The sequence below is a fragment of the Aspergillus japonicus genome, assembly GCF_003184785.1.
Source record: "Aspergillus japonicus CBS 114.51 unplaced genomic scaffold BO86scaffold_48, whole genome shotgun sequence".
In the NCBI taxonomy this organism is placed as follows: Eukaryota; Fungi; Ascomycota; class Eurotiomycetes; order Eurotiales; family Aspergillaceae; genus Aspergillus; species Aspergillus japonicus.
Window position 1 is genome coordinate 1 of NW_020291685.1, and position 61,702 is coordinate 61,702.

Genomic DNA, 61,702 nt, shown 5'->3' on the forward strand with positions numbered 1-61,702 from the left:
GAGGTTGAAGGTGAGGGATGGGTTAGGGGGGCTCCTGCGGTTGGGGTTGGGGTCGGGGTTGGGGTTGGGGTTCGGTAAGGTTGGCCTGGGAGGGTGCGGGGGAGCCTGTACCGGGGTCGGGGCGGGGCGGAGGGGGTTGGTGGGGTTGATGGGAGGCGTTGGGAGGGGGGCGTTGTTGGCCTAGTGGGCCGGAGGTTGATGGGGGTGGAAGGCGTGGGGATGAGAGCGGGGGTAGCGGGAGCTGTAGCTGGCGCTGCAGCGGGTGCCTGCTGCTCGCTGGGCGACGAGGTGCGCTTTGGTGCGCTTGACTTGGAGGCCATGTTGCCGCGGTGCTACGAGCTTGTTTTCATAAGCTGGATCTGTGCTGATTTAGTCAAGCTGACTGTTTTATACCCCCCTTGCTATATGGACGGATAAAGAAGCGATTAAACTGCGTTCAAAGACCGGCCGGGTTCCATTAGAACACCGCTAGATAGATGCTATCTCCATCTCCTCTTTGACACGAAGTCAAGTCTCGCATTGTTCGAGTACATCGCATAACGATATCCATCATCCATAGAATCCTCTGCAGGGTGTGTATCTATCTACCAATCCTGGATGCATCATGCATTAGTCTCCTGCTGGAGAACGCCTCGAACGCCGCCCTGTGAAATACCTCAACGTTTTCTACCGGGGAACACCCCAACCCCCTACTGAAGAACCCCTCCAACCCCTCCTAACTGTATGATCTTCACCTCGTCGCCCTCCTCAACCTTGCAATCCGCCACAAACACCCCATGTTCCTTCTCCATATGCAATCCCCAGGAGAACCGGCCCTGGAACCGCTGTCCGCAGAACGGGCACGGGTCCATCAGTTTATCGTGCAACCGGCGGTGGTGCGCGCGCAGCCGGCCCTCGTTGTCGAACTGGCGATTGCAGCGCTTGCCGTCGGTGGTGACGGTGCAGCGCACGCGGTCGTGGAGCTGGCAGTAGCTCAGCGGGACGCGGTGGGGTTCCTGGGCGGGCGGGCTGAGCGGCTGCGCGGCGGGGCCGAGAAGCAGTGGGTCCAGCGCCGCGGACGGGATCGGCTGCACCTGCACCTGCTGCGGCTGCTCATGCGGCAGGGGACTCAGCTGCTGGTGGTCGGGCAGCTGGTGGAAGTAGTCGTGCTGCATGTAGGGTGGAGTTTCGAGCTTGATGTTGATTTCCGGGGTAGTTGGCTCCGTCATGGTGGATGCTCGAGTAGGGTTTTTCTTTTGATGGTGGTTGCTAGGGGAAGTTTGATTTGTTGATGAGGAAGCTTGGTATCTTGGAAGATGCTTTCTGAAGGTGTGGTTGAGAACAAGGTAAGAAGTGACGCTTAAATATGTGGGGAAGCTAGAGGCTAAAGATGAGCTCCGGTGCCTATTCACTGCGTAAGGATCGTGAGGTCGGCTAGGTTACAACTGAGACTCAAGGACTCGATCAACTGTGTGAATAGTTCGGTGTTGTTTGGGTGTGTGGCTTCACCGAGGCAGCGAGCAGGCACCGACGGTTGCCGGTCATCTCCTGTTGCGATTCACTGTCGCGCCTTCCGCTTCGGGATTTCCCGACTCAGTTGTGGACACTGGGGGGGGCAACTCTTTCATCTTCACACTGCGCGGCCAGGTGAAAGGAGTAAATGCGATTTGAGAGAAGATCTCCTCTCCCTAGGTCTGCAAGGACACGTCTTCATCTCCATCCACCTTCTATCGAAAGACCGCCAGAGGATCATCTACTCCAGCCAGCCCATGGACAGTCCAATCTCATCTAGACGCCTCAAGTCAGCACCCATACCCATACCCAGACCACCCAAGATCAACGACAACATACCTCTCATCCCCCCCACAGCCTCAAACGCAATCGCATAATTCCCCAGAACCTTCCACACCCCGCGCAGACTCTGCCGCAGCTCCTCCACGAACCCGTCCAGCGACCGGCCACTCCCGCTGCTCCCACCACCAGTCCCACCGCTGCTGCTCGAACTGACACTCCCCCGCGCCTTCATCCCCAGCATCATCATCGCATAGCTCGCCTGCATCGCGCAGCAGGCAAACGAGGGCATCGTGCGGGGGATTTCCACCCGTGAATGCCGGGCGAGGTACGGCGGCCGCGTGAGCGGGATCTCATTAGTCGGGTTCGGGTACGGGAGGTTGTCGAGGAGGTTGGTGATGTTGAGGGCGGCGTGGAGGCAGATCTTCGAGGAGGCGTGGCTGGAGAAGGGGAAGGAGATGCGCGAGTTCCGAGACTGACTTGGGGGTGGGTTCTGGGGCTGGGGGCCAGGCATGCTGCAGCAGCTTGGGGCTGACGTTGTGGATGACGGGGTCGTCGCGTGGAGGTCGCAGTGGCGCCGGCGGAAGATGGCGGCGTCTTGGAAGGCGCAGAACCGGTGCGTTTTGATCCGGGCGCTACTTTGTGTTAGGATGGGGTGAGGGGGGAATGAGGACGGAGTCATGTCTCACCTGTGGAGCTTAATCTCGGCGATGTATTTCATGCTCTGCAGTGCTATGATTTCGGGTGAGTCGGTGGGTGTGGGTGGGAACCGCGGGATCGAGGGCGATGTCGCCCGACACGGATGTAAAAGGTAAGTGATCTGGCTGTCGAGATCCATCATACGCTTCGAGATCCAGGGTGCATTGTACTGCGATTTGATGGTGAGGTTGAGGTCGTGGACGAAGGTCGTGGCTTCGAGGATAGTCTGTTGGGCTTCGATGAGGAGTTTCCAGCCCTGAGATGTTAGTTCAAGGTTCGACACTCTGGGTAAACTACTCTGAGAGGAAACTTACCTTGGGATATGGGGTGACGAAGCGAGGATCATAAAGATTGATTACAGGAGGCTAAAAGGGTCAGTGGCAGCATTTAACCAAAAGGTGAGTGGCACGTACCATCCCGCTCACAATCGAACCCTGACATACCGTCATATACTGTACTCGTTAGCACAGATCTCCAGTCCTCAAGCAAGAAACATACGGTCATCCACCACGCCCTCCGTCGCGCCTCCGCAAATCCATCCTCTTCAACCGTCTCGTGTAAAGACACACTCATCGCTGCCGTCAAAGCTTGTCCCGCCCGATTACACATCTTCTGGATATTCCCCCGCTGCGCATACTCATAGCTACTGAGCAACACCAATGCCATCACCGCCTCCAGCCCAACCGGCACTTTCACGTGAAACGGCTCGCGAGTGCACTGCGCCACTCCCTCCGACAGCGCGCGCGAAGGGTCCGACGCCGAATCCAGCAGTTCCAGATCCGCCTCCACAGCCTCCAAGGCTGACTGTGCATACGAATGCGCCATTTCCCGTCGGAGCTTGATGCATTCCGGCTTCGAGGGTTGTCGCACCTCCGGATGGGGTATTAAGGAGAGGATGGCGCACACTGCAAGTGCCAACGGGCTGGACGGTCGGTATGTTGGGGGGCCGTACACGGGTTTGTTGCGCGCGGGGAGTCGCTCGGGCGGAGGGAGAAGGGGGCAGTATAGATGGATGAAGACGTAGTATGCGTCCAGTCTAGTCTTTTTGTCAGCTCGCCTCCGCCACATCTTGAAACTGCACATACATATCCTCATCCGACGCATACGTCTGCAGGAGATCCGGCTCCACAGCAGGCTCATCCTCTGCCTCAGATGGTATCCGCACACTGTCCTCCGCGAAAATCTCATCGAAGATTTGTTCGATTTCTGACACTGAGCTCTCGATACTTCGAAGTCCTGCTCCTGGAGCGCCCAGAGTGAAGAGCTGGTCCAGCCAGACTACTCCTGTTAGCCTACGTACCTACACCACACCACCATACACCCAAATACGTACCCTCATCCTCCTCCTGCGATAGCGAGATCTGCGATGAGGGTCCTGACCCCGAACTTGACCCTGGTAATCCGAGCCCCAACCCATCCACCTCCACCTCGTCGTTGGAGATCGAATTCAGCGACGTATCCATCGACCCGGACACCGGTGTCAACGGCCGCTTCCGCTTGCGGATCCGTGGCCCCCCGCGCTTACTGGGCACATAGGAGCATGGTGTCTCTCTGGCGACGCAGTTGCCGCATCGTTCGAGTCCGTCGCAGCGGATGCGGAGGGTGCGACTTTGCGACAGCATCAGTGATTTGCCTCTCTCGGTTCAAGAGGTGTGTTCATGAGTAAGGGAAGCATACCAAGCAAGACAAGCGAGCTTGACTGGCGGCTTACTAAATTTCCGATGTCCCGGACGAGTGGCGTCTGGTATTGTTTTGGGATCCTCCATTCTGACTGATGGCTGGGTTATTCGTTCATGCGCAAATCAAATCGTGTTGAGTGTTGCGACAAGCAGCGGCAGAGTTGAAACGGAGATCGCCATGGCTAAGGGCAAGGATTGGGATATAACCAAACCCCAAGCATAAAGAGAGATCCCGCAGGGACGGTGCATCAAATCCCGGACGACGAAGGTGAGACGGGGCGGTGGCTCTAGGTCGGGGTTTGACTTGCGTGCCACCCGGGCCCGCAACAACTGGAACCTGCAAGACTTCTGAGATTCTCGGGATCCTTACCGAGATCGCGGGTGGTATGATCGGAGAATTTTGAGGGGTGATTGGATGCGAGTGGTCGAGGTGGGGCAAGAGCAAACCCCGAGGAGATGGAACGGAGACCCGTTGCTTGCATGAATCATTGGGTGGGTTGCGTGGGTTGGCTGCCACTGACGCGGCATTGTTTCTTATCTCTTCGAGAAAGCAGGATGATATTGCAGGTGATTACACTCCCTGTGTCGGAATGGGCAAGGGAACTTGTAAGCAGTTTTGTGGAAGGCAGGCGTTCGACCCGTGACCGAGTATGATCCAGACCATGCCAATCAAGCTTTGTCCTATTCGGGATTTATTTCCAAGATACTAGTAATCTCCGGAATGGAAGACGCAAAACTTTAACGATTCGTGACATCCCGGTTCCGGATGCGCCCGAGAGTATTTTGTGCCTGAGGCAGCAGTTTGGGGAGAAAGGTGGATATGGATGCTCCAAATTTACAGTACGTCAACGTCGATGAAAGCGCGATGGCACATTCTTCTCATGCGACTATGCTTCAGTCCATCCAGTCGTGGCTTTTGAATATGGCTAGTAGCCATTAGTATGCAACTATCATTCATTTAGTCAGCTTCAACCTCTTGATTATAAGTCTAGGTCAAACATAGGGAGAACAGCGGTACTAAGTTATATTTCTTTACTTAAAGGCAACGAGCCTTCTTTCATGAGCCTTTGACTGGGTAGTGAGATTCTTGGACCTTTGAAGTGAGGCATGAAAGCAGAGCCTTTTATTTCATTTCCCCATGAACTAAGCACAATTTATATACAGAGATTTGCGACCTCATATTGCTTTATTGTGCCTACCAATCTGAGATTCAATACTGCCTTGCTAGAACGGCCTTCTTGCGAGTAACATTAGTCCAAGCGATGTTTACTGCCACTACGGAAGATTGAGCCTACCTGTCCCCAAATCCCAAGAGACCCCGGCCCATCACTCCCGTTACTTCCGTCGAGCCCCAAATCCTCAAACCCAAACTACTATTTCATCAACAAGCTCTATCATACTAACAAGCTTTCTGACCGTCCCTTAATGCTGCTAGACTAACAGCTGCCTCAACCACTCAAACAGCACCCCATTCCAAGATGTCTTCCTCCACCCCCCTCGTCGCCCCACCCCACATCCTCCAGCTCCTCTCCACCCTCCACAAAAAGTCCCTCGACCAAGAAGCAGCCATCTCCCGAAAGGAGCGAAAGGAGAAAGGCAAGGGTCGTCTCCTCCGACATTTTAGACAGCCTCGCCGACAGCCAAACTCCTGTCCTCAAGCAGGATGAATTTGACCGCCTCATGCTGGACAAGTTCATCGCCCTGGACGCGGACAAATGCCAGTTCGTCTACCAGCTCCTCACCGCCATGGGCGCCACCACCGTCATCGAGGCGGACACCAGCTTCGGCGTGAGCGCCATCTACCTCGCCCTCGCCGTGGGCAAGACCGCCGCCCGCACGGGCACGTCCGGCACGGTGATCGCCACCGAGAAGGAGCCGAGCAAGGCCGCGATCGCGCGCGGGTTCTGGGCCGAGTGCGGGCCGGGGGTGGAGCGGGTGATTGTTCTGCGGGAGGGGGATTTGCTGGTTACCCTGCAGGAGGGGGTATCGGAAGTGGATGTGTTGCTTCTTGATAGTGATTTCGCTGTCTGGCTTTTGTGGCAAGGGATTGTGGCTGACCCTAGGTGTGCAGCATGGTGTGCGCTGGAGCTGCCCACGCTCAAGACGGTTCTGCCGCGGCTGCGTGTCGACGGATAAATACGATCCCCGCGGCGGAGGGGTATAAGGAGCTTTTGGCGTTCTTGCGGGATCCGGGGAATGGGTTTCGGAATGTCACGTTGCCGTTTACGGGGGGGAGGGGGTTCGAGATGAATACTTATTCGCCTTGATTTGGGGGTGTTGGTCATTGTGATGTCGGGGCATTATTCCGCAAATGATTCTGGTGTTTTCTTACGGGGTGAACAATAGGCTGTATCTACTCCCTCGCCCACTCCACAACCCGTTTCAACACCGTCAACCCATCCGTCGGCCGCTCCAGGCGAGCCAGATGGCCCTCCAGCTCCTGCTGCGAAAGACCCCCGTTGTACACATCATCCTCCTCCAACAACAGCTTCTTCGCCATCTCGGCCTCGATCTCCGGATGCGATTGGAAGGAGAGCACCGTGTTCTGCTGGTTCACGAACATCTCATGGTTCTCCGCGAGGTGGATGAACCCGTCGCCGGGCTGGGCCACCTCCCGCACGTGGAACTCGGGTAAACGCTGCCCGGCTCGTCAGTTTACTTCAAGTGGAAGGAACGGTGCACAGGCAACATACGTAGCTGGTAGTGTTCTCGTCACACGCGAAGAACTTCCGGCCCGCTTCCGTCAAGCGCACGTCTTCAAGACCAGCCTAGCATACCCGCAACATTAGCCCTCACTTCTCAGCCCCAGACAAAGAGTCAAGAGGGACAAGTATACATACAATCGGCCCCGAAGGCACAGCGCGCACGACACCCCCAAACGCCCGCGCGAGAGCCTGATGACCCCAGCAGATCCCCAGGATCTTTGTCTGGGGTGCCTCCTTCGCTGCGGCGCGCACAAACTCCAACACCCCCAGCACCCACGGCTCGGAGGAAGACGCATCCGCTTTGCCCCCCGTCAGGACGACCAGATCATAGTCTGCCGGGCGCGGGAAGCGGCGCTCGAAGACCGGATCGTACATGTCGATCTGAGCCGTCGGCGCGACGGCAAGGAAGGATTCCTGGTAGCATTTGCGCACGTCGTGCCAGAAGGCGGTGTCGGGGGGTGTGTTGACCAGGATGGCGATGCGGAGGGGGGTCGGGGTACTCGTGCTCATTTTAATTGGTGGTTTGACTTGGCTGGAACTTTGAGTTGAAGCTTGCTGAGATTCTTTACCAGGTTACAAGACACGAATTTGAGAGGGTTATATACCTGTTTGCTGGTGCTATATGGTCCTCCTGAGGTACTGATTTTCCCCTTGTTGGGGCACCATCGCACCTGCGCACCGATTGCGGTTAGAGCGGTTCGTGCGTGATGGGCTTTGTGCGTCAGCTACCGGGAGAGAATCTCCGGTGCATCACCGGTGACTCAGTTCCTCCAGGAGATTATGGTCGACTCCAGAGCGATGGATTTTCGATTACATGCTGCATCTATGGCAAATTGAAGGGATCTGGAAACGCTAAACCTAATCGGGTGAGCGAGAGCGATGCTAGCGCAAGGTAGACCCACAAACTACCCGATCGGGTGTACCAGAACGATCCCGGGCCCCAATTCCTTCCATTGGCATTGTCATCATTGGAGAAAGTTGAGTATGGATAAGGATACCCCTATAAGAAGGTCACATCCTCCTCAAGCATTAATGCCAAACCCTTCGCTCACTGCCCACCAAAACGAACCATCCCCTAAAAGCCAACATGTTCATCCCCAGCGTCCACGCCGAAACCGACACAGAGGCCCTCCTCCAATTCATCCACGACAACCCCCTGGGCCTCCTCATCACCGGCATCCCCTCCTCGGTCCATGACTTCCTGCAATGCACCCACGTCCCCTTCGTCCTCGACCCGCCCACCCAAACCGAGCCCGCCCGGCTACGCGCGCATATCGCCAAACAAAACCCGCAAGTCAAGGCCCTCCTCGAGACAGCCCCACAGAACGACAACAACCCAACGCCGGAGATCCTCACGCATGCACAAGAAGTCCTCGTTGTGTTCACAGGAAGCCACCACCACTACGTCACCCCGAAATTCTACACCCAGACCAAACCGGACACCGGCAAGGTCGTGCCCACCTGGAACTACGCCGCCGTCCAGGTCTACGGCAAGCTCTCGGTGTACTACGATTCCCGCTGCGCGAAGTCAGGCCAGTTTCTCGCGAAGCAGATGCGCGATCTGTCGGCGCGGTGCGAGCGCGGGATTATGGGGTTTACCGGTGAACAGGGGCGGCAGGGCCCGTGGACGGTTGAGGATGCGCCCGAGCGGTATATTGAGCTCATGCAGCGGAATATTGTCGGGGTGGAGATTGAAGTCTGTAAGGTGGAGGGGAAGGTCAAGATGAGTCAGGAGATGCGGAAGGGGGATCGCGAGGGGGTCGTCCGGGGTTTTGCGGGGTTGGGGGGCGAGACGGGGACGGCGATTGCGGAGTTGGTGCGTGAGAGGGGGGAGATGGCGGAGAGGAAGAAGGGGCTGTAGTGTAGGATTTGTTGATGGTCGAGAAAATATTTGTGTGATTTTATTGAGGAGTCAGGTTCACGCGATATACTGTGTATATGCTTGATGTGTAATGTCCTTGCGGCAAGCTTCTTTGGATCAGTTTTTGCGGCCTCATAGCAGGCACAATTGTTCGAAGGCTATACACGACAGTTGTGTCTGTTCTCATAAGCAATACATATTGATTAATGATTTTGAAGAGCAGTCTCGAGCCGCTTATGTGCCCAGTGCTGGACCATGGACATCCGTCATGAGCCCGTGTACTAGAACTATAGCTTCCATTTTAGGCTTAGCTTCAACCGACTGCGATCTGGCTCGGTTGAGCACATTGGAAAGGCACGTGATTGGTCCTTGCCACTTCTGCCAAACGCACTCTTGACTCACCCGTCACAGCATCTCCGACTATCACAGAATCATCGCATCATCAAGAATACGCCGTGCAGATGACCCATGTACAAGCCTGCACCGCCTAGGCCGAAGAAGACCGATATCATCCGCTCGCGCGATGGCTGTACCAGCTGTCGCAAGCGCAGAACAAAGGTTGATTTGCCCTACCACCGCAGTCTAGAACGACAGCACTAATCGAGAATCCAGTGTGATGAGCAGAAGCCAGCATGTGGGACTTGCGTCAGATTGGGGAAGGAATGCGAATATGTGAAACCTGGCCTCAGGTTTCAGGTTGTAACCGGGCAGAGGTCGAGATCCCCGTCGTCAAGTGAAACATCGTCCAATGCGACGGCACAGGAGCTGGCTGGTGACCAAGGCTCCAGCACTCAAACTGGGCAGAGACTCCGGATCGAAACCGGCAGTCTGGTCAAATCTCTGCAGACGACGGAGCGGGACATCTTCTACACCACCTATTGGGAGGACCGCTGTCTACCCGCCTTACACCCCGTCTTCCACTCTACCACACTCCTGGTCCCCGACATATCGATCATTAGAGACGCGGTGCTTGCCCTGTCTTCTTGCAATATTAGCCGTCTCCGTGGGGAGCGCAAAGTATCGACGACCGCAGTGATGGGCCCGTGGAGTCCGAGTCTAGCCCACCAGACCGCGAGCCATTTGTATTACTCCTCCGCCATTCGGAGACTCGCTACCTTGACCTCGGTCGACCTTCACCACAATAACACGGTCATCCTCACGACGCTGGTGTTGTTCGCCCACCTGGAATCCGCCATGGGCAACTTTGCAGGCTTCTGCTGTCACGTGCAGGGGATTATGAATCTCCTGGAGTGGCGGCAGGGTGTCGCAGACCCCACGATCAAATCGCTCCTCACCTCGTGGATGCAGATCCGTTATGTGGTCTGGTGGGCTCGCGCCTACTTCAGCTCAGTAGAGATTCATCAGCAGTTGCCGTCCGTCCCGTTGCCCGTCTCGCTGGTCGGGGATTTACCACACACCCCGCACGGGCGCCGGGTCCTGGTCTTGAGCATCATGTGCGAGTCCCATCGCCTGAATTTCAGGACTGTGCTTCAGTATTGCCGGGGTCAGATGAGCCCCCTGGGAACCGGAGATGATCCAGCGACGTGTATCTCCCGACTCCGCCAACAGGCTGCAAAACTAGACGAGTGGCTCGCGCACCTCCCGCCCGCCGAGCAGCCCATCTACGGCCCTATCGACCCGGCCGGCAGCCCGACCATCCACTTCTCCTCGCACAGTGCAGCACTGAACTACGCATACTACGTCGTAGCGCGCATCATGCAATGCAGTGGTTTTCTTACCCTCCTGCATACCCCACACTCAACCTCGCTTGATCACCATCCCCACGAGGAAGACGTATGGGTCCAAGCCCTCGTCCGCATCGCCCAAGGCACCGACATGCAGACCTCCCTCACGCGCAACAGCTACACCATCGGATTCACGGGCCTGCTGCTGGCGGGGATCCTGCGATGTCGAACCCTGTCGGTCGGGCTGGCGATCGAGCAATGGCTGCAGACGCTACTGGATCTGCAGCCGACCGAGGAAGGCGCGTTCCCTGTGTACCAGACCCTCAGCGTGGTGCAAGCGATCAACCGGCAGAGGGCGGTCGGGCGGGATGTGTTTGCCGTGACGCAGCCGGTGGACGATGGCGGAGGGTCGCCCAAGGTCACGGCGTATAACAGTCAGTCAATCAGTTGTCTTGTGTTTCATGGGTACTGTCGACAGAAAGGGGGTGTTTTTGAGGAGTGTGTCGTGTTAGAGGGGTAGGTTTTATTATTCTCATGTCTTGATGCCTCAGCTGTCTGTAGTCCAGCGGTAGGTACTGTACCCCCCTTGCAGTCAAGAGGGTCAATCACAAAAAGCCATAATCAAAATCGACAGATCAATGGAACAACAACAAAAATCAATTTCTAATCAGTATACTACAGAGTGGAGATGCGTCTAAGCCGGCTTAGCTCTCCTCTAGTTCTCCTCAGCAGGAGCCGGGGCATCCAGCGGGGTGGACAGTCCCACGCGATCGACGGTGCGGGTGTACTCGACCCCACCGTTGACACGGTCCTCGCGCACGACCAGGTCCTTGCGGTTGGTGTCCACCAGCAGGCGGATCAGGTCAGGGCGCATGTAATGGCCGCCCTAGCAAATCGATTAGCCCGCGCACCGGGGTCTCTTAATCAGGGGCAATCGAAACTTACAAAGTCAGCCAGGGACTTGGACAGGTGGCACTCGTCGAGGTCGATCTGCATCTGCAGTCAGTCTGGAACTCTGTTTGTAACCGGGGTAGGCGATACGCACATCGACGAACAGCAGACCCTCGAAGTCGGTGCTCGGGTGCGGCACCAGGTTCTGGCCGTCGGGGCCGAAGATGCGGCCGTGGCCGTTGTAGATCTTGGGGTCGTCGAGCTCCTTGCCCGGGGGCGTGTTGAGCTTGACGCCCTCGGCGGTGATGGTCTGCCAGGGGGCGAGCGTGTAGGTGCCGGTCTCGATGGCGTAGGCCGGGGTGACGATCTGGGCCATCTGATCAGCATGAATATCCCACCACTTGTACCGGACCTTGAGACTGTCCTGGGACAAAGTTGACAAGGGACGTACATCACAGTTGGACTCGGCGATGTTGGTGGCCGGGTCGGGGTACTTGAGGGTCTCGCGGCCGGGGTAGAGCGGCCAGGCGGCGACGTGGACCTGCTCGCCGAGGGAGGCGGCGTAGGCCTTCATGAAGGGGTTCATGTTCTCCCAGCAGTTGAGGTGGCCGAGGCGGCCGATCTCGGTCTGCATGACCGACTCGGTGGTGTCGCCGGTGCCGTCGCCGAAGACCAGGCGCTCGACGTGGGTGGCGCGGATCTTGCGGCGGTGGTTGATGATCTCGCCCGCGGGCGAGATCATCACCTGCGTCGTGTACAGGCTGGCCAGGTCCAGCTCCGAGTAGCCCAGCGAGACGAAGATCTTGTTGGCCCGCGCCGCCTCGCGGATCCGCCGCATCTCCTCCGAGTCCGACGCCAGGCTGTTCTCCCGGTACTTCTTCAGCAGCGGCAGGCTCTCCTGGTAGGTCACCTTCCACATCCAGTAGGGGTAGCCGGGGATCCCTGATTTTTGCAGCAGTGGTTAGTGAGATGTGGTGATGCTGGGGAGGGAGGACGGACAGAGCTCGGGGAAGGCGATGAACTTGCAGCCGGCCTTGCCGGCCTCGTTGATCCAGTGGATGGTCCGGCGCGTGGACTCCTCCAGGTTGAACCAGCCGGGCTCGGCGTTGACGGCGGCAGCCTTGTACTTCTTGAGAACGGGGGCCATGGCGATGGTAAAGGGGTTGATGCGAGAGCTGATGCTTTGCTTGGATTGTTGAGATGCTTGATGCTGGTGATGATGGGGATACAGAGTGGCACAACGGCCTTCTTATACCCTCGCAGGGCACCTGCATCTCAGTCCGACCGACTCAACGCGACAACGTCCGCCATCCTCACTCCATCCGGCTCACGCGGAATCGGGTTCTGCTGATGGCAGAATGCGTAAGGAGTATACAACGCGGTGTCAGTGTCAATCGCGATATCGTGCCATGACCCGGGGTTTGGTAGTGCGGAGAAGCAGTGGGGGCGTGAGTGGATGAAACGAGCCCGTCGGGCGCGGCGCATCGACGGGTTTTCGAAGGGGACTGATTAGTCGTCTTCAACCAAGACATGATGTGACGATCTGCAGAGTGAGGATGGCCCCGCAGTTGACTCCATTGCGGCGGTTTCCTGGGTTCTTCAACTGATTAGACTCAAATCCCGGCCTGCAGTGAGGCAACGGGGGCCGTTGTGCCCGGCCGGGAATTCACGGAAGTATTATTCCTGGACTTAGGGCTGGGCTGGGCTGGGCTGGGCTGTAAGCTGCGGAGTAGGTAAACTGACTATCGTACTGGCAGTAGCAGCATACATAATCACTAATCACCGCCGTGTCTGTCAGACCTCCCCTCGTGTCATCATCAAATCCCGTGGGTGTCATCCGAATCATGCCACCGGCGCAGAATCCCGACTCAACTGTCACACTGCAACACTTGCCAACATTTACCCCTTCCCTTCACTGGGGGATCGATTACTCGACTCAACGCAAATGACCCTCCTCGCGATACACAAGCCTACTCCGTCCAATCCAGCACCGCCTTGATCACCTTCCCCTCACGGACATCTGCAAACGCCTCCTCATGATCCCGGACCTTGTACACCCTGACCAGCTTATCGACGGGGAATTCGCCGCGGGAATACCGCTCCACCAGCCATGGCACAAACTACACCGTCAGCCTGATCCCTTTTTGCACCGCAACAGAGCACCTACCTCCGGCGGATAGACATCCCCCTCCACACAACCGACATACTCCTTCCCGCCCATCAGATGCGCAAACAGATTGAAGCGCACCTCCTCCGCGATGCCCGCCGCGCCCACGGAGACCGCGCGGCCGCGCGCCCGCAGCGCCGCCAGCATCAGCGGCACCACCGCCGGCACGCCCGAGCACTCGACCGCGAACTGCACGCCCAGCCCGCCGGTCACCGCCTGAATCGCCGCGACCACCCCCTCCCCCAGCGCAGCATCAACGGTATGCGTTGCCCCCAGCTCCCTGGCCAACCGCAACCGCTCCTCCCTCACATCCACCGCAACAATCACCTCGGCGCCCACAATCCTCGCCGCCATAACCGCCGCGAGCCCCACAGCCCCCGTCCCAAACACCGCCACGCTCTGCCCCCGCTGCAAGCCGAGCACATTCACCACCGCCCCCGCCCCAGTCTGCATCCCGCACCCCAGCGGCGCCAACACCCTCAGATCCACGTCGTGGGACACCGGAATCGCGCAGCGGCCCCCCACCACCGCCACGCGGCTGAAGCACGACTGCCCGAAGAACTTGGAGTAGACCGCCCCGCCGCCGGCGGTCTGCAGGGGCGAGGAGCCGTCGGCGCGGTGGCCGGCTGTGTTGAGCAGCGGGAACGCGGCGCAGTAGGCCGGGTGCCGGGCGGTGCAGTTTGCGCAGTGCGCGCAGAAGTCGAAGGAGAGGAGCACGCGGTCGCCGGCGCGGACGTGCGTGATGGCGGCGCCGGTTTGGCGGACGTTTCCTGCTCCTGCGGTTTTCCAAACGGGTGGAGGGGTTAGTGGTGGGTTTGGGGGAGGGGGAAGGGGGAAGGATAGGTTCATTCATTCGAACCGGGGGGTGGGGCGATACCTTCGTGTCCGAAGACGCCCGGCTGGCGAGTGGGCAGCTCGCCGCTCATGAGCATCAGATCCGTGTGGCAGATGCCCGTCGCGTGGATGTCGACGGCGATCTCGTCGGGCGCGAGGGTGGGGATCTGCAGCGTTTCCCAGACGAGCGGGCCGTGGAGCTCGTGGAGGACGAGGGCGGCGGTCGTGATCGGTTCCGGGAGGGTCATTTTCACAGTGGATGTCTTTCGTGCTGTTGTCTCTGTGGGTGGAGTATGCTGGGGGAAAGGGTATGCTCGTAGGCTGTAGTCGCTTGTATTCATCTGCGAAAAAAAGGAATCGAGGGCGAAAAGCGGGGTATCACTCCCTCGCCGGCAGTTGACGGCGACGCGGGATTCTGCACGGAGGTTGCACGGAGATAACCTTGCATGCCCTACTGGCTTGGCTCTTTGATTGGCTGGTGTGGGTTGGTGATGCCTCGGCGCGTACAGTTTTGCTTTTGCATAGGAAAATCAGACAAATACATTGCTCTAAGCTTACCTTGCATTCAATGTTTCATGATTGAATCAGTTGACCGTTCCGGGGTAGCCTTTATCCATATTTGAATGGTACCTGAAATTGATCTTCAATTCAAACTGGTGTTCAGACAATCGCTCGAGCCTGGACTGACGGCTATCTCATGTGCGCAATGCACTGTGCGGTATTGAGATTAAGATAAGTCGTGGCTTGCGCCCTCGATATATATTTGTGGTTGGTGGTGTTCCACCAAGAGTGGGGTACCACGCAATCTCCGAGGTCATCACAAGTACATGCAGTCTTCGTGCTACAGGTCAAACGCACCAATCACAGAGATAATAACGCACTGTAATGACGCGGCAAGTCGACAGTGGAGCTTCTGACGATGTGTTCTATATCAGAGGCATAGCATCTCTATCCCACACTTCGAGGCTGAAATGCTGAAATCCTCTGCCAAGCGGGATAGTGTATGTATGTACTGTACCCACGCCTCGTTATCGATAAGCGCCCGCCGCAGTCTCATGTCAGCTGTGCTGCATAGTTAACAAATTTGATATAGCTCGCCGACCCATCCACCTGATCGCCCATCCAATGCTATTCTAGAAGTACACGATTTATTTCGTAGAGTTGACATAATGCAGATGCGAGACAGCAGAGAAGCATGAGATCCTAGAAGGTGAATGGCATGTCCTTAAGACTAAGCGTCCTGGCTCTATGCGGGATCCGGCAGCACCCCACCAATCATATGGAGTCTGAATGCAACAGCCCTGACTGACCGCCGTGGCAGCAAAATCGGCCTGGAGATAAACCTGTTGCTGGGCGTAGAGCTTGTGCTTGCCAAAGCTGACCAAAGACTCACCCTTCTCTCAAATAGCGAAAATTAAACCACGAAAAGAAAATCACGACTTCCCAAGCTTCGCTTCCTACTCCACCCGCCGCCTCCCACAGAGATAAAGCGGCAGCGCGCCCGCGACCGTGATGGAGAAGCTGGTGGCAGTCGCGCACCACACCAGTGCACCCGCTTGGAGCGCCATTGACACAAGCAGAGCAGCGCGTTTGCCGAATTTTGCCGCGAGAGGCACCCAGAAGAGGTTGCCGATGCTCAAGAATAGGAAGCTATACTGGCGAGGGCGTCAGTCAGACCGTCAGCAACAAGCCCGTGAACACGCCCGAAGAGATACGTACAGTAAGCAGCTGCACGACACTCGACTCGGGTCGGCGGTACTCTATCATTAGGTTGGGAACTGCGACTGAGAGGCCCGATCCGGCCATGTTGGTCACCAAATTGGTGAGTGAGGCCGTGAGCACGGCGCAGCGCTTCAGCCAAACGGGCCAGCGTTAGGGATCGTGCGGATCCTGGGTCGGCACAGGGAGAAGAGGATGCACGTTGATGGGGATGAACAGGAACCTGATACAATGGGTCTGGAACCAGACATAACATGAAGGGTGGTAGAGTAGAGTAGATGCAGGTGAGTATGAAATGTCAGTGGGAGGCGACAACAGATACGAAAGAGGAGTCAGGAGTCACCTTTGCCCCGCAACAAAGCTGGCCCCAAAGCCGGGGAAAGCTCGATTCCCGACGCTTCCCCAGACACATTCTACCTTATGGTGAGAGTGGGGTATGCCACATCTCTGAAGAAGGACAGCCAATCGCCTAGTGAGGTAGTGTGATGACGGGGCAATCCCTACGCATCCCCGAGCCGCGGATATAGAAAGAAAGGCACCCCGTTTTCTCGCTTAGAGACACCGTCCTTGTTAACTTCCCCTATATCTTCATCAGGTCCGTGCACGTCCTCCATCCTAGAAACAACTCTTGTTCCCAATACCCACCATGCCCAACCCTCCCGCTTTGGAATACGCCTTCACACTCCATGTCGACCTCGCTCCGGCACTCGATTACGGATCCTCCGCCGTAGGCCACCGCCGCTTCATCCCCATCACAGGAGGCACGGTCACAGGCCCCAAACTGCAGGGTACCATCGTCCCCCACAGCGGTGGGGATTGGAACGCCGTGCGGGCAGACGAGGTCGTCCACGTCTACGCGCGCTACTCGATCCGACTCGCGGACGGGACGCTCGTCGGCATCACCAACGAGGGCTACGGCCGGGCTAGCGCGGCCACCATGAAGTCAGTCTTCGAGGACGAGGACCCCACCGCCGCGTCTATGACCAACGGCGGCCGGGAGTGGTACACGCGCACGCTGCCCAAGTTTGAGGTTGGGGAAGACCGCGCGGAGTACCGGTGGCTGACTGCGACGGTGTTTCTGGGGGTGCTGAAGCCGCCGACCCGACAGGGATATGTTGAGATTGATGTTTTCGAGGTGTTGTGAGATGAACTTGGGGGAGAGTATGTATTGTTCGTGTATGTATTAGAAGAGGAGATTTCGACGCCAGACACGGAGCTGGTTGCATTGCCGTTTATAGTCGGTCTCTGCGGGAGTTGCAACTATAGTAACGCAGTGTATCCGTCCACCATACCATATCATGGTACTCTATCGAAATTTACAAGATTTACAATGCGCAGTTTCTGTCAACCCTATTCGAAAACAACGGTATTCCGCAAAGTCCCAATCTGCGAAATCTGCACCTCCATCTGCGTCCCCGGCACCAGCCACTTCGGCGGATTGAGCCCGGCGCCCACACCTAGAGATCTCGTGGTCAGCGATCGCATCTACGCCAAACCCAACAGCCAAGAGCAAAAAAAAAAAGCGAAGACTCACCACCCGGCGTCCCCGTCATAATCACGCTGCCCTTCTGCAGCGTCGTGCCCTGCGACAGATACGAGACCAAGTACGCGCAGTCAAAGAGTAAATCGCCGACAGTCTCCTCCTGGCGCACCTCCCCATCGACAATCGTCTTCAGATGCAGCCGCGCCGGGTCGGGGATCTCCGACGCCGCGACCAGCACCGGGCCCAGCGGCGCAAACGTGTCGAACCCCTTCGAGAATCCCCACTGCGGCACGACGCCAGCGTACGCCGGATCGCGCTGCAGCTTCCGCGACGAGATGTCGTTCCCTGCGGTGTATGCGGCGACATACTCAAGAGCGCGCTCGCGAGGCACGTTCTTTGCGTCTTTGCCGATGATTAGACACTGCGGTGCGGTGGTTAGACTCGGCCGCGGTCTGAGAAAGACGAAAAAAAAAAGGTCGTGCCCGGGATCGAACCGGGATTACAGGAATCAGAATCCTGGGTGCTAACCATTACACTACACAACCTGAGGATGCAAACAACGCTTGGGACTGATCAATACAAACCAGCTCGCCCTCGTAGTCTGCTTGGTCATTCTGCGCGATAGGCGGGATCACGACCGGCTCGCCGTGGTCGTGTACACACGTGTTCGGCTTGAAGAAGATGAAGGGGAAGGGTGGGGGCTTGCGTCCTGCTTCTTTGACTGTCGACCAGAAATGGCTCCATGTTATCTTCTGACAGCGTAAAGGGGCAACCGGACGATGATGGGAAGTGAGCAACGTACTGTGCTTGGCGTAGTTGAGGCCCACGCACCGGAGAATCGGGACGTCGCTGGGGGCCAGCGGCGAGAGGATCTTTTGGACCGTGACGATCTCGTCCGTCACCTTGGTCGCCCCCGTGGTATCGTAGATGTCCTGGCCCTCGAGGACCCGGGCTTGCAGCTGATCGGCTTCGGTGATTTGTCCCAGGTCGATTTGGCGCTCGGCGGGAAGGATGGGCTCGCCGCGCAGAATGCGGCCGTCGCCAGCGCGGAAGCGGATCAGGCGTTTCCAAGGAAGTGACATGTTGAAATCTGAGCACAGGGAGAGAGGGAGCGAGTGGAATGATGAAGTGTCTCTTTCAAAAATGGATGAAGGTGGTAGAAAAAAAGGGTTCCAAGCTGGGGAATGTGTGCAGGTAGGTAACTACTGTACCTATCTATGTATAGGCGGGTGGCTGGGGATACACCGGGGAGAGAGCGGAAGCGGCCTGGGGAACCCGGAAAACGATCGCGTCTTGCGAATCGAGAGACAAAACGAAGGTCAGTCGCTAGACTGTCTTTCCATGTTTTTTTTACCAGGAGCAACGAACAATCGCAGGGACAAATCATTCATCTCTTTCGCTGTATCTCACCATGTCCGACATCAAACAACATTTCCCCGAACGCCCCCAATTCTCAGGCTTCATGAAGCCCTGCCGGGTGGAAGGCGAGGTCTCCCAATTGGAAGTGTACGGCACGATCCCCCCGGAGATCGACGGAGTCTTCTATCGGGTCATGCCGGATCCGCAACTGCCTCCCTTCGTCGAGGATGATCCCGTAAGGACAACCCTCCCCACCCCCCAGCTGCTCCCTCGTAGTGCTGGTAAGGCGAAGAGCTGAAGAACAGAAACTGCAGTGGTTCAACGGCGACGGAAACGTGAGCGCCTTCCGCATCCAACACGGCCGCGCATCGTTCCAGCAACGCTACGTGCGGACGGAGAAGTTTGAGCGCGAGCGCGAGGCGCAACGCGCTTTGATCGGTCAGTACTGTACATGGACCCAAAGTAAATCGACGACAGGGCCCGATTGACACACACACACACCCTCTCTCTCCAGGTAAATACCGCAACCGATTCACCGACGCCGTCGAGTTCCGTGTGCGCAGCACAGCCAACACCAATGTGGTCTTCTTCAACGGGCGGCTGCTAGCCCAAAAGGAGGACTCCCCGCCGTACGCGATGGACCCGTGCACGCTGGAGACGCAAGGCCTCTACGACTTTGACGGCCAGCTGCCCAGCCTGACCTTCACGGCCCATCCGAAATTCGACCCCGTCACGGGCGAGATGCTCGGCTTTGGGTACGAGGCGCGCGGCGACGGGACGCCGGATGTCTGCTACTACCGCGTCGCGCCGACCGGCGAATTCACCGAGGTGGTCTGGTTGGTGGCACCGGTCGTGGCGATGATCCACGACTTTGCGGTAACCGACAACTGGGTGAGTAGTTTTCTGCCGGTGGGGAAAAAGAGGGTGTGGTGGGATCGAATCTGATGGTTTGTGCAGGTCGTGTTCCCGCTGATTCCGCAGGTTTGCGATCTCGAGCGGATGAAGCAGGGAGGCGAGCACTGGCAGTGGAGCCTGGAGACTCCGCTGTATTTGGGCGTGTTGCCGCGGCGAGGGGCCCGGCCCAGTGACGTGAAGGTATGGCGGACAGTCTCTCCTTGTCTCCCCCCCCCCCCCAACACTGCCTCTATCGATGTGCTGGGGAATGCTAAGCCTGCGACAGTGGTTCCGGTACAAGAACTCCTTCCCCGGCCACACGGCCAACGCGTACGAGGACGACCGAGGCCATCTCGTCATCGACTTGGGCCTGAGCGAGACAAATGTGTTCTTCTGGTGGCCCGACGCGCAGGGTCGCGCCCCGGAACCCAGCTCCATCGTCTCCCGACTGGTCCGGTTCACCATCGACCCCCACGCAGAAGAAGACCTCAGCCTCCCGGAACCCCGGATCCTGCACCCGGGCAACTCGGAGTTCTACCGCATCGACGAGCGGTTCGCGACCCGGCCCTATCGCCACTGCTACTTCGACCTGATGGACCCGCAGCTGGGGACGGATTTCGCGTCCATCGCGCCGAAGCTGGGCGGCGGTTTCCCCCTCTACAATGCGCTGGCGCACTTCGATCTCGTGGCCGGGCAGACGGAGATCTACTTTCCGGGCCGGACGCACCTGGTCCAGGAGCCGGTCTTCATCCCGCGCGGGGACGCGGCCCCCGAAGGCGACGGATATCTTCTGGCCCTTGTGAATAACTACGAGACCATGGCCAGCGAGCTCCATCTGTTGGATACCCGGGATTTCACGCGTGCGCGGGCCAAGATCCTGCTGCCGGTCCGCTTACGCCAGGGTTTACATGGGAGCTGGGTGGATCGAAGGGAGCTTGGCCCACTGGCTGTGTAGCTTTACAGATTTCACGGGCGCATATGCGATTCCTGATGTGGAGTGCAGAGACGTCGGATGGTCCGCACATATGTATATATCACGTAGCTCATTGCACACATGTGTTGGATCTGCGAAGCGTGGGGGCGGACTGCATGGCACCCTGATTGTTGTATCTACTTACTTTTAATGTCGATGATGATGGAGATACAGACGGAAGCTGCAAACTACCAACCCTCCGATGGTGTCTGCCGGGCCATGGTCACAAACAACTCATCCAACATGTATTCGCCACACTCGATGCCCAGCGACGAGTAGTCAAGGACATTGTTGGCGCTGCTCATCCCGGACAGATTATGGTCAGCGGGGACTGTGCGAGCGGGATCGTCCGCTGTAGCATCTTATCAGTATCACCGTTCATATGCGGTCCGAGAATAGGAAGGGAAGAGAAGAAAAAGGAAAGGAAAGAAAAGAACGGAAGACAGAAGAAGAAGTAAGTCTTACACTGTATACCAAGAATCGAGATCAACTGCTCGAGGTAATACCGGCAGCGGTCCACCATCCGATTGCCCGTGTCCAAATGTCGCAGGATCGCAACGGCACGGGCGGGGTAAAGCTCGAGGTCCTCGATATGCGCCAGCCGATACATTTGGAATGTGTGGGCGGACTCGCGCGCGCGCTGGATCCAGATAGCCCCTGTAATCACGAGTGCCGCATTGAACGCTGTTCATACACAAGAGACAACGTGAGACACCACCAAGCTGCAGATTCCGCGAGGGAGGACGTCTTACTGTAATAGAGAGAGTACCACCACGCCCCCAGCAGGTCGAGGGGCCACCCAGTCGCCGTGACCACCTCATGGATGATGTTGATGATCTCCATCCCCGACTCGACGCACTTCTTCATGCTACTGTAGCCGATCTCGTTCAGGATCCGCTCCTCGCCGGGCTCCAGACCAGCCGTGTGGGTGGCGTCGAGGAATCGGACCAGAATCGGCCGATGCAGCAGGATCTGGACGTGCAGGTACCGTAGGGTGAGAATCACGCGAAATTTCAGGGGGTACAGCGGTGGCTGCGGTTGCACTCGCGCAATCTCCCCGCACAGGGCCTGGAACGTCACCTGACGAAGGCAGTCCGGCAGGGTGGCGACCCACGAGAGCAGCTGGTTCTCGATCGACAGCACCCGGCCCACCGTCTCCACTACGGGCAGGCTGGGCTCACAGCCCAGGTTGGCGCCGTAAATCTGGTCGATGATGGTGCCCATATGCTTGTACAACGTGCTAGTCAGTTAGCGATGCGAACCGTCGGACAAGGGGGAAGGGGGGGGTAGCCTACATCGTGTGGTTGAAGAACCCGGTACTGCAGCGGAGAGTCTCATCATCGACGAACGCTTGGCAGTCGCCGAGGATATCAAGTTGAGGAAGGTCCAGCTGGACATACTTATCGGGGATCGCCGGCGGCCGTCCAAAGGTCATACTTAATGTTCTGGCTGGGGGTCAGTCAACCGTCACAAACGTCGAGGGTTCCAAGCAAGAAAGAGCTGCCCACCGGTCCAACACCACACACCCAAACCACGTCCTCTGTCGGGTGTCGCGCTCGAGGGGGGGGAACACCTTGGAGGCTTCTTTCGAATGCAGGCCGAGTTGCAGCGCAGCCTTGACGGCGAGTCCGTGCAGCGTCCACGCCTGGACGGACTTTTGCGTTCCTTGCAGGTATTGCCCCATGAGCAGGAGGAACTGTACTGCGGACAAGATCAATACTAGCGTTTGGGGAATCACACGCGCGACGACGTACCGGCCTCCAAAGTCGTCCCCCGCATGATCTCGCCTTGGCACAACCGAAGAGCCTGCTGATAGTAGACCGTAGACTCTTGGATGCGAGTCTCGGCCGAGTACCCAGGGAAGACCGCCGTGAGCGTGGCCATGGCCAGCACGATGTTTAACAAGCCGAGCCAGGTGCGGCGGGGCTTCTTGGCCTTGCTCTTGAATTGGTGATAGGTCTCGAGGAAGGCCGGCGGATAGATGTAGGGAAACAACAGTCCGGTGTCGGCGAAGTATCGACGGATCAGAGGTATGATCTCGTCGGATGGTAGTAAGAGGGGATTTGTCGTAGGCGGAGATCGCATTGGCGTCGCCGTGGGGCTGCCGGTCATCGGGGATGGCTGCCGGGTGGCACTGACGAACCCGCCGTTGTCACCTGTTCCATGCATCGCAGGCGAGTTGATCTCTGCTTGACGGTCGCCTCTACTATGAGACACTGCCCGGGACAGGTGCCGCAGGAATGCGATGTTCGACGAGGGACCTGCAATCGGCTTTCGTTAGCCCGTTCTCTGGGTGGAGACAGAGGAGACGGCTCGCTGCACCGAAGTACCCGCACTCCTCCTCATCGGCGAAGGTCACTGCGCCCATGGCGTCAATCGGATCCTCGGGCCCGGTCAGATCCGCCAGCGGCTCATGACCAGACTCGGGCTCACTGTCGCTCGGGGGGCTTCTCTTCCTCGTGGTCCTGTGCGCCACCAATCCGGACAGGTCTGACTGCATCCTGTGATGGCTGTTCTCGAGGGACTTGATCCGCGCCTCAAGATCTTGAAGGTAGCTTGGAATCGATCAACATAGGCGGGTATGACATGAATATGGGTGGCCCTGCTTACTCTTTTTGCACGATGATATTGGTGGTAGTGACTGACGGAGTATAGACACATTCGAAGCCGAGATCCTTACACATGCTACAGTGGGGCCGCATGCCGTCGCACTAGGCCCGTGGTTGTTTAGTGAAACGGCTCGACTGGGGATGCGTGGCCGTCATGGTCATCAAATGCATACCCTAGACTTTCGGGTGCGACAAACATCGCAGGCCAGAGCTACGCGGCGACGCTTGCTCGCGGGCCCGTGGGCGGTGGGCTTATCGACCGGCAGCTCCATAAGTGACCAATGATATCCGGGGCCCAGTGACTTCGTATTGCTGCAACCGTCTCTGTCGTGACTTGCTGCGGATGGAGATTGATACGGGGGAGCGGGACACAGGGGATAGGGGATAGGGGATAGGGGATTGAGGCAAGAAGGGGGAAGTCGCGGGGAAGTCGCCTGGGCGGGGGATTCGCGGGTTCTCCGGGTAGTTACCCGGCACGCGGGGAAAGTCCGGAATACATTTGAGTCAGGTGACTCTACTCAGTCTCTACGTAGATCTATGGGTGCCTGAGGCTTTGACTGTTCCCGCTTTCGTACATACAGCCCTAATGTCAAACGATATATCTATGCCCAATTATGTCGTGAAAGCCCACAAGAATACCTTTGGAGGAGGTTCAAAGTCCAGGACCCTAGTTTATAGCAGTTCGTAAATTATCATGGACCAAGTCAAATTGCGATTCACTATTCGACTCTATAAATATGAAATCAGACACATTCATTGGTTCACATGATATGTACACAGCTGCGACAAAAGTATATGGCAACATTAATCAAGCCATATTCAGATTCCTTCTGCAAGTGATAATCACCCTCGAGGCTAAATCTCAGTCCGAGATCAACGTCTCTGTATCATCAGACGCCGACCGATAAAATCCCAGCGCCGTGATCATTGGCTTATCGTCGAACCGGTAAAGGTAGACGGTCTCCCCCGCATCCGCAAAATGCCGGTACGGATACCACGAAGGGACGCAGAAGGTGTCTCCAGCCTGCCACTCCAGCGTCTGGCTGCCAATCTCCGAGCGACCCTTGCCGGAAATCACATGGTACACGGCGGATAAGGTGTCTTGCCGGCGCGGGGACGCCGCCTCTGCATCCAGCCTCTCCGCACACCCGCCCAAGACCCGACTCACTGATCATCCCCAGTTAGTTCACTATGAAACACAAACGGACCCTAACACCAGGTGGGGACTTACCTTCTCGACCGTCAGCTTTCAAATAGCGCTGCGTGGCCCAGCTGCCCTCCAAACCGTCCAACCGGGCCTTCATCTGGCTCCAGGGGAAGACGATGGGCGAGGCCGACGTGTCCACATCCTCGGCGGGATACCGCGGCTCGCGGAAGTGCTCGACGAAGTGGACGGGGAAGTGTCGGAAGTTCGGCAGATCCAGCCCGTCCAGCCAGATCATCGGGCCGCTGCCATCCTTGCCGTGGTCGTGGTAGTTCCACGTCGGCGTCAGGATCACGTCGCCCTTCTGCATGCGGATGCGCCGGCCGTGCACCGCGGTAAAGCCGCCGCTGCCCTCGATGATGTAGCGCATTGCGAAGGCGGTGTGGCGGTGGGCGGGGGCCGTCTCGTTCGGCATGACCAGCTGCAGGCCTGCGTAGAGGGTATCGGTTGTGTAGGGTGCATCTAGTGAAGCGTGTTAATGCGCTCAATGAAGGCCATGGGGACATCATAGGGAGACCCACCTCGAGCGGGGTTGACTAGCATCAGCACTCTTCGCTCCGCCTGCTTCTCTGTGACCAGATGCCCGGCTCGCAGCAGACTGGGGCGGATGGTGTCATATTTCCATAGATAGGGAACGGCAGTGGGGTTCGGCTCCGGTGGGTTGAGTCTTGTCATCTGCGTCCAAAGGGGCAGCAGCGTCTTGCTGGTTTCGAGATCCTGCAGCAGTTGTGCAGCGCTATCCGCGCTTGGAGAGGGCATGTCGCTGACGGAAGGCGCCATTGCGATAGTGCTACAAGGCAAGAAGGTAGATGAACTCGACCAAAATCAGACAGTCAACCTGTGCTCATGAACAGCTGCTGGGCGTCTCGCAGGTGACGTGCTTATGTATGATAGCAAGTCTACAGAGTTGCTGTGCTCAACCCAGACTTTATGGTCAGGTGCATGAGAACGGAGTGTCCGGGTATACGCCGGGTCGTGGCATTGTCGGGGAAACGACGGGTCGGAATCGAGCCCGGCTGCCTTCGACCAATGACTGCAACCATCATATAAGGCAAGACTCGATTGGCACTCTAGCACAGGGATTATTGTTTTGAGGAACACTGATATAGACTCATCACCACGGCTTCTTTGGAACCCGGACAATGGTCTCGCAAGAGGGACCCGGAGCAGCGCTCCCCCATCAAACCCTCATGGTCCGTGCAAGCACCCCATCGAACTCGAAGGTAAAGTGACACTGACCGATGAACAGATGCCAACATACCCCAGTAACTGTCTCTATTTCGCGAAGGCGCTGGAAGGCTCAGTTCCCACTCTGTCCACAGCCCAGCGCGCGCCGCCGAAACTGAACATTTTACTGGTCGGGGCGGGTCTAGGAGGGCTGGCCACCGCGATTGCGCTCACGCAGGCCGGCCACCGGGTCACCGTGTACGAGCAGACGCCCATGCTCGGGGAAGTCGGTGCGGGGATCCAGATCCCGTCAAACTCCTCTCGCATCCTGTTCAAGCTCGGGCTGGAACCCTACCTGAAGCCATATGTCACAACCCCCGAAAATATCGCGTTCCGTCGATGGCAGACCGGGAAGGTGATCGGAAAGACGCGGCTGCTTCCGGACTTCATTGACAACTTCGGAGCGTCCTATTACGTGATCCATCGCGCGGACTTCCACTCTGCCCTGTGCCAGAGGGCAAAGGACCTAGGGATTGAAATCAACCTTGGAGCTGTCGTCGTCGATTACGATCCCGAGCTGGGAAGCATTACCCTGAAAGATGGCACGAGACACACGGGCGACCTGGTCGTCGCGGCGGATGGTTTGTACCTCTCTCTCCTCGTCACTGAGCCACCTGAGGCACAAAGCTTATCGACTGGCAGGGATAAAGTCAGTAGCTCGCAAGGTGCTTCTCGACGGCGAGGAGATGGCCTTCCGCAAGCCCGGCTTCGCTGCGTATCGGGCGGTCTTGGACGTGGACCGCATGCGCGATGATCCCGCGTTATCATGGATCCTGGAAAGGCCCGCATTGAATATCTGGTACGGTGATCTACCCCAGAGATCTCTACCCGTAACTTGAAATACCCCCTTGCTAACCCCCTTTTGCAGGATTGGCGATTCGCGGCACGTCATGACCTATACGATCGGGGCGGGCAAAGCATTTAATATGGTGCTGTCGCATCCAGATACCTCCGACCCGGCTACGTGGGACGCGGCAACGGCCCTGCAGAGCATGCGGACTGAGTTTCAGGGATGGGACCCCACGTGAGTCCTCTCATAATTATGCAGGCCTTTCCCCTCCTCATCAATACAATCTTTCTAGGCTCACGAAGATCATCGGCATGGTGGAGAAAACCATCAAATGGCCGCTAGTAAGCGGTACTCCGCTCAATCGCTGGACGAAGGGCAGGTTGGTCTTGCTGGGTGATGCGGCTCATGCAATGCTTCCGTACATGTCGCAGGGTAAGTGTGCACTCGCCAATGGAAGTGAATCGCATTGACTTGTAACTCAAGGTGCCGCGATGGCCGTCGAGGATGGCGTGGCGTTGGCACGCTCCTTGTCCTACATGCGGTCTCCAGACAATCTAACTGAGGCATTGGCCCTTTTCGAGAAAGTGCGGATGATACGGACGGGCCAGATGCAAGAAGCCAGCTTGTTGAACGGCAAGCTGTGGCATTTTGCCGATGGGCCTTTGCAGGAGGCACGCGATCGGGCCATGGCAGCGGAAGTGGATGGTCTGCCTTTCAGTCACAGCCCTAATCAATGGAGTGATCCGGCCACGCAGATGTGGTGTTATGGCTACGAGGCCGAGCGTGAGATTGATCTGGCATGGGCCGAGAAGCAGGAGACACGGACGACGTAGACTGCTGGTTTTTTATGTGTTAGAAAATACCCCAAAGTATCTAATCTGGTGGTGCATACGTGGCTGAGGGACTTTTTCCACGATTCAATCACAAGGTCGGATTTTGTATCCTGCGGCGCAACACGTAATCAAGTATCAGATGATGATGCTGGAAGAGAACAATCGACAGTGTTCAGGGAAAAGAAAGGATACAATAGAAGGGATTTACCTGTGTTATTCACTCATCCACTGGCCTTCCGGGGTAGAGCTTTAATCCAGCCGGAAGGCGGGTCGATACCATCCGTGCGACTTGCAGACAATGATGCTCTACCCTTTCACGACCAGTGTCAGGTTAAGTATTTATATTCTAACTGGAATCACTTGCTAACCTTCATTATATAACAGTTCCTGAGAAACCTTGATATAAGGTGATAATACATCCTATTGCCGTACTGATCTACAAATTGCTGTACATGATACTCACAAAACAGGTTCTGCGCAGCCCCCGCTTCCGGCCCAGCCCTAAGTCAGCTTCAGGTGCCCCATCGCCTCCTTGGCCAGCCCTTCCAAGAACTCGATTGTCTTGCCCGGGTAATATACGAGATCGAACTCGAAATCTTGGCCGACCAGCGTTCCCTCCAAGTAGATCTGGAAGGCGGACTGCTCCTCCGGTCTGGCAGTGATGGTGCCCCGGAGCTTGACGACGCGGATATCGCACAGGGTCGCTGCCGCCTCGATCATCGTGCGCAGGGTGTCGTAGATGGCGCCCTCGACGACCTTGACGGCATCGAGCCCAGCCTGCGCCGCGAGGAAGGCCGCGTTGTTGTTCTTCGCCGCCTCCAGCACCCCCTCGGCCAACGACACCCCCGCGCTCAGGCTACTGTTCTTCAGCTGCTGCAGCTGAATGCGGAGTTTCTTCGACTCCACTTCCTGCTTCTGCACGTACTCGTCGTGGATCTTCTGCGCGGTGTCGACCATCTCGCGCGCCTGGCGCCGGGCCTCGTCGAACTTGCCCTGCGCGGCGGATTTGGCCACGTCCAGCAGTTTCTGCGCGTTGTGGAGGTGGTCCCGCGCGGCGTTGATGGCGTTGTCCACTTGCCGCTTGATCGTTTCGACCGCTTCGCAGGCATGGTTCATGGCCTGGGTCAGGTCGTGGAACAGTTGAGATTGCATGATCTTCTGCGCCAGCTCGAGCGCTCCGTCCGCCACCCCGAGACCTACCTTGGCCGCGCCATACTGGATCCCGAGCGCGGCAATCTGTAGGTGCTGTTGAGAGCAAGAAAAGAGTCAGTTGAATGCACGAGGGCATACAAGGGGGAGGCTAGGGCAAGACGCACTGTGTCCAAGGCGAGAGCCTTTTGGAACCATCGCAGGCCGCTGAGTCTGTTTTCCAGGCTGTCAAGTTGACCTCGGAGGCTTTCGACCGACCCTGAGGAATGATCAGACCACGTTAGAGCCCAAGGCAATTGAGCCGAGACCGGGAGCATCTCACTTACGTTTGGCGTTGGCCACGTTGTCCCGCGCGCGTTGCACGGCGGCCTCGGCATCTCCGAACTTGGCCATGAATTGTTGTCTCCTCCGTTCACGGTCGGAGATGGCGTCGTTGTGCTGCCTTGTTCCTCGAGATTCCTCGTTGTTCAAGGCCCGTTCCTTCTCTTGGACTTCTGCATTAGCCTCGTGGATTGTGTGGTCGCGGACGGTCTCGGCCTCCGCCATGGCGGAAGACTCCTCCTTTTTCTTCTCGAGGACAGCGTCGCGATGGACGGCGGACTGGGCCTGCGTTTCCCGCTCGAGACGATCAAGTTCCTGATCTAGTCGGTCATTCTCAGCCTGGTACTGGGCCCGCGCCTTCTCCAATTCTGCTTGCGCTCCGGCAATCTTCTCCTTGTAGACGCGCTCCGCGTCCGCAACCGCCTGCTTGGCACCGTTGATCTTCGCCTCGACCTTCTCATGCACGGCTTTGAGCGCTCGCTCCAGACTGCGGGCCATCTCCTGGACAATCGTCTGTTCGACATCGGCACTCACCTGCCAGCTGGCCTCGCGGGGGTTGCGCATGAAATGGGCGCCGCCGACCATTTCGGCCTTGGCCTTGATGGCCAGCAACGTGCTCCACTGCATCTCGAAATTGAAGTAGAATATCGGAGCGGGCAGCAGCTGGATATGCACGTCCACCGCGGCCCGCAGGTCGAAGAGCTCCACGAATCCGTTCAGCACAAACGCCTGCCGCTCGCGGGTCAGCTCCAGGTCCAGCAACGCGAAGGTCCCCGGCGTGCCCGGCAAGACCACGTCTCCGCCGACGCTGAGCGGCCCCAGTCGGAAGGTCTGCAGCCACGCCTTGAGCCGCAGACCCTCCGTGGTCAGGGACCCGTCCATGGCGGCCTCGTGGTCGCAGATGGTCAGCCCGCCTTTGAGACGGAAGCCGGCCGGGTAGTGTTCTCCGCCAAAGGTGGCCCCCATGCTGGCGTAGATGAGCACGTCCTGGAAGCGGAAGAGCGTCACGTCGGTTGTCCGGATCTGCGTGTCCATCGCCGCGGCCACGAACTGGATGATCTCAGTGTAGTCCATCGACGGGGCTTTGGCCTCGATGATCATGTCCCGCGGATCCTCGCAGATGTAAAGCACTAGGTCATAGGGTTTGTCAGCTTTGTTGTCGAGGTAGAGGCTTCCCTTGATGCCGGCTCCGATTGGCAGACCCGAGGCGGCCAGTTGGGCCCAGTTGAACTTCAGTCCAATGCCCAGTCGTGGTCCTGGAAATACAGACGGTTTGTGAGCTGGTTGATTTATCACATTTCAGTGCCATAGGAACTATGTGAGCTTACCAATCGTCAATCGCTTGCTCAGGCCGAATGGATTGTTGATGTTGCCGTCGAAAAAGCTAGCATAGCAAAAGGATGAGGGTCAGCGAGGGCACTGGTGCCTCCAGGTTCTCTTGCTTACAGTTCACCATCCGCGCCGACCGGATCCACGGCCATCTTCAGGTCAAACTTATACCAGCTGTGCTCGTCGCCCACCTTGACGTCAAAAATCCCTCGGAATGCGAACGCCACCCCGCCGGTCGCGGAGCTGCCCAGGGAAAGCTGGAAGCGGCGGGATCGGAATCGAGGGCCCAGCTCGATCTAGCCGCGCAACTGGCGTGTTAGCCTTAGTGCACCTCGGATTCATTGATAGGCCAAAGCAGCAACGTGGAACGCTTTACCTTCAATGACTCAGGTAAATAGATGGATACGGAGGGAATGCTAGACCCCTTGGCCCAGCCCAGGCTGAGATACGATTGATCCCCGGCCGCGGGCTGCTTCACCATATTGCCCATCTGCAGCAGCGGCACTTGCTCTAACCTGGCACAAAGAAAGAACCCTGTTATCACGGCCTTATGTTAGTTTCTACGTAGCTAGACGGAGGATGTCTGAGGAGGGAAGACCTGCCTTGCTGAATGGTATAGCCATTGGTGTCCAAATTACAGGTCGGACTATTCGTGCTCGAAGCAATCAACGAAATCTCCTTGAGACGCAAATCGATGTCCGAGTTCTCGTCGATGGCCGACACAAACCGACTCAAGGAGAGATCAGCCTTCAGGTGGCCGCACACCACCCAGAACCACTCCTCGTTCTGTTTGCCCATGGCCAGCGTGACATCCACCTCCACGGGGGCCTGCCCGCTCTTGCCCTGCTGTCCATCGGTGTGGATGAGCACGCGGCCAGTCACCTCCAAGGACCCACTCCATCCCTTCTTTTCTTTCTCCGGGCTGCTGGCGGTCCGTCGTTTCTTAGTGGGCGGCTCATCCTCCGGTTGACGCGGAGCATTGCTGTCATTGTCGCCGCGACTGCCCACCAGCAAGGTCAGCGCGGCATGCTCGATGACCACGAGGCCGTCGCCGACCTCCCACTTGTCCACCTCGGCCGTGACGGCAATGCCCGCCCGCGTGATCGCGATCGTCGCCTTGGCCAGCGGTCGACCGTTGATCGTCAAGGATCCTTGAAGCAGGAATTGGGCCTGCGAGATGCGGACCGTGAGATTCTCGCAGGTAATCTCATGCTCGGTGTCGTCGAGATCCCGGCCGTGCACATCGCTGAAGAGACGCTTGATGTCGGACCAGGTGACCTTTTCCATGTGTCCTTCCAGGAACGAGAGATCTGACTATATGTTAACTTTTGTGGATAAGGTTTCTATTGATATGAACTCACCAGGTCGTCCTTTGACGATCAGTCCTGTCAGGCTAATGTCAGCCCCGTTGGAGCCTTTCCATCTGGCCGTCGCGGCAACGGAAAGCAGTGGCTGTAGATTGGGGAGAGCGACAGCATCGGAGCTGATATCCCGGGAGGTGGTTGTGTCTGCGGAGGCAGGTGTGTCAAGCGGGATTTTGGCGAGAAATCGGACCTCGTCCAGCTGGTGGGTATTAGCTTTAAAAGCTCTCGCAGGGGGCAGATGATGGTGTCATCTCACATGAAACGAGTCCGCTCCCAGCGCGTTCTCCCATTTCTTGTTGCCCGGGATGGTCATGCTGAGCTCCAGCCATTCGTCAGAGAGGTCCGCTTCATACTCTAATTGCAACGACCCCGTCAGGCCCGGTAACTGGATCTGCAGATCGCCAAAGACGCCGGCCTGCACCGCGCTACTCTCTCCGACCAGATTAGCCGTGCTGCCCACGTTAAGGCGCAAGCCGACCGACAGAATAGTGACCAGCTCCAATACCGGGGGCATGGGCGTCCGCAATCCGATCAAGCTGCCGGACAGAGAGACCCCGTCGATAGCCATGGTCTGGTCCTGCTCCATGGTCAGCCCGAGATAGGCCGACAGCCGCAGGACGGGCTGCACCGCCTCCCCAAGAACCGTCCGGAAGACCTGGAACACGCCGTCGAGCGCTCCATTGAGTTCAATCTCGGTGCGCAGGTAGAGCCCGGCAGGCTCCGTCCCAATTGGCCGTGACCAGAACTCAATGGCCGACTTGCGGAAACGCAGCTCGCTCCACGCATCAGAGTCGAGGGAAGGAAAGAGGCTCGACAGCGGGATCGCCTCGTCCAACTCGGATTTCCAAAATTCACGATCCTGCTGCCCTGCGGCGCGTTCGCGCCGACCGGCGACATTCTCAAAGAGAGGATCCGACCAGAACCCGACCCAGCCGGTGAATTTGGGCTCGCCCTCGTCTCCGGCCGCGGCGAGGTGAGCGTCGCTGAGACTGACGTCGCCGACGGACTGGAAGAAAGGGGTCGCCTGGTCGGCGGGGGATACGGTCGAAGAAGAGCGGGAGGTAGGGTTGGATCGGTCACGAGCCACGGATGTGAAGATGTCATCCTGCCAGATATCGTCTCCCGCCATCACGCTGTCGGGGCTTGCCTGGGGCTCGAGGACTTCTCAGTCTGCCGTGAATTCTGGTCAGGTTGGTGCTGTGGTTTATAACACGGCGACATCGGCCGAATGCCTCCGTCCTGCTGCAAGTTCTGTCTCGCTAAGGGGAATCGGAGGGTGTTTGCTTGCCGGACGCGTTTCACTAAACAGCACCGACGCTCGAGGGGCGAAACAATTAATTTGCAGGTGTGAACATCGGCTTTCTCAGTAAGAGCACGACCACATGGGCTCGTCCCAATATCCACGCATGTTGGTGCATCACTGCATGCACCGACGCTAGATCCGTGCAGCTGACCCTTGGCCAGCGCCAAGGCGCGAGTCGGCACTTTCTACCCCAATGGTTCCTGCAGCTGTACCCCCCAGGGAGGCAAGTCAGGTCCGAGGCAGGTCCCGACGAATAGCACAGTCGATTGTGGGAGTGTCGGCATGTGTGACCGCTTCTGGCTTGGGGGCTTGCCTGAAGAATGGCCGTCCATATGACCAGCCACAGTGGCGGTACAGTCTTCTATCGGGGGAAACCTCGTCTCGATCGTCCGGCCGGAAAAGTGGATCACCAGTTCGCGCGGCGGTGCCCCGGTTAGGGTAAGGTGTCCGGGGTGCTGCTCGCTTGAGATTGCTTCCGATCGCTGGGGTTCGCCCCCCGACGCTTGGCACCGGCCCGGGCAGTAACCACCGATCCTCCATCCAAGATCCCATCTCGTCTATACACTCCTTGTCTGCAGTCCCCGCAATAGCTTCACGACGCTGGGCAGCTGAGCTGCGGCTGAACCTCAGCTGCGCCCGCTATCTCCATCTCCCTTCCAGACCAAATTTTTCGGATTGACTTGCCTGCAGCTCCACGTTGACGACGAAGAACGCACGGTGCGATTCGGCATCGCCGACTGCCCAGCACGCGATCCTCTCAATCAGCAGTATGCTGGGTCTATAAAATGGGGAACTCCCCCGGCACTGAGATAGCTTTTCATCAACAGCAGCAACTTCTAACTCACTTCTCAACTACCCACTTCTACACTCTTCAGACACCGTTGTCTACCACAATCCTAACATCTTCATCATGCCTGTCTCTAAGGGAAACACCATCACCATCCCCACTCGGTTCCTCGGCGGCGCGGAGGGCAAGAAGGTCACCGTCCGGTGGCAGCAGACCTTCCGCGACCGCCACGAGGACTACTGGATCTGCAAGTGGACCAACAAGACCAACCGTATGTCTCAATCTTGAACCCGGTCCCAACCCATTGCTCCATGCCACCCAAAGCACGTGACTGACTATTCCTCTGTCCCTCCAGCCGGCGACCAGGGCGTCATCTTCGTGCAGGCCAGCAAGCTCGAGCAGCTGAAGTCGCGCAAGGTCGACGGCGACGACCTCACCGTCATCGTCAGCGACGAGTTCCAGTACGGTCAGAAGAAGGACCAGACCAACCGCTTCCTGGTCTACCACGACAAGTCCAACAAGCCCTATCAGGTGAGTGCCACTTAACCTCGGCCTTGTCCCAAGAAGCAGGCCTCTGCTCTCCACACATGCTCACCCACTCACAGCACCGCTTCATGGAAAACACCCTGACCTCCCTCGGCTCCAAGGGCGCCGACTTCGTCATCAGCCTCGGATACTCCGACGTCTCCAAGGTCGAGGATATCCTCAAGCACTTCATCGGTGACTACCTTAAGGACTTTTAGAGGCTGCGCATGGGTGGTTTGATGCCGCTGAGCGGGCAATATGATGGGTAAAGGTCTGGTAGAGGAGATGGATGAGGTGTTTGCAAGGGGGCTTTGTTTTATTTGAGTTGCGATCGGTCGTGTCCGAGTGTTATTCTTGGCCCTTGTTTCAATGACAGTCTTATGTTTTGTCGCATTATGTCTTTTGCTCTGCAGAGTCGCGAGTTTTTTCTCTTTCAATGGCACAGTCCTTACTGCATAAAGGTTGCCTTGTGTTGTTTAGTCGTAGTTTGTGCATACGATGCCGGTGACTGGTCTTGCTGGCGAGTCGGAATAGTGAGGATGAGAAAACCTTACTTTCCGTACCAGCGCCCGTGGCTTTCTCTGGGCACAGGTAACCCTAACTCGCTACAGCACCTCGTATCTACAAGCAAGTGAACATCGGCTTGAATTAGATCAAAACCACATGGAACAGTCTCTTGAAGCCTGATTTAAGCCTGACAGTAGGACTGTTGACCCCAGAGATGTATACCAGCAGCAAGATACCAAAAACAGGCACTACCATCCTGCGGGACGTAGTTGCAGCTTGTGGGTAGGCAAAGATTTATCAGGGTAACCCAAGTGGTATAAGAGCAGCAGTATTCATACCCAGGAATAAAGACAATCTCTCACTGAAAGCCCTATAGCATATAGTCAGCCTGGAAGGTATCTATTATATGAGCACTATGTGACAAGAGATATATAATTCCGACCCACAATCTGCATATGCTTCCGTTCACACAATAGACATTTTAGAGATGCGCTTCTTAGTTTGCAGGGACCGATATCATTCACCAGTCGTTCCACTACTACTGTAATAGTTTTATTGTGTGACGTGCATTGTGTCTTGTCGATTTTCTCATCTGCGGGGTCAGATTTTAGGTTGAGATGTAAGAGACGCCATCGCACCGGCGCCCAAATTCCTTATCTTACGATTAAGTCAGGACCTTTACCCACCGGATACGCATATTTTTGTTTGACCCAGAGCCGAGGGCAGTAGTTGGATAGAACCAGTTGCCTAAAAACTTCATCATTCAAGAAAATTTCCGTTGGCGGGGTGGGGGCGAGCCCTGGGACGACCGACCGATTGCCTCGAAAACAGAGTTATTCCGCAGATTCCTGACTCTTCCCCTCTCACATTCACTGAATATAATTCTTTCTCTTCTTGAAGTTAATACATACGACCACAGGGTGTGGAAAACAGGGCTTCCCGTCCGCTCAGCCGTACTTAAGCCACACGCCGGGAGGTTAGTAGTTGGGTGGGTGACCACCAGCGAATCCCTTCTGTTGTATGTTTTTCTTTTTTATTTCTCGCTCCGACTCCTTTTCTTTCGGATCATTGCAGGAATTGTGGGACATAGTTGAGATCATATATGTAGTAGTACTTTGTGAGGAGAAGGTGGCGCACTGTCATCAACCCCTAATAAACCTTTTTGTCAATCCGCACGCGTACCGGTGCTCTTCAGTAATCACAATCTCCCTCTTCCTCCCAAGTAGAATAGATATAGACTATGATCCGTATCTCTTGTAGTTGGCTAAGATCAGAGTAGCTTTCATAAAGAATTACATCTATCGAAGAAAGAGCGATATTACATAATAGTTATTCTTATATTAATTTTTTTATGTTGAATTCAGATAATGTATTAACTTTTGTTTTCAAAAACTCTTAAATTACATCTGTCATTGACCTATTTGACTGTGCACTAACCCAGTAAGATTTTGGTTTACAGTCAAAATCTTAAGGCTTACAGGGGAAAGCAGAGGGAGAGATGATTGTGAATCGTCTCCCGCTCCATGCGCCCCATCAAACACCAGAGCGCCCCCGGTTCCGCTCTTGACTTGATTTTCACGTGAGAATCATTGCTGGCTCCCTCATTCATCGCTGACCTCAACGACAATGTGGCCGATGCCGCGCGAAACACACGCCAACATCTCGGACCGCTGTTCCGATTCCGTCAAGGCGGTGCCTCGGTGCTGCACCCGTCCGCAGCGGACGGGGATCCTGCAAGCGCCACAGCTGCCGACCTCACAGGAACCACCGATCTCGAACCCCGCGTCTCGCACGACCTCGAGTAGCGACTGCTCGGCACCAACCTGCAGCTCCGCCGTCCGGTCGGGCGAGATGACCTGCACGGTAAAGGGGTCGCCGGGGGTGGTATCCCCTTGGAAGAGCTCATAGTGCACCTCCTCCGGGGCCATGTCAACCGCCGCGGCCGTCTGAACCACGGCATCGATCATGCGCTGGGGCCCACACACGTAGACGTGGCTGTTCCAGATCCGTTGGCGCAGAATGGCGGCAATGTCCACGCGTTGGCCCTGGGATTTGTCGTACACGGTGACCCGGGGCTCGAGGTCGGCCAGCAGGGCGGCGAAGGCGACGTCCGTGGCCGTGCGGACAGCATAATGCAAATGGTAGTCCTGGTTGGTGTCGTGAAGCCGTTTCATCATGGCCAGGAGGGCGGTGATGCCAATGCCGCCGGCGATGAAGATATGATGCGAGGCCATCTTGTCGATGGGCAAGCCGTGGGTGATCTCCGCCACCTCGACTGTGTCCCCGCGTCGAAGAGACTGGTGGATATAGCTGGATCCGCCGCGGCTGCTTGCGTCGAGGGCCACGCCCAGCACAAAGGAATCCATGTGGCCGTGGACGATGGAGTAGGGGCGGCGCACCCCGTTCGGAAGCTTGATCAGGGCCTGGCTGCCGGGCAGGATGGCGGAGGGGTCAGACCTCGGGGACCTCGGGGATACTGCTTCCAGCTCCAGGCGGACGATGCGGGGCGTTTCCGCAGTATGGCTGGCGACCCGGAACTTTCTCCATGGTTCCGGCGGACGCCGGGCCGCCGCCTCCTTCGCCTGCTGGGTTCGCCAGCGGTCGATGAACACGTCCCTGCACTCGTCGCCGATCACCTCGATGGCCATGAGCTCCTGTGTCACCAGCATGTCCGTCTTGTCCCGGTGCACGTAGTGGTGCAGCCGGGCGATCGACCACCGCGGGTGGCTCCGCCGAATGATCCGGATCTCCATTCCTTCTTCGATCCATCCTTCCTCCAGGACCCGGTAGTACCATCCGGTCTTGGCCTCCTGGTGCGTGCGCGGCGCGAAGTTCTTGATCCCGAAGCGCTGATTCAGCTTGAAGCACGGCTGGCGCGGCAGACTGACCTCCAGAAGGCAGCCATTGCGTCCCCCAGTACACGACGAGCCCGGAGGGCCAATGCGCACCCGGTCCCCAATACACACGGTGCGCTCATCCCAACCCTCCGCGACGAGGTTCTCGCCGAAGCCCCCGGGCACGAAGCGCGCGCGCACGTCGCGCGCGGGGAACCTGTCTGCCCAGTAGGCGTAGTGATCCACGCAGTACTGGTGGACGGCTTTGTCGATACCCCCGTGGAAGGTCAGATCATGCTCGTCATCCTCCAGGCCAATCCTCGAGACGTAGAGTTGACCACGGTGGGGTTGCTTGTCGATCCCGGAGAGAACGGGACCAAAAGGGCGGAGCTTGGAGGTGCGGATTTGTTGAAGGAGGGTGGGGGGCGGAACGGGAATGGGTGACAAGTCGATGCTGGTCATCGCGTGGTCTCGTTACATCTAGGCTCATTAAAGGGACTGGGTAGTCAACATGACTTCGCTGTGAAAAGGGCGATTGGGGACATGGCCGCTTCCTTTTATACTGGCCCTTACCATGCGATACCAGGTACTACTCACGTTATCAGTGGGTCTGGCTGGGCCCCGCCCCGCCATCGTTCCCGCTCACCAGACCGGGACTAGCGTCGGTCCACATTTTGTTTCCCTCCGTCCCTCGACTACGTATCCTTGTGCTTGATTTCAAAAGCGATGAAAAATTTAACAATAGCGGAGTACAACACGAGGAATTCGCAGCTTGTTATGGAATCCGGTTGAGGATTTGTTTCAATTGTTGTACGTGCTTGGTTGGGGCACTCTTGCTTGCTGGTATAACCTAACTAAAAGTCTCGAGATGCTTGTCTCTAACAGCTGATAAAACAGCTAAAACATAAGGGACTCTGCTGTGACTGTGGCGGCCTCCAGGACACTGCAGCGGCCCCAGAATTAATACAACACCTCGCCATACTAAGAAGTCAGTGGTAAGTGTCGACATACTCTCACGTCTGGTTTACTGGCTCTTTCGGTCTTGCTTGATGAGATCGGCTGCTCTTTCCGCGAATGCGTACACCGTGGCTTGCAGATTCGCCGTGCTTATAAGCGGGATAGCACTCGCATCCACAACCCTCAGGCCGTCGATCCCATGGACCTTCAAATGGGAATCCACCACGCCGTCCTTCTCGCGCGGCAGCATGGAACAGGTCCCCGCAAAGTGCCACATGGAGACTAGATTGTCCCGAGCATACTTCTTTGCGGCATCCAAGTTTCCCTGGAAGTCTGCATCGGGATCTCGGAACTTCAGTGGCTGTTCGAGCAGCTCCCCGAGCTGGGGTGACTGGGCCAATTTCTTGATGCAGAGCAAGTGCCGTGCCATGACTTCTAGATCGAGAGGATTCGACAGGTAGCCAGGATCAATGATTGGAGGCGTTTCAGGGTTGTTGCAGGTACTTGGGTTCTTTTCGTCAGATTTGATGGATATACGGCTTGTGGAGAGGCTGGGAGGTATGGAAAGGTGACATGTAAAACTTGAAGAATCAGGAGTAAAGAATGCCTCCCAAACTCTAGCAGGGGGGAAGAGAGCAGGAAAAGAAAATCACTTACATCTGAACGCTTCCACGGGAAAGCGGTTGGGAGAGCATTACTCCAAGCGTGACGAACTTTCCAGGCGAAGCGGCTGGAATAGTCCCGTCCTTGAGGTCTTTGGAATAATTTGTCTGCCCTAATGCGGACAGGTACGCAGCCGATGGTTGCTTGGGATCAAGAAGAGTGACCTTGGCGATGTCATAATAGGCTTGTGTCGCCCTGTGCTGTGAGTTCTCAGGGACGTCGTTCGTAATTAATACCTGAAGAGCTTTTTGGTCCGGTTCGGGAAGAGGCAAATAGGCGTATGTATGAACTCCGAGTGAAGCTAGGGGCCCAGAGTGCGTGGTGGCGTATTCCTGCATTGCTTGACCAATGGCTTCAGGCTCTTGTCTGACCAGAGAGTCCTTGGTCTCAAGTTCAGGCTTTGCTTGGAATGCGGTGTACGATATCATATGATCTAGAAATAGTAGATGTTAGTTCTCATCCCAAAGCGTGCATGCAACAAAAAGAGAGATGGTTTCAAGTTATTTAGTGCGTGGAAGCTGCTCACATACCCTGAAGATTCTGCCCAACTCCAGGAAGGTCCATGACTACAACGATGCCATGCTGCGCAAGAAGTTCTGCTTTACCAACTCCTGAGAGTTGGAGGATTTTAGGAGATTGAAAAGCACCAGCAGCAAGTATAACTTCACTCTTTGCCTGCACAGTCTTTGAGACACCATCGAGTTTGTATTGGACTCCAATGGCTCTGGGAGGCTTGCTTTCATCAAACAGAACTCTCTCAACAAGTGAGTTCGTGAGAATATCAATATTTTGTCGAAGCTCAGCAGGCTTATAATAAGCCGAGGCAGAGTTGCTTCTCTTACCCTGCGAGTCAATACTAGCAAGGCAACTGAATGAGCCCACAGAGCTGTGGATGAACGGATCACCGGCATTGCATTGCCCACTGCTGCGGAACAGATCGGCCCATGCCCTGCGAATAGGGTGTGTTTCGTTACCGAAAGATGCTTGGATTGGACCTTTCGTTTCGTTCATTCCAGGCCACTCCTCAATTGCCAGATTTCCTCTAGCACCCTGTGCTACAGTCGGATTGGTATAGGCCTTGGCGAAATAGTCCTTTAACATAGCCCAATTCCATCCAGGGTTACCGAGTTCCTCCCATGCGTCAACAGCTCCCTTGAAAGGAGGAACAAACACGTGTGCATTTAGGGAACTGGATCCTCCAAGTGCTTTGCCCTGGTTCAGACCAAGCACTCTGCCATTGAGGCCCGGCTGTAAAAATAATAGATAAGCCCCCACACACCCCTTTTATGGAGACAGAAACTTTTCTTACCTGAGGGGAAGATTGGAATTTCCAATCAGCATCAGATCCAAGGAGTGCGGCATAAAAGACGGGGATGTTCACGCGCGGATCGGCTGTCATGTCGGCGCCTGCTTCAAGAACCAGGACAGATATGCTGGGGTCCTCGCTGAGTCGAGAAGCAACCACCAGGCCAGCTGTACCGCCGCCAACAACGACAAAGTCATATGCAGTAGCCATTCTGAACTGTGTGCAGACTTAGACAAAGATTGGACGAGAGTACGGAAAGAAAAGAACCGCGAGCCTAGCAAGTAGTAGCTCTTTGAAAAGCAAAGGAATACTTGGAGACGGGGGATTCATAGATAAGCACTAAATGACATGCTAGTATCATAACAGTGAATAGAGAAATAGATTTTATCAATACCATCGCCTAACAGGATACTACTTAGAAACACTATAATCAGCCCCACAAATTTCAGCTCTACCCCGCCCAAAAGTACTAGATCGGCCGGCCTCTCAATGCAATTTAGCATGTCTACAGCTTCTATGGTACGTTTCCATTTCAAATCATCGGCTTCTGCCCCACTAACTTATAAGATTTAACCGCTAGTTACGTAACATGAAACCGAAGTCTGAAAGTAATGATTGCAGGCTTTACTATAGATATATTACCATATCAGTACTAGAGGATAACCTCGAAACGCGAGAATAGAGGACTGTATTATAGTATAGGTAGGCTTAACCGCAGAGTACTTATAACTTAGGGAAAAGGGACGTTAGAGGAATAATGAAAAAAGACCTCAAAAGTCCCTCCAAAAAAGCTCATTTTCGCCTTGAGAGTATAGGACTTTAGGTTGTAATACAAAGACTTACAAGGCTAATGACGTGATAACTTGTTATCAGTGTGAAGGTGACCTGAAATACCGGCGGCGAGATGTTGATGCTGATTGCAGGCATTCTATTGGAAAAGCTTTGCTTATCGGGTGGCAGTTAGAGCCTTGTAATATTGGAATCTTTGTTCATTTGTGAGCTAATGAAAATTGGGAGTTGTGCCGCCCGAAAGTAAGCTTACAAGACCTTTCAATTAATCCACTGAAAGTCTTGTTTAGTTGTTGTCAGCCTTATGTTCACACAGTCACATGCATTCCCAGAATCCCAGCCTTATGCTAACGCCTAGACTATCCTGCCGCTCCCAACAATCACGGCCTTTACTTGACCCCATGAATTTTACTCCTGTGGACTTTAATAATACGCCTTTTGGCCCCATGCATCTAACCGATGGGTACTCGGGGCTCCTCCCGGCCGATCCAGCACAGACTACGGAGTGAACAGGTTGTGGGTTGTGAATCCAGCAGTTTGACACGGATCGGTTGTCTGTGCTTAGGAGATTGTGCCTTGAGGTGGAGCGGGTCCACGGTCCACAGCCTTAACAGTAACTTTCTTTTCGGTCATCGTACCTTGCTACTAACCTATATTAGCGGCACTGCCGCACTCTAGACCCACTAATGCCATAAGCTAAACTTCCACAGGTAATAGCAGTAGCCAGTCATATAATTCTGTAAGCAGGTTGACAGGGCTTGGGATCCTATGGCGAGAACCATCGGCTAGTTCGATGCGTCAGAGATTTCGATCACCACTTGCCGCTCAAACTGCAATCGTTTCGCTTCACGTCGAAAGTAGATCCCAGCACTCCTGATAGTTGGGACTAGAGCGGAGATTAAACAAACGAGCCATCTGTCGGTAATTGCTTTGTCTTTGCTCTTGCCCTAACGCTTGAATTCCTACCAGCAACCCCACCTAGTGCCCTCCCAAGTCCTCAAGGGCCCCAAAGAACCCCAAAAAGAACCCCCTTAGGCCCCGTATACAACTGACGGTATTATCAGTAGATTTGCTGGATGAATTACTAGACAGAATTCTAAACAGAATCTTTGAATGAGATCTGTACAGAAAATGTTTAGCACAACCCCAGGGAAAAACAAAAGCGGGAGGGGCGCCTCCGGGAGTAATAGAGACCGTTGTGGCAGAACATTCGCAGACCTTCGGGAAGCCCCGGAAACAGGATTTACTAGTAGAATTATTAGCATCAGGGGCAAAAGCTTGGTCAAGGAATCAAAACGGATACTAAGACTCGACTCCTGGATTTTTATTTGGGCCCCACGCTGACAGCGCACATTGTGCCGCACCTCAATTCCGTACTCCACATCCGCTGCAACCTTATAAGCACAAACCACAAACGCCGCGGATTTATGAGAACCTTGGGTGATTGGCCGCTTACCACATACCCCCTCGCAGGTGTCGGTCTCAAACAGCCCTGAGCTGAGCGGCGCCACGAACACCTATTCTATCCTATCATGATACTGGCGTGCTCACTATTGCTAGTCACACTAATCGGCTTTTATAATAACCTACGAACACCAGTGCATATTTGTTCGGCCCTCTCCATGGTAGTAGCCCTCCTCCCGCAGGGCCACAAGCAATGGCTACTATCAATGGTTATAAAGATTTAGGAGAAGGCTGTGTTGGTTATTCAAGACACTCCTTATTCTCAGCCGGAACAAAAGCAGCAGAATATGCCATGATTCATGCTATACAGATCATTGCACAATTGCCCTGCCTACCTTGGATACTGTAAGCTATAACCGGACCCCTGACGTCGTCCTTGTATCTTGAATCCTGGTGTGCCAAGTGTAGCGCGGGTAAGCTCGTAGATAAGGCTGCTTTTTTACTGCACAGCTGGACGTGAGTTTAGGGCAAGTGCGCTTCAGCGAAGGGTAAGCAGTCACCCCGGTTGCGCAACAGTTACACCACCTTTCATTGCATGTATGAAAGTAATCACGGATCTGGGCCGGGGAGTAGTGTATATATTCTCTATCAAGACAAAAAAACTACTTTTGAAATGCTATCTCTAGAATTAGTCCTGTTCCTACTATGAGCACTGATACAACAACGCTATGAAAAGTCCCGATTCTACCCAGACGATATTGATACAAGTAACGAGCCGAAGCAAAGCACAACAACTCCACCATGACGACTGCAACGGGTTCAAGAGCCAGCCACAACAGGCTTCTTCACCCTCGGCACCCTGGTCCACCAGTACAGCAGACATGCAGCCACAATATTCGTGACGATGAACACCCACATGAGCCCGAAGTTCCGCCAGACGTCCGCGTAGCTCGCCCCGACCCCGCGCAGATACGCATTCGTGTCCGCGACGGGGCAGAACCGGCAGTTCGCCGTCGCGGCCTCCTCCAGCAGATACCCGCCCGCCTGCGCGATGTACGGCGCCAGGTATTGGCCGCAGGTGGCGTTGACGGGGTCGAAGCGCAGGTATTCGTTGGCGGCGCAGGTGACGGTCGTGTCCGCGATGCCCACGGACAGCATCCCGCTCACCAGGTAGGTGAACGGGGAGACGCGGTACATGAAGATCCAGAACCCGGGCAGCTGGGCGGGGGTCGCAAGCACCCCGCAGAAGAGCAGGCAGAGTAGCAGGAGAAAGCTGCCCAGGTTGCCGGCGTTCTCCGCGGCGTCGAGCGCCGCGATCATGAAGTGGGCGAAGGTCGACGAGAAGAGTAGGAAGGTCCAGATCAGCAGCCACATCTGCGCGCCCCGCAGGTGCACGGTGTCGGTGGGTTCCGCGTTACGGTACATCCCGATCGGGTAGTACCAGCACAGGAACATGAGGACGGACATGAGCGAGTTCCAGAACAGTTCCACGCCGATGTTGCTGAGCATGAAGACCTTCCACGAGTAGGTCTTCGACGGCCGCTCGCGCACTTCGTATAGTGCCCGCTGCGTGACGAAATGCGGCATGATCTGTTGGATAAGCTGCCCGAACTGGATGAGTAGCAGGAAGATACTAAACATTTGGTTCTGCAAGCCCTGGATTGTGTTGGGGGTGTTGAAGAGCGAGAAGCCGACGAAGAGAGCGGGCAAGACGCAGAGAATTGCCTTGGAGTAGATGTAGATGGGCGAGCGCCAGAACTGCTGGAAGATTCGGATCTGCACTTCGCGGAGCTGAGTGCAGAAAGGGGCAGCAAATTCGCGATAGCTGGCTCGGTCCTCGCGCTCGATGCTGGAGCCGACGCGGGCTAGTGGGCTTTGCTGGGAGCGTTCGAGCTTCAGTGAGCTGAGGTGCGCTTGAACTTGTGCGTATTCAGGGGAATTGCGCCATGTCTCGAACCAATCGATGTCCGTGTGGGAGCCAGGAGCGGCACCGATCACATCAAGCATCCATTCCGCGGGATTCGCTGCTGAGGGACAGAGAGGGCCCCCGTTGCGCACAAAGTAATCAATCAGAATCTGCGAGTTCTGGCCAATGTCTCCGAAGTATACGGTCTGGCCACCGGCTTGGAGGAACAGGAGACAGTCAAAGCGTTGGAACAGCATAGCAGACGGCTGGTGGATGGTACACACTGGGATAGAGTTAGTGAAGATTGATGGATGCAGGAATCTCCAAACTTACAAATCCCTTGGCCGTTGTTCTTCAGTTTATTGAGGAGATCAAGGATAGCCCAGGATGTCTGGGAATCGAGCCCCGACGTGGGCTCATCCAAGAAAAGAAGCAGGGCCGGTCGCGCCGCAAGCTCTACGCCGATTGTGAGACGTTTCTGTTGCTCAACATTGAGGCCTTCTCCCGGGACGCCGATAACAGCGTCAGCATAGTCTGTCATATCAAGAAGCTTAATGACTTCGGTCGCATAATTGATCTTTTCTCGGCGAGGAACATGCGCAGGTTGGCGAAGAAGAGCGGAGAACTCCAGCGCCTCGCGCACCGTGGCAGTGCTTAAATGCAGATCCTGTTGCTGGGCATAGCCAGTCTTGCGTTGAAAAGATTCATCCCGCGGTTTACCGTCGACAAGCATTTCTCCACTGATCACACCCAACGTGGTACGTGTAGCTAAAACATCCAGCAGTGTCGTCTTCCCAGCCCCAGAGACTCCCATCAGAGCAGTTAAGGTCCCTGGCTTGACCCATCCGTCAACGTGGTCAAGAATCCTGCGATTCTCCTTCCCGATCTTGATATCGAAACAAACATCCTTCCACTGGAAGATTGCAGTTTGGCTTTCGATCATCACAAGGTCATTGAGGTCGGACTTAGACTTCTCTTGAAAAGCACTGCGGTCACTGCCCTCTTCGAAATCGTCAGGCTTACCGCTCTTGAGTGCCCCATGTCCGCGGGGAAACACCAGGATCTCGCCCTTAGATTTCTTTTCAGTAATATAGTCAGTGGCGACCAGATAGATGGCCCCAAGAACGACCATGAAGGCGAGTATGATCCCAATATTTCTCCACTTGTGTGAGACGTTGTAGTCATATGCTGATTGGATGTAGGCATCACCAGACACAAATGCTTGACCGGGCACCGATCCGACGGTAGCGCAGACATGATTCTCAGATTGAAGAACCATGTAGCTGGGGCCCGATGGAACATAGGATATACACTGAAAGTCACGGTTATGAAACTCATTGATCAGGAGAGACTCGAAGCCATAGTTGATAGGATTGATATACGCAATCCAACGCGCCCACCCGAGCATATACCCGGTCGGAATCGCGAACCCAGTATAAGAATAAAGACCGAGAAGGACAACCGCACAAAAGGGCAATGCTTGAACAAGAGATCTCGTCAACGACGCCATAGACCGGAAGAACATCGACATCGTCAGCGTCAGGATGAATGAAGTGAAGATAAAGAAGAAGAAAGCCCCAGGTTCTCGCCTCAAGTTGGTCATGAAGTAGAGAACTGTATTTGACAGTATAGCGTTCAGAACCTTGTACGGCAAGTCCATGACCATTGAGGAGATTGCTTCGGCAGATGGGTGGTACAGAGCATATCGCGAGTGCTTCTCCACAATCCCTCGTTGCGCATATAGAGTCAGCATTTCCAAGCCGCAACCAAGGGCATTAATGAGACAGGCAAAAAATAGAAGGGCACCCCGCTGAAAAAAGGTGCTGGTGTTGGGCTGGAGGTCATAGTAGATACTGGCAATCACAAGAGCAGTAATAACGTTTCCAATCAAGGATGATATTGTGACACTGGGATCGGCTTTCAAGCGTTGGTATCCGCGCCATAGGCACAAATTCACCTGTTGGACATAGGATAGGGTGTAAGGTGAGGAGACGCGCTGGACCCGGGCCTGTTGAGCTCGGCGAGAGTTTTTAAATTTGGCGAGGAACTCTCCATCCAGCATGAACTTTCTGTTATAGTTTTCGATGTCTTGCAGCAGCCGTGCTCGCTGTGGGGAGGCCTGCCATCGTGCAGCGAATTCATCAGGTGTTCGAGGCACGCGGCCTTCGTAACCTGGCTGCACGACACGCTCGAGGTGACTAGTCATAGATGTCAAGAAGTCTGCATCGGTCTGTCGCTCGGGGCAGGCAAAGCCCATGTTCAAAAAGTACTGCTTCGCGGTGTCTGTCCGACCGAAGTAGATCTGGCGACCTTCGTATAATACCAACACCTTGTCGAAATAGTTGTAACCAGCTTGAGGTGCTTGATATAGCGAGACGCAGGCAGTGGCACCATTGATATCTGCTTGCATGCGCAGCGCCTTGCAAAACTCAATGGCATTTGCGCTGTCAAGGCCGCGGGTGGAGTTATCCCAACATTGCAGGGGAGCACTGCTCAGGCAAGCTTCGGCGATACTAACTCGCTTGCGCTCCCCACCAGATACACCACGGATGAAGTCGTTTCCAACGATTGTGTTCTTAGTGTGACTGATACCAAGGATAGCCATTATCACATCTCGCTTGTGGCTGGCATACTGGGCTACATCCACCCCGCCGGGAATGTCCCGTGGTGCTCGGGCCCGCGCCGCAAAGTAAAGGGTATCTCCGACCGTGAGCTTGGGGAAGTGGATGTCGACCTCGGCGGCATATATGGCTTCTCCTCGGAATTCGTGGGCCATCTGCTTTGCGCTCACACCTAGCAGCATTCAGTAACGAATTCTCGACTTTGTTGTGAGATAGTTGAACGTACCTTGATAGTTGATACTTGATGCCTTATCAATATGGAAACCATCCGCCTCCCCAGCGATGGTCTTCAAGAAGGTCGAGCATCCTGAGCCAGGAGGGCCCAGAACTACCAGCATCTCGCCAGCCTCCACGACGCCCTCCAGGTTCTGTAAGATCTGGATTCTGCGCCGGCTCTGAGTACCGAGCGCTCGTCTTGCCAGTCCCAGCGCTTCGAACCAGACGTTGCCAACGCTTTTCTGGTAATCTGTGTCGGAACCAAAACCGTGCACATTGAGATTGCTAAAGGCGATTCCCAGAGTTCGCAGTGGATGCGCCTGCCCATCCTCGGTGTGAAAATTGAGCATGGCCTTACACCATGATAAAGCATCGAAATTGTTGCCGTTAGGATCCAGGGCTGATCCGGCCTCGGCCGCAAAGGGGTTCTGTCCGGCAGTCGAAAAAGTGCTCTGCTCGGTGAACTGCCTGGCTAGTTGATGAACCTCTTCTGCCTTTTTCTCCACGTGAGAACTGAGGCCACTTTCGACCTCACGGTCGTCGGCCATAACTGCGAGCGTTCGAAGCTGAGGGCACCGATCTGGACGTGATCGCGCAGAACAAAGTATAGTGACAGGGTAGTTGAAGAGAAGTCGTAAGTTGAAGGGCAGAAGAGCAGAGGACCTAACATCCAGCCCTATACTCCACTTGTAAAAGAGCCCCTTTCTCTGTTTGTTGACTGTGTAGTTGGACCATGAGGTTTGGTTATCATGGTGGGTAACGTGATCCACCGCAATATTCTTTGTCTGTCCAGCCCTAGGTCCAGTGTGGCTCTCGTCAGCCAACATCAGCCAACATCAGCCAACATCAGCCAGAATCAGCCAGCGTCAGCCAGCGTCAGCCAAGGTCAGCCGGAATTGAAATGCTCGTCGGGTTACGGGAATCCCTCAAGATCCATGCCGTGCCAATGCTTGCAATGTTTGCTATGTCTCGATGTTTGCGTTCTCGTCGAATTGTTCCTCTTTCTGCACAGAAAAATAATTTCATGTCGCATTCGCCACTTCCTCAAAAGTGCCGACAACCATGTCGTCCAACTGCCATTCCCGTCCAGTGCCGTTGGTGTTTGCTGCCCAGCTTTGTTTGCTTTCCGTGAAGAAATCCTTTCTTTTTCCCCAGTAGTGTTTTTTCGCGACCAAACCCTTCTCTAATGCCCCTTGTCTGTGTTCTTCACTTTCATTTTCCTTATCTTTCAAAATCCTACCTCGAGCCCCCGTAACCCTTTCTGCCAGCCAATGACTGGGCCTCGCTTTTCCTTCCATAAACCCTCATGCAGGTGCGTTTAGTCCTCTACCGTTGCTAATTTTGTCATTTGCTCGCGATCGTAGTTCCGGAGTCCTATAGTTCCCATGCGGTGAAGCTTCAATTCCGGGATCATCCTGGCGGGTGCATTACCGCGCTCAGCGACAAGAGTAGGGAACTACTACATGAGGGCATTCCATCAAAGATACTTTGCATTCCGCAATCATCAATCCTACAAGTCAATCGGGATCCATCGGGGTCTGCGGGAGAACACCATGGGACTTCACTGCAGCAGCGATTTTCTCTCACATCTTTCCTTCTTCTATCCAAGATGAGTGTCGTAGCTGACGTGGTTCATGCTTTGGCCACCAAAGTGAATGAGAAAAAGTAGCCGAATGGGGGTAAACAAACGATGATTCGTCTTAGCAATGAGTTGCTCCGCGTCAGGAAATTGAATTTCTGTCTCCATCTAAGTAGCTGAGGCCGCAAGACATACTCTATTAGCTACATGATTCAATCTGCCTTCTTCCTCTCCCCAACAACACCGCAATGTCACCTCTCCCCCCACCCCCCTTCACGACACCTCCTACTCCACTTTCACCCTCACCCCTTTAGTCCCAAACTCGGGGGTTCCTCCCACGTAGTCCCGCACCGGAACCACATCCGCCTCGACAGTTTCGAACAGCTCCAGCTGCGGCGCCCCCGGGCGAAACAACACCGCCAGCACCCAGTACATTTCAGCCAAGGCAAGACTAATTTTCCGTGCGTGTTAGCCAAAGTAAATCCTGATTAGATGCCAGGGCTTCCGAAGCCCTTGAGAAGGAGGTCCAAAGGAAAGAACTCTTACTTCATGCCAATACACATCCTCGAACCGCGAGCGAAGGGAACCCAGTTCCGGTTCATGCTGGGGTGGTGTCTGCCCTTCATCCACCGCTCGGGAAGGAACCTGGCCGGCTCGGGGAATGTCGCTGGGTCGGAGTGGAGGCTGTGCGAGGACATGCCCACGGGGGTGCCGGCGGGGATCGTCCACTCCCTGAACTGCAGAGGCTGGTCGGGCGAGACGCGGGCGAGATGACGCATGACGCCATAACTGAGTCTAGACGACACGGGAAGCTCCTTCGTATCAGCGATTGCAATCGAGACTGAAAAGAGAGGAGTTCATTCGGGATTGTACGTACCTCAACCCCTCTCGGACAATCCCGTGCAGATACGGCAACCGCTCCAGTTCCTGCCAGGTGGGCCTCTTGGCCGGATACTCGGCCATGATTCCCTTCAGCTCGTCCCGCAGCCGCGCGCGCATCGGCGGGTTGGACAGGACATGGTAGAAGATCATGCTGAAGGCGCGGACCAACGTGGCCGTACCCGCGCCGAACAGCTGCAGTGCCTCGCGGGCCAGCCGCTCGGTCTCGCGCTCCGCCTCGGGCATGTCGCTGGAGAGCACGTGGCGGAAGACAGAGCTGCGGCCGGCGTCGTGCTGCACCTTTTCGGCTCGAACCATGTCCCTTTTGGCTTCGGTGATGTGGTCGAAGGCGTACTAGGTCTAGTGTTTAGTGGAGACCACGGGGCCTGCAGGGAAAGAGGCAACGATTTACCTGATGCAGGCTCTTGAACGCCGCGGCTCCCGGAGAAAATTGCATCACGAGTCCCCGCGGGATTAGTTGCGTGAGGCTGGCTATTGCGTTAGGCAGAAAGAAAAAAAAAAAGGAAGCAAAATTGGCCACTTGGCGGAATACTCACGCGATCAAATGAGGAAACTGCACGAAAAGGTGCACCTGGAGCTGGTAGGTGTGGATCGTGACATACCTGCCGATTCTGCAGTGAGTAAAATCTTGTCCCCAGTTTTGGATTGATTGATAAAGCCTACCATTCCTTGCCGAACTCCGGGTGCCGGATCATGTCAGGGGACTTCTCCGAGCAGATCTTGGTCACAATGTCACCGGTGAACGCAGCCATCACGTGTTCCATCTGGATTGTCCGGCCTGACTTCCGGTAACTTGCGAGTCGATCGGTGAGGAGCTGGATTTCATCCAGGATTACCCCCTCAATCTACGTGACGCCCAGACGCGAGAAGAATGGGTCGAAGTGCTTGCGGCGGCGGCGGTGCAATTCGTGTCCCATAGTCATGCCCATGGCGCCTATAATCTCGTCAGTCATGCTCATTCTCGTAGGGCACGCTTTGTGGGGAAGGCGAAGAATGCCCTACCCTCGAGACCTGTCCCTTGGAGGGTATACCACTTCTCCGAGCGACGTGTGTTGGAGGCGACATAGACAGTGTTATAGTAGTCAGGGTCATTGATGACGATTTCATAAGGATTGATGCGAATGATAGGGCCTTTGACCAGAGGATTAGAACATATCGATTGAAGCCGGAACCTGGGTCACGCACCGTATTTTCTGTGCATTCTCTGAATCTCATGGATATACATTCCACCTCTGATGACATCGTGGTAGAACTCATACCACCCGGTCGCAGCAGCAATCTTCGGCCCGGGAAATCGAGCTAACGGGTGCAGGTACAGGCGATAGATAACGAGTGTCACGCCATACAGAGCAGCCGCGGCGAGAATGAGCCCGTATACTCCATACATGCTATAGAAACTGAGGAAAAGCGTGTGGGGAGTCTGGAAAGTGACTGGATTTGTCATCTTGTGGTTGATTCTGAGGCTTGGATTGTAAATGAAATCTCGAAGGTGAATGAGTCTCCCACCAATGTATGATTTATGCCTATACAGTTTCACAGGAGGAATTCTTCAGGGTAAAAGACTTGGGGTCCGGAAGGAGGCAATGAGTACTACAACTATGTCTTGAGGGCAACTTTGGTCATCCGTCCACCTGCATATGGTCATGGGAATGCAGTCAGTGTCTCCACATGCTTGTAGCATAAACGAGTCACTCTAGTTGAATTGCAAATTCCGGGCTCCGTGCCGATAAGACGTAGTATGTCCCAGGGCCCGATGTGTTTGCCGTCTGTGGTCCTGCGTGATAATGCATGATAACGCATGATGCTGCAAGTAGTTTGCTATCATCACAGCGTGTACAGCAAGCGCCGCTTCTACAATTGGCCACCAAGACAGTCGGTACCTTGGTAAGACACGTTCATCATGGAAGTAGACCTCAGCCAGCCCCAGCCAAGTATACCCGAGGCTGAAGACAAGCCGGCCAACAAACATCATCTTCACAGCTGAAGATAACAAACAACAGACGGCATTTCCTGCTCACATATCTCCCAGTTGCTGCATGTCAGCGCCGATCCCCAATAGTTCACCTGGTCGTCTGGAGCCGTGAACACAAATCAGTTCCATCAATTTGGATTACAACTGCTACGGCTGGCGCTGCATTATCAAACACCGGAATATGCCGTTCGAATTCTATACAAGCGGGCGACGATAAGAGACTATGATGTCATCGCCCTGCGACTTAGCTCACGGAGTCACTGTATTCGACCCCTCAAGAGATGCATGTCGCAGCGCAGATCGAATTCCTCTAAGACACGAGTAAGAATGTGTATGGGTACTCATTGCGCCGGGGCATTGAGCTCGCACTGGTAGAGGATGCCACTCTCGGGGGAGTTTATCGCATTCCCGATGCCGAAAGAAGGATCAGTTTCAGAGGACAGAACATTTAAATGCAGCATCCTCCTCTTGTCATCTCCCTATCCCCTCAATGTCACAGCACACATCTCGTCAATTCAACCAAACTGACCCCGCTCACCCAACATTTGGATACTTTCTCCTCGTCCACTTCTCCCTCATTCTCCTCTACTGCCTCGCCTCTTTTATCATTTCTGGAGCATGGAGTTCAAATTCTCTACGGTGGTAGATCCTAGCACCTATCAAACCCAAGGGTTGTGCGATGGTCTCACCGTGCGATACCACAAGAACACCGAGCTCGAGGAAATCGGTTGTCTGAGATGCCAAGAGCACTGGCGCGAGCAGGTCGGACCGCTGGGGCTCTACAAGGGTGGACTGGGACACCCATGGAGCGGGATGAGCATTGCAATTCCTGAAGCCCTTCCAGACAGACTGGGGATTGTCTCGTACGCAAACGAGCTTGCGTTTCTTCATGATGGTGAGTGTTGATGTTGTGGCTATGTCTTCCTGTTGTTTGCCACTAGTAGGCTAACGAGTTTCGGCGGTTCGCGGAGTCAGATGTCACCGATATTGCTAAATACGTATGAACCTTCCCTCTTCCATGCAGACACGAGGAACACGAGTAAACTAACAAGAAGTGCCAGGGCGACGAACATAATAACGATCTCAAAGCGGCATTCGATCAAGTGATCAGCACCGGAACCATCAAGCATGCCGGATCTGGAAAGCGCGCGTTGCAGGCGTACGTTGCCAAACGGATGCTGAGCATTGACAAAGACCGCGCAATCACATCTCTGAAGGCTTGGCCGACCTTCCTCGACAAGGCCGGTCGGCAGGAGGACTACCGGTTCAAGTCTGAAGACGAGTACCTGAAATACCGGGTCCATGATGTCGGGATGCTGTCAGTTTCTCTTTCTCTCTCTGTCCTTCGCGGACATTTTCGGATTCCTAGTTGAGGGGTCAATGCTAGACTGGGACTAATCTGTGAGATTCAGGTTCTGGTATGGTCTGCTCACTTTCGCGCAAGCGATCACCATCCCAGAGAACGAACTGGAGAAATGTCATCAGCTTGCCACCACCGCATACCTCCACATGGCGTTGGTGAACGATCTGGTCTCCTGGGACAAGGAACGCCAGAGCGCCACCGCCCTGGGAAAGGATTATGTGACCAACTTCATCTTCGTTGCCATGGAAGAACATGGGATCTCCGAGGACCAGGCCCAGGAACGATGTCGTCAAGAAATAAAAAAGGCAACCGTCGACTACCTGCGAGTCTTCGAGGATATCAAAGCCCGCGACGACCTCTCGCCGGATACCAAACGGTATCTGGAGTCGGTCCTGTACAGCATGAGCGGGAACGTGGTGTGGAGCTTCCATAGCCCGAGATATTACACCGACGCATCGTTCAGCGAGCGCCAGCTCGAGTGGATGAAGAATGGTATTCCCAAGGCACAGACGTCTGAGCGTGGTGCGTCCGGTACGGATAAGAGTGAGGTGAAAATCCCCGACCGCACAGTTAATGGAGATCATACGGCGCCGAACAGCAATGGTACTGGCATAGGAAGTCATGGCACTATCAACGGAAATGGTACTGCCAAGGAGAACAACAGCCGGCATGTTTCAACCCCGGGAAGAAATACTAAGGGGCTTAGCAACGGCGACACAAGCCTCCTAAGCGCGGTTATCACGCAGCACCTTTCGGGCCGTAACGGCTTCAAGCTTGGGGATCACGACATGAAAGTGGAGTCATTTAAAAAGGGAGGCCATGACATCAAGGAGGTAGAATCAACCCTCAAAGGGCAAGATCTTGACGCGAAGGTAGGAGACATTGACCTTTTTCTCCATAAATTCGCATTTTGCTGAATAGGGATATCCCAATCAAACATGTTCTACAAGCCCCGTACGAATACATCACGGGTCTTCCATCCAAGGGAGTTCGCGAGCATGCAATCGATGCCTTGAATGTCTGGTTCCGTGTCCCTGCCGAGAAACTCGCCATCATCAAATCCATCATTACAATTCTCCACAATGCGTCCTTGATGTTTGTTCTTTCTTCACGCTCCATATCTCTAGTGCCACATGTCTGACTATTTCTAGGCTCGACGACTTGGAAGATGGATCGGAGCTTCGACGGGGCAAGGCATCAACCCACATGATCTTCGGGCTCGGTCAGACGGTAAACTCGGCCAATTATCAGCTCATCCGCGCATTGCAAGAGATTCAGAAACTAGGAGATTCAAAAAGCTTGCTCATATTCACCGGTATGGGTCACAGATTCCCTCACGGCACCTGGCCACAGCTGACTTCTTGTCTTGAAGAGGAGTTGCACTACCTCTACGTGGGCCAGTCCATGGACCTATATTGGACCAGTAACCTTATTTGTCCTTCTATCAATGAGTACTTTCGGATGGTTGAACACAGTGAGTTCCGAATCTCCCAGCCGAGGGCAACGCATGGCTAACGCCATGATGAAGAAACCGGCGGTCTCGTCCGGCTCTTCGGTCGCCTCATGGCCCTACACTCGACGAATCCCGTCAAAGTCGATATGATCGACTTCTCCAACCGCCTGGGACGTTACTTTCAGACCCGGGACGACTACCAGAATCTGGTCTCTGCAGAGGTATGGGCCCATTCTCCATCTCCCCTTTCCAACCAAAGCCCCGTTTCTATAACCACACCGACCAAAACCAGTACACGAAGCAAAAGGGCTTTTGCGAAGATCTCGAAGAGGGAAAGTTCTCCCTCCCACTGATCCATCTCCTGCAAACCATGCCAGATAACCATGTCCTCCGGAACGTCTGGATGCAGCGGCGCGTCCGCGGCACCGCGACGCACGCCCAGAAGGAGACGATTCTGGACCTGATGAAGCGAAACGGAAGCCTGCAGTTTACGGAGGACACGCTGGGGATCTTGTACGGTCACATGGAGAAGAGTATCTGTGAGCTGGAGCGCAAGTTTGGCGCGGAGAACTTCCAGCTGAGGTTGATTCTGGAGTTGTTGCGCAACGGGTAGGTCGGAGGGTGCGCGCCCCGGGGGCGGGTGGGGTGGACGGGGCGGGGCGTGCATTTTGGAGTTCTTCTCGTATTATCGGGTCTGTTGCGTTTGCTTTTGATGTGCTTTCTGCTTATCGTGCTTGTTGTGTCTTTTTGCGAATGTACGTAGTCGTCCTCACTTTCCGGTTGAAATTTTTCAAAGACTTCATGGTCGTTCATACTCATGATCCACCACGACTTGATTTGTGATGTTTCCGTGTGTGTGAAGCAGGATACTGTCTTCTATCTCGGGTTACTAGCATCCGGCCGACGTTCGTTCGTTGCGATTTGACAAGCCACACTAGCGATTGATAGACATCAAGAATATTCCAGATTTCGGAACGATGGCTTCTTTAGTATTGACAGTCGTTATACCGTCGTCGAGCTTCGGGTAAATCGGTTTGTACATGCCACCCGAAGCTGCAATGTGGTGACGCGGTGAGATGAATCTCAAGTCGAGCAATGGTTGTTGATACTGTTAAAGCCTCAACACTCCCACTGCATTGTGCTTGTCCGCATCTCGCATTTTGCTCATAAGACAGGAAACAGGCGGAGGTGCTTGATGACCTTGCCGATCGTGAGACATGAAAATAAGATCGTTCTTGCCGTGGATGAAGATGATGGGGCAAGTTGCAGTTCGTTGTAATCTAAACCGCATTTTGAACCAACAGATGGTAGGTCAAACTGAAAACCAACCTAGGAAGAGGATACAACGCCATTGACGTAGGTGGACTGGCTTGCATCATGCTATGGACTTCAGTCCCCACTTGGATACGACCAATGGCTTCTTGAAGCAGGTAAGCCTTGTTACGCGGGTAATGAGTCTGTATAGGTGCTGCTGACGTCGAGTACTTAGTCAGTTGGTGTGCAGGAAGGACAAGTCAATAGCAACAGCCGATACTCTTGTCCAAGATGCGTGCTTGCACTCTAATTTTCTCGGGAGACGCTCCGCACGATGCTGCAACACACAAGTCGATACTGGTGATAAGCATACGTTTTTCTTCCTCACAGTGCTCGACAACTATGCAAGGTACACAGAGCTTATGCAGCCGCGCATAAGCTACACAGCTCCATGGTCGGCAAGCCTACCTGCTACTTCCCCTCAAGTCATTAGTCACCGTCTCCAGACACAGCCCGAGCAGGATATGCTTGATCCAGCCAGTTCATTACGATACGTCACTGCAGCACGCTCCACCTTCCACATATGATATCGCATCTCCGTCCTCCCTTCCCATCAAATGATATCATCAGCAAAAGAAAGTCCTCGATCCATCGTCCAAATCAGGGCGGGTGTCTGTTTGGTGGCTGAATAACTGTCCACGCCCCTTGCGCGCCAACCGGTAATAATATATCCGCAGAGCTCGCAACACCTTCCCTGAAGTCCTACGCCCTGCCGCCCAGCCATTCTTGCTGCCGGTGCTGCGGACCGATGGAGATGATCTACGTCATGTGACAGGATCGTCTCCAGAGTCAGGGGTGCTTGATCCGAGCCGTTGGGCGAACGTCTGGAGAGCATGTGCGTCGAAGCGGTATTGCGTAATTTACTCCATACTGCGGAGGACACGACTCCAGATTCTTTGGCAAACCTGGCGACCGGCAATTGGCTCCTCAATGGTGATTCGGAGTTGAAATGTATCGGGGGGAGAGAGGGGGATCTGACGCGCTCCTTGCATTCCATCTCGAAACGCGATAAGGACTGTTGTCATCAGCCGTGGTTAGCAGATGACGAGCTTCGGGGCAAGCAGAGGGTGAGGGGTTCATCGAACAAGATTCTAGCTACCTGGTTGAAATTGATGATGTCATGATCGAGCTCAAAGATGAGACCTGCCAGTGCCGAAGTTGTTGATTCTTGCCCTTGAAGTGAATCGGGGCTCACATGGTGACAGGAAGGGAAGGGCGGGCGCCAAGACGGCCACCCGAAAATCAAGGTTGGCCCCACCCAGACCCTTAAACAGCCGGTCCAGCTGCAAATTTTTGGATGTTTCATGCAATATCGACGAAGATCATCCGAAAGTCAAGACAGGATGATTACGCGGCCAAGGGGTGCTCTCCTTGTTGATGTCCTGATCAAGCAGAGAATATTCAATCAATTTTCTTGCCAACATGGCATCGCGGGTCATTAACAACCGGCAAAAACCATCGCAGCGTCGGCCTTGTTAACTCGCAGATTGGAAATCTCGGCGTGTGGTTCGAGAAAATTACTCAAAACAGACTAGCAAGCAGCCACAACCATGATAAGTACTTCTCGGCAGGAAGGGAAAAAAAAAAACCTTAGGCGAGAAGGCAAGGCAAGAAGCACGGGCCAGCGTCAAAAGCGATCCACCCGAACCTTGGAACTGCACGTGGATCCCGCGGATTCCAGCGGGTCCCTCAGGGCTGCCCTTTGATTCCTCCCCATCGGTTGAGTTTCGTGGCAATTTGGTACCTGGTTAGTGGTCCTGGATGAGCAATGGTAGCTTTCTCATCCGTCAAAATAGCAACCGCTTTTTCTTGATAACTGTCATTCTGGAATTTTGGGCGGGAGGATCATAGAAACAAGCTGTAGCTTGGTGCAGGGACAAGCTTCATGCCGCCAATCAGACTGGCCCCATTCCCCTTGTGACTCCTGCATGAATGCATGGAGCTTTGTAGGGTGAATAAGACACTTTCCGACCATAGGGCTACTAAGGAAGCCACCATGTACGGAGTAGCCATCTGGAGCAAATAGGCTCATAGCAGTGCACGACGAAAGAGAAAAAAAAAAAAAAAAAAAAAAAAAAAAAAAAAAGGTACGACGAATATGAATAGTCTTCCGAATTCAGCAAACATCTGTAAATCCGACTCTCTCTCTCTGGGGGCCTTTGCCCTACTACTGATATAAGTGACCGACCCCAGTGCGGTCGCACATGTCCAATGAAGTAACCGCGCGGACCTGCATGCATCTCGACTCACGGATCATGCAAATAGCCCCTTGACGATCATCGTTCCGTCAGGAAGGGGATCACATAATTTAGCAAGCTGATAATCCATCTTGCTGCTGCAATTCCGATACCCAGGCCGCGCGGCAGCCGACTGAGCTCAAGTCTGGATGGCGAGAAACCCTACCTAGTATGGGCGGGACACATATCGGTCGAGCGATACCCACTCTTTTACTTAAGCTGCTCAAGAATCAGAAATTTTTTTTCTATTATTTGTCTGTCTTTTCTAGCTAGCGCATATATTTATTGCCTGTCAGGAGAGGAGACGACCCCTCTCTTTCTCTTTTGTTCTTCATCCCAAAACACACACTCACCATGGCCATCTTTGACCGTGTCTTTCGAAACAAGGGCCAAGAGGCCCCGGTAACAGTCAATGAATCGGCCAAGGGCCCTCACTTCACTGTATTCTCCAGCCCAGGGTCGTCCCAGCCCAGCAGTGAGACTTCATCCGGCTTTGCAACCCCGACGGAAGAGAAGAGCCTCGCTCCGCTGGGGCAATGTCCCGAGATCGGTCGGCTGGCCTCCTGGCGAGGCGCGCTGATCCTGCTGGTGACCTCGGGCTCCCAGTTCCTCGACAATGTGTACATGACGAGCGCCAACGTCGCGCTCTCCTCGATCCAGAAGGACTTTGACGTGAGCAGCACCAACCTGCAATGGATGATCTCCGCATACACCTTGACGTTTGGCGGCTTCCTGCTTCTTGCCGGGGTCCTATCCGATCGGTAACTCCTCTCCCATCCCAGTCGCAACCCAATTCACCCCTTGAAATTAACCTTCGTTGTGCAGATACGGCCGGAAGAACATTCTGTGCATTGGCCTATTCTGGCTGTCCGTGTGGACCTTGGCCATCGGCTTTGGCCGGTCCTTCATCTCGCTCACCATCTTCCGAGGCCTGCAGGGCATCGGCGCGGCCATGACGGTCCCGTCCGCGATCGGGATCATCAGCGCCTATTTCACGGGCGTGGATCGCACGCGCGGACTGGCCATCTACGCTTCCTCGGGAACCGTGGGCTTCTGCGTCGGGCTCATCTTCGGGGGGTTTCTGACTTCATCGCTGGGGTGGCGGTACATCTACTACTTCATCGTGATCATCACGGGCTCGCTGTGCATCCTCGGGGCGCTGGTGCTGCCCCGGGACATCATGCCGAAGGAGAAGCCCCGGATGGACTTCGTGGGCGCGTCGATGTCGACAGCGGGGCTGATCCTGCTGCAGTTCGTCCTGTCGAGCGGCGGCACCTACGGCTGGAGCCAGCCGTTCATCATCGTGCTGCTGATCCTCGCGGTCGGGCTGCTGGTCGCCTTCACCGTGCTGCAGAAGTTCATCGCCTACCCGCTGATGCCGCTCGGGCTGTGGAAGATTCCCAACTTTGCGGGGCTGTGGATCGCGGGCTTCAGTATGTCCTCATAGGCCTTCCCTTCAATTCTAATCCACTAACGGAAAACAGCCTGTTACGGCAGCTACCAGAACGTGATCTACTACATCGTCCTCATGGCGCAGGAAGTCGACAAGCTGTCTGCGGGCCAGACGGCGTTGCGCTTCCTCCCGATGGGGGCGATCGGCTTCGTCGCCTCGATGGGCACCGGCAAGGCGCTGGAGTACGTGAACGGGAAGTACACGCTGCTGGCCGGGTTGGTCCTGACAGTGGTGGCGCCGATCCCGAGCAGCATCACCGCGAGCCCTGAGTCAAGTTTGTATGTATCCCAAAGACCCAGTCGAGTCCAGTCCCCCTCTTCCCAAAGCTCACAAAAGTGAAAGTTGGATCAACGTCTTCCCCGCCTCCCTAATCAGCATAACGGCCGTCTCCCTCATCTTCGTGACCACGAGCACCTGCATCCTGACCACCGTGCCCATCAACGTCAAGTCCCTGTGCGGCGGGATGCTCAACACCGCCTTCCAGATCGGCTCCGGCGTCGCCCTCGCCATCTCCGCCGCCGTCACCGAGGCCGTCGACATCGAGAAGAGCCACGACCTCGCCCATCAGTACGCTACGGGCCTGTGGTGCTCCGCCGGCCTGGCCGGTTTGGGCCTGTTCGTGGCGCTATTCTCCGTGCGCCGGCGGGGCATCGGGCCCGAGAATCGGGTGGATTCCGTTTGCGCGATCTAAATTTTTTTTTTCCTTCCTATTGGAAATATGGGCTCAGTTTAGGTAAAAGTTTTACTTTGTGTGTCTCACGACTGCCTTTTTTCTACTTTGGGGTTATGGGGGCACGATAGATGGAGTTGGAGTTTCCTAAGGTGGCGAATTTTGTTTAAACTGGACATAGTGATAATGTTGTGATGATTGTGAATATTACTAGGTACTTACCTAACCGACATGAAAACTCAAGTTCAGTTAACTGTATTGGTGGTAGGGCAGATTTAGTTTCTTAGTACTTACTGTAACTTAGCAGTCTCTACAGCAAAAAAATCAGTTGGGCGGGTCCCACCGCGCGCGAGTCCCGCTGGTGGAGATTCCCCAGCAGCCCATTACCGAAGGGCAGGGGGAACCAGAGATTTTCGGGGGGGCCGGGCGGCCGGGATGGCTTTCTAGTATCTTGTACAGTACTCTGTTCAACGGTCGGCTTAGGGTTTTGACTGGCTACGCTGCTTGAATTGATATTGGAGAAATCTAATGGTAATCAAGCTCACAATGTCCTGTTGCACCTTGCTAAGCTCAGAGTCGTACAGCAGCATCGAGCAGCGGGCAAGAACTAGAGTTCTGCAAGTTAAAATCGACAACACACCCAGGAACCGAACCGCACTGCAGGAAGCTCGGGATGCCCAAAGAGGAAGTCCCGGAGACGGGTCTAGAATTCTGCGGTCCCATCTCCCGACACTTACTGCACTGTGGTTCGGGCGAGTGGGCCGGGAGGAAACCGTGGATCGAGCTTGGGACTATATCCAGGGACGAGCTGGGTATCGGCTATATTCACAATATCTAGGATTTGAGATTTGGTATCTGCTACTCGGTAGTTAGATTTCTACATCTTTTAACGATGCCAATGACCCAGACTCGGCTTACAGTGCAGATAAGTCCAAGCTAATAGTATGTGCTAGTGCGGAGAATGAAGTCCATGTACTGTGTACTGCAGACTTGGATAGCGACGCCCCAGTACAAGGGACTACTGGGTGCTCACAACATTGCTGCCACACTACACTCATCGCAGGGCGGCGATTGGTTACAAATCTAGCCATGATGCATCGAACTAGCTATGAGAAAGGGCGGATAGCATAAATATCATTCATTAACAAATCAGCGACCGGCAAACCCTCGCTATATACTGCATATTAGAGCTGATTGCGAAGCACATCGCTCCCCCTCACAACAGCACCAACCATCATCACCATTCTCTCATACTTCCAGAACTTTACAGACTCAGCTAGCCTTGTCCATAACACTGGGCGTCGAGTATCCGCTAGGGTACAGGTTGGAGTAATCGAAGTAGAACTGATAGATACCCGAGACGTTGGTCTCCTTGAGCCGGAAGCTATCGGTCAGGAC

At 55.2% G+C, this 61,702-nt stretch overlaps 24 protein-coding genes and 1 non-coding gene across 25 annotated transcripts in view; 9 read left to right on the plus strand and 16 right to left on the minus strand.

The window, feature by feature from the left end:
* Positions 1–553: 553 nt before the first annotated feature.
* On the minus strand, positions 554–1,470 carry BO86DRAFT_156602 (uncharacterized protein). The gene has a single exon (XM_025666371.1). It carries the CDS (start codon positions 1,206–1,208, stop codon positions 690–692), a length of 519 nt encoding a protein of 172 aa, XP_025525060.1. The 5' UTR covers positions 1,209–1,470; the 3' UTR covers positions 554–689.
* Positions 1,471–1,732: 262 nt separating this feature from the next.
* Positions 1,733–4,235, minus strand: BO86DRAFT_318950 (putative C6 finger domain protein; the record flags this gene model as incomplete). Its single annotated transcript, XM_025668227.1, has 8 exons — positions 1,733–2,405; positions 2,460–2,725; positions 2,784–2,834; positions 2,883–2,921; positions 2,968–3,505; positions 3,555–3,747; positions 3,857–4,077; positions 4,147–4,235. 8 exons carry the CDS (start codon positions 4,233–4,235, stop codon positions 1,733–1,735), a joined length of 2,070 nt encoding a protein of 689 aa, XP_025525061.1.
* Positions 4,236–5,235: 1,000 nt separating this feature from the next.
* BO86DRAFT_449816 (O-methyltransferase) lies at positions 5,236–6,415 on the plus strand (the record flags this gene model as incomplete). Its single annotated transcript, XM_025676750.1, has 4 exons — positions 5,236–5,694; positions 5,738–6,162; positions 6,220–6,272; positions 6,305–6,415. Exons 1-4 carry the CDS (start codon positions 5,627–5,629, stop codon positions 6,413–6,415), a joined length of 657 nt encoding a protein of 218 aa, XP_025525062.1. The 5' UTR covers positions 5,236–5,626.
* Positions 6,416–6,501: 86 nt separating this feature from the next.
* On the minus strand, positions 6,502–7,363 carry BO86DRAFT_319090 (type 1 glutamine amidotransferase; the record flags this gene model as incomplete). The annotated part of the gene is made up of 3 exons (XM_025668232.1): positions 6,502–6,786; positions 6,842–6,916; positions 6,989–7,363. The coding sequence occupies 3 exons, from the start codon at positions 7,361–7,363 to the stop codon at positions 6,502–6,504; spliced, it is 735 nt and encodes a 244-aa protein (XP_025525063.1).
* A 288-nt stretch (positions 7,364–7,651) lies between these two features.
* On the plus strand, positions 7,652–8,734 carry BO86DRAFT_156660 (FMN-binding negative transcriptional regulator). Its single transcript, XM_025666372.1, has one exon. The coding sequence runs from the start codon at positions 7,941–7,943 to the stop codon at positions 8,712–8,714; it is 774 nt and encodes a 257-aa protein (XP_025525064.1). The 5' UTR covers positions 7,652–7,940; the 3' UTR covers positions 8,715–8,734.
* Positions 8,735–9,122: 388 nt separating this feature from the next.
* BO86DRAFT_367152 (Zn(II)2Cys6 transcription factor domain-containing protein) lies at positions 9,123–11,163 on the plus strand. The gene is made up of 2 exons (XM_025670134.1): positions 9,123–9,272; positions 9,327–11,163. The coding sequence occupies exons 1-2, from the start codon at positions 9,183–9,185 to the stop codon at positions 10,917–10,919; spliced, it is 1,683 nt and encodes a 560-aa protein (XP_025525065.1). The 5' UTR covers positions 9,123–9,182; the 3' UTR covers positions 10,920–11,163.
* BO86DRAFT_156703 (carbon-nitrogen hydrolase family protein) lies at positions 11,004–12,798 on the minus strand. Its single transcript, XM_025666373.1, has 5 exons — positions 12,290–12,798; positions 11,742–12,232; positions 11,445–11,666; positions 11,345–11,389; positions 11,004–11,285 (listed from the first exon to the last, which is right to left on the minus strand). Exons 1-5 carry the CDS (start codon positions 12,435–12,437, stop codon positions 11,115–11,117), a joined length of 1,077 nt encoding a protein of 358 aa, XP_025525066.1. The 5' UTR covers positions 12,438–12,798; the 3' UTR covers positions 11,004–11,114.
* Positions 12,799–13,260: 462 nt separating this feature from the next.
* On the minus strand, positions 13,261–14,539 carry BO86DRAFT_420959 (NAD(P)-dependent alcohol dehydrogenase; the record flags this gene model as incomplete). The annotated part of the gene is made up of 3 exons (XM_025675241.1): positions 13,261–13,410; positions 13,458–14,233; positions 14,335–14,539. 3 exons carry the CDS (start codon positions 14,537–14,539, stop codon positions 13,261–13,263), a joined length of 1,131 nt encoding a protein of 376 aa, XP_025525067.1.
* A 1,209-nt stretch (positions 14,540–15,748) lies between these two features.
* BO86DRAFT_402008 (uncharacterized protein) lies at positions 15,749–16,097 on the minus strand (the record flags this gene model as incomplete). The annotated part of the gene is made up of 2 exons (XM_025673811.1): positions 15,749–15,946; positions 16,011–16,097. 2 exons carry the CDS (start codon positions 16,095–16,097, stop codon positions 15,749–15,751), a joined length of 285 nt encoding a protein of 94 aa, XP_025525068.1.
* A 336-nt stretch (positions 16,098–16,433) lies between these two features.
* BO86DRAFT_436283 (DUF3237 domain-containing protein) lies at positions 16,434–17,257 on the plus strand. Its single transcript, XM_025676004.1, has one exon. It carries the CDS (start codon positions 16,657–16,659, stop codon positions 17,152–17,154), a length of 498 nt encoding a protein of 165 aa, XP_025525069.1. The 5' UTR covers positions 16,434–16,656; the 3' UTR covers positions 17,155–17,257.
* A 103-nt stretch (positions 17,258–17,360) lies between these two features.
* Positions 17,361–18,745, minus strand: BO86DRAFT_449821 (fumarylacetoacetate hydrolase family protein; the record flags this gene model as incomplete). The annotated part of the gene is made up of 4 exons (XM_025676751.1): positions 18,296–18,745; positions 18,078–18,214; positions 17,545–17,914; positions 17,361–17,467 (listed from the first exon to the last, which is right to left on the minus strand). The coding sequence occupies exons 1-4, from the start codon at positions 18,573–18,575 to the stop codon at positions 17,361–17,363; spliced, it is 894 nt and encodes a 297-aa protein (XP_025525070.1). The 5' UTR covers positions 18,576–18,745.
* Positions 17,967–18,038, minus strand: BO86DRAFT_t219. Its single transcript has one exon. It is a non-coding gene; the product is annotated as a tRNA-Gln (tRNA).
* Positions 18,746–18,857: 112 nt separating the features above from the next.
* Positions 18,858–20,896, plus strand: BO86DRAFT_367164 (carotenoid oxygenase family protein). Its single transcript, XM_025670135.1, has 5 exons — positions 18,858–19,087; positions 19,167–19,290; positions 19,367–19,743; positions 19,810–19,947; positions 20,033–20,896. The coding sequence occupies exons 1-5, from the start codon at positions 18,905–18,907 to the stop codon at positions 20,699–20,701; spliced, it is 1,491 nt and encodes a 496-aa protein (XP_025525071.1). The 5' UTR covers positions 18,858–18,904; the 3' UTR covers positions 20,702–20,896.
* An 11-nt stretch (positions 20,897–20,907) lies between these two features.
* On the minus strand, positions 20,908–23,644 carry BO86DRAFT_367167 (putative C6 transcription factor; the record flags this gene model as incomplete). Its single annotated transcript, XM_025670136.1, has 9 exons — positions 23,502–23,644; positions 23,330–23,430; positions 23,042–23,274; positions 22,474–22,980; positions 22,228–22,420; positions 22,015–22,164; positions 21,472–21,959; positions 21,185–21,403; positions 20,908–21,071 (listed from the first exon to the last, which is right to left on the minus strand). Exons 1-9 carry the CDS (start codon positions 23,598–23,600, stop codon positions 20,908–20,910), a joined length of 2,154 nt encoding a protein of 717 aa, XP_025525072.1. The 5' UTR covers positions 23,601–23,644.
* Positions 23,645–24,190: 546 nt separating this feature from the next.
* BO86DRAFT_436292 (cupin domain-containing protein) lies at positions 24,191–25,347 on the minus strand (the record flags this gene model as incomplete). Its single annotated transcript, XM_025676005.1, has 3 exons — positions 25,054–25,347; positions 24,560–24,994; positions 24,191–24,495 (listed from the first exon to the last, which is right to left on the minus strand). The coding sequence occupies exons 1-3, from the start codon at positions 25,310–25,312 to the stop codon at positions 24,191–24,193; spliced, it is 999 nt and encodes a 332-aa protein (XP_025525073.1). The 5' UTR covers positions 25,313–25,347.
* A 285-nt stretch (positions 25,348–25,632) lies between these two features.
* BO86DRAFT_436299 (putative salicylate hydroxylase) lies at positions 25,633–27,469 on the plus strand. Its single transcript, XM_025676006.1, has 6 exons — positions 25,633–25,725; positions 25,782–26,340; positions 26,402–26,558; positions 26,628–26,783; positions 26,842–26,981; positions 27,033–27,469. The coding sequence occupies exons 1-6, from the start codon at positions 25,675–25,677 to the stop codon at positions 27,380–27,382; spliced, it is 1,413 nt and encodes a 470-aa protein (XP_025525074.1). The 5' UTR covers positions 25,633–25,674; the 3' UTR covers positions 27,383–27,469.
* Positions 27,470–27,883: 414 nt separating this feature from the next.
* On the minus strand, positions 27,884–32,674 carry BO86DRAFT_411766 (uncharacterized protein; the record flags this gene model as incomplete). The annotated part of the gene is made up of 9 exons (XM_025674603.1): positions 27,884–28,627; positions 28,699–28,790; positions 28,858–30,108; positions 30,181–30,236; positions 30,299–30,477; positions 30,558–30,715; positions 30,820–31,491; positions 31,543–31,744; positions 31,802–32,674. 9 exons carry the CDS (start codon positions 32,672–32,674, stop codon positions 27,884–27,886), a joined length of 4,227 nt encoding a protein of 1,408 aa, XP_025525075.1.
* A 764-nt stretch (positions 32,675–33,438) lies between these two features.
* On the plus strand, positions 33,439–34,378 carry BO86DRAFT_457961 (uncharacterized protein; the record flags this gene model as incomplete). Its single annotated transcript, XM_025677256.1, has 3 exons — positions 33,439–33,906; positions 33,991–34,166; positions 34,241–34,378. Exons 1-3 carry the CDS (start codon positions 33,759–33,761, stop codon positions 34,376–34,378), a joined length of 462 nt encoding a protein of 153 aa, XP_025525076.1. The 5' UTR covers positions 33,439–33,758.
* Positions 34,379–36,268: 1,890 nt separating this feature from the next.
* BO86DRAFT_449824 (vanillate O-demethylase oxidoreductase) lies at positions 36,269–37,986 on the minus strand (the record flags this gene model as incomplete). Its single annotated transcript, XM_025676752.1, has 1 exon — positions 36,269–37,986. The coding sequence occupies exon 1, from the start codon at positions 37,961–37,963 to the stop codon at positions 36,269–36,271; it is 1,695 nt and encodes a 564-aa protein (XP_025525077.1). The 5' UTR covers positions 37,964–37,986.
* A 506-nt stretch (positions 37,987–38,492) lies between these two features.
* On the minus strand, positions 38,493–40,691 carry BO86DRAFT_436313 (GMC family oxidoreductase). Its single transcript, XM_025676007.1, has 4 exons — positions 40,431–40,691; positions 39,652–40,369; positions 39,116–39,482; positions 38,493–39,075 (listed from the first exon to the last, which is right to left on the minus strand). Exons 1-4 carry the CDS (start codon positions 40,635–40,637, stop codon positions 38,526–38,528), a joined length of 1,842 nt encoding a protein of 613 aa, XP_025525078.1. The 5' UTR covers positions 40,638–40,691; the 3' UTR covers positions 38,493–38,525.
* A 2,748-nt stretch (positions 40,692–43,439) lies between these two features.
* Positions 43,440–47,911, minus strand: BO86DRAFT_402019 (ABC drug exporter AbcA; the record flags this gene model as incomplete). Its single annotated transcript, XM_025673812.1, has 3 exons — positions 43,440–44,809; positions 44,860–47,319; positions 47,374–47,911. The coding sequence occupies 3 exons, from the start codon at positions 47,909–47,911 to the stop codon at positions 43,440–43,442; spliced, it is 4,368 nt and encodes a 1,455-aa protein (XP_025525079.1).
* Positions 47,912–49,227: 1,316 nt separating this feature from the next.
* On the minus strand, positions 49,228–51,286 carry BO86DRAFT_402020 (cytochrome P450; the record flags this gene model as incomplete). Its single annotated transcript, XM_025673813.1, has 9 exons — positions 49,228–49,393; positions 49,489–49,737; positions 49,820–50,175; positions 50,234–50,309; positions 50,379–50,444; positions 50,506–50,634; positions 50,692–50,776; positions 50,845–50,973; positions 51,028–51,286. The coding sequence occupies 9 exons, from the start codon at positions 51,284–51,286 to the stop codon at positions 49,228–49,230; spliced, it is 1,515 nt and encodes a 504-aa protein (XP_025525080.1).
* Positions 51,287–52,432: 1,146 nt separating this feature from the next.
* BO86DRAFT_436340 (bifunctional terpene synthase/polyprenyl synthetase family protein) lies at positions 52,433–55,243 on the plus strand (the record flags this gene model as incomplete). The annotated part of the gene is made up of 9 exons (XM_025676008.1): positions 52,433–52,709; positions 52,790–52,791; positions 52,876–53,132; positions 53,227–53,976; positions 54,099–54,272; positions 54,329–54,492; positions 54,550–54,651; positions 54,706–54,851; positions 54,923–55,243. 9 exons carry the CDS (start codon positions 52,433–52,435, stop codon positions 55,241–55,243), a joined length of 2,193 nt encoding a protein of 730 aa, XP_025525081.1.
* A 3,292-nt stretch (positions 55,244–58,535) lies between these two features.
* BO86DRAFT_318987 (permease of the major facilitator superfamily) lies at positions 58,536–60,325 on the plus strand (the record flags this gene model as incomplete). Its single annotated transcript, XM_025668229.1, has 4 exons — positions 58,536–58,942; positions 59,007–59,614; positions 59,666–59,912; positions 59,977–60,325. 4 exons carry the CDS (start codon positions 58,536–58,538, stop codon positions 60,323–60,325), a joined length of 1,611 nt encoding a protein of 536 aa, XP_025525082.1.
* Positions 60,326–61,519: 1,194 nt separating this feature from the next.
* BO86DRAFT_343767 (uncharacterized protein) overlaps positions 61,520–61,702 on the minus strand; it is a gene marked incomplete at its 5' end in the record, with an annotated part of 722 nt that continues 539 nt past the window's right edge. The window contains one exon of the mRNA XM_025669161.1: positions 61,520–61,702. This exon is cut by the window's right edge and continues 206 nt beyond it. Coding sequence (XP_025525083.1) covers positions 61,577–61,702 — 126 coding nt within the window. The 3' untranslated portion in view covers positions 61,520–61,576.

What these genes read in the sequence shown, in the direction of transcription:
- BO86DRAFT_436313 (XM_025676007.1), bottom strand. Translation starts at nt 40,637, where the DNA reads ATGGCTACTGCATATGACTTTGTCGTTGTTGGCGGCGGTACAGCTGGC. An exon ending in AGTTGGGCAGAATCTTCAGG is followed by an intron (nt 39,483 to 39,651) that starts GTATGTGAGCAG and finishes TGGTCAGACAAG; the next exon opens with AGCCTGAAGCCATTGGTCAA. An exon ending in TCCCGTGGAAGCGTTCAGAT is followed by an intron (nt 39,076 to 39,115) that starts GTAAGTGATTTT and finishes CCCCCCTGCTAG; the next exon opens with AGTTTGGGAGGCATTCTTTA.
- BO86DRAFT_367164 (XM_025670135.1), top strand. Translation starts at nt 18,905, where the DNA reads ATGTCCGACATCAAACAACATTTCCCCGAACGCCCCCAATTCTCAGGC. An exon ending in CCTTCGTCGAGGATGATCCC is followed by an intron (nt 19,088 to 19,166) that starts GTAAGGACAACC and finishes CAGAAACTGCAG; the next exon opens with TGGTTCAACGGCGACGGAAA. An exon ending in GGCGCAACGCGCTTTGATCG is followed by an intron (nt 19,291 to 19,366) that starts GTCAGTACTGTA and finishes CTCTCTCTCCAG; the next exon opens with GTAAATACCGCAACCGATTC.
- BO86DRAFT_156703 (XM_025666373.1), bottom strand. Translation starts at nt 12,437, where the DNA reads ATGGCCCCCGTTCTCAAGAAGTACAAGGCTGCCGCCGTCAACGCCGAG. An exon ending in TCGCCGAGTCCAACTGTGAT is followed by an intron (nt 11,667 to 11,741) that starts GTACGTCCCTTG and finishes CATGCTGATCAG; the next exon opens with ATGGCCCAGATCGTCACCCC. An exon ending in CCAAGTCCCTGGCTGACTTT is followed by an intron (nt 11,286 to 11,344) that starts GTAAGTTTCGAT and finishes TCGATTTGCTAG; the next exon opens with GGCGGCCATTACATGCGCCC.
- BO86DRAFT_156602 (XM_025666371.1), bottom strand. Translation starts at nt 1,208, where the DNA reads ATGACGGAGCCAACTACCCCGGAAATCAACATCAAGCTCGAAACTCCA.
- BO86DRAFT_436283 (XM_025676004.1), top strand. Translation starts at nt 16,657, where the DNA reads ATGCCCAACCCTCCCGCTTTGGAATACGCCTTCACACTCCATGTCGAC.
- BO86DRAFT_367152 (XM_025670134.1), top strand. Translation starts at nt 9,183, where the DNA reads ATGTACAAGCCTGCACCGCCTAGGCCGAAGAAGACCGATATCATCCGC. An exon ending in GTCGCAAGCGCAGAACAAAG is followed by an intron (nt 9,273 to 9,326) that starts GTTGATTTGCCC and finishes TCGAGAATCCAG; the next exon opens with TGTGATGAGCAGAAGCCAGC.
- BO86DRAFT_436299 (XM_025676006.1), top strand. Translation starts at nt 25,675, where the DNA reads ATGGTCTCGCAAGAGGGACCCGGAGCAGCGCTCCCCCATCAAACCCTC. An exon ending in CCTGGTCGTCGCGGCGGATG is followed by an intron (nt 26,341 to 26,401) that starts GTTTGTACCTCT and finishes ATCGACTGGCAG; the next exon opens with GGATAAAGTCAGTAGCTCGC. An exon ending in GCTTCCGTACATGTCGCAGG is followed by an intron (nt 26,982 to 27,032) that starts GTAAGTGTGCAC and finishes TTGTAACTCAAG; the next exon opens with GTGCCGCGATGGCCGTCGAG.
- BO86DRAFT_156660 (XM_025666372.1), top strand. Translation starts at nt 7,941, where the DNA reads ATGTTCATCCCCAGCGTCCACGCCGAAACCGACACAGAGGCCCTCCTC.